The sequence below is a fragment of the Physella acuta genome, unplaced genomic scaffold (assembly GCF_028476545.2).
Source record: "Physella acuta isolate Inbredline_101_S28 unplaced genomic scaffold, ASM2847654v3 ptg000647l, whole genome shotgun sequence".
In the NCBI taxonomy this organism is placed as follows: Eukaryota; Metazoa; Mollusca; class Gastropoda; family Physidae; genus Physella; species Physella acuta.
This window is the reverse complement of record NW_026732166.1, coordinates 315,961-388,049: the sequence shown is the minus strand read 5'-3', so window position 1 is coordinate 388,049 and position 72,089 is coordinate 315,961. Positions and strand designations below refer to the sequence as shown.

General features: G+C 37.5%; 1 protein-coding gene and 2 non-coding genes across 3 annotated transcripts; 1 reads left to right on the top strand and 2 right to left on the bottom strand.

The window, feature by feature from the left end:
* Positions 1-28,829: 28,829 nt before the first annotated feature.
* LOC131948466 (homeobox protein engrailed-like) lies at positions 28,830-40,080 on the bottom strand. The gene is made up of 4 exons (XM_059310077.1): positions 38,000-40,080; positions 31,906-32,017; positions 31,254-31,428; positions 28,830-30,207 (listed from the first exon to the last, which is right to left on the bottom strand). The coding sequence occupies exons 1-4, from the start codon at positions 40,002-40,004 to the stop codon at positions 30,145-30,147; spliced, it is 2,355 nt and encodes a 784-aa protein (XP_059166060.1). The 5' UTR covers positions 40,005-40,080; the 3' UTR covers positions 28,830-30,144.
* Positions 40,081-48,158: 8,078 nt separating this feature from the next.
* On the bottom strand, positions 48,159-48,264 carry LOC131948470 (U6 spliceosomal RNA). The gene has a single exon (XR_009388017.1). It is a non-coding gene; the product is annotated as a U6 spliceosomal RNA (small nuclear RNA).
* A 13,481-nt stretch (positions 48,265-61,745) lies between these two features.
* Trnag-gcc (transfer RNA glycine (anticodon GCC)) lies at positions 61,746-61,816 on the top strand. The gene has a single exon. It is a non-coding gene; the product is annotated as a tRNA-Gly (tRNA).
* The last annotated feature ends 10,273 nt before the right edge of the window (positions 61,817-72,089 follow it).

The window sequence follows — 72,089 nt, the reverse complement described above, 5'->3', positions numbered from 1 at the left end:
ACCCCTTTTAACCGAACACCACAAAACAGAAAAAAAAAGGAAATTTTTTTTTTTTTTTAACAAATCTCAGTCGAACTGACTGGAAATATACTTATATTTTGTTAAATTGTATTGAAATGTGGACGGAGATTTAAAATGTTTATAACAATAATATATAATTAATTTAGAGGTACCTATTTTGCTTGCTGAATGAAAAATACTAGTAATGGTTTATATTGGTTTCCATCAGCTGATAATATTTTAATAATATATTTATTATAAAAAAAAATGTATGAGTTTTTTTTTGAGGCCATTAGTTGTATGGGTGAGCAGTCTTTGTCAAAGTAGTTGAAGGAAATTTTTAATCTGCGAGGCAAAGTATTAATTTGATGTTTACTAATATATGATTAAAATAAAATAAAGACAAGGAATTTAATTGATGTGCGCTACTGAGATATAAAATATGAAGATGAATTTGAGTTAGATTTTTTTGTTGAGCTAGATTATAAATGGCCCTTATGGCTACGGTTTTTCCAATATATGATAGGTACTCAACAATGCTGGACGAGCTCTATAGTTGAATGTGCTAAATTGATGATATCACCCTGTTTCTAGCTGCTAAGGAATAGTTAGCCCGTCTCTATTTACAGTTTAGTTCTGCAGTTATTTTTCTTTAAATTTTTAAACCATCTACATGTATTGCAAGTTCTATTGCGTAGTGTTTTCGTCATTATTCAACAAACTAAGTGCCTCCAACCCCTCCTCGCATCCAGTCTTTAACATTAATACTTGTAACGTTCTTGTATCAGATTGTATATAGCACTATTTGGTTTTGAAATTCATTAAACGCAAACAAGTATAGTAAGGTGACCCCCCCCCCCCCCTCCCATCCCACACACACACACACATCCATTTATTTTTATTTCCCCCAACAAATAGTGTTTCGTAACTGAAGAATTTTAAGTAGCACTTCCCCGGCCCCAAGCTTGTAGTCCGGACATCCCAACAGGCGTTTTTAACTTCTTTTATCGGGGGAGGTAGAAGTGGTATGGGGTTTGTGTGTGTGTGGGGGGGGGGGATAGAGGCAGACTGGCATCTCCGAACAGCCGGCATGTCGTTCCAGTCCTGCCGGCAGCCGGCTAGATTCCTGCACAGAGCCGGGCCTGTCAATATCTTAATATTTCACGGCACGGCCGAGTGGGTGTCACTGTTGACAGAAACCGTGCAATAAATTACCGGCGAGAGATGGACCGCCCTTGTTGCTACAATAGGAACAAAAAAAACACTAAACGTTTACTTTTAGATATTGTTGACTCCGTTTCGGCCTGCTTTTCTTTTTAAATTTGCTTCCATGGCCTTTGTCCAACCAAGGACAAACTACAAGACAGCAGTTGTTTGATTTTGGAGTTGTCTATCCTAGTAGGGTTGCTGTCTCCAGCTATCGAGCCTCATCTGCCCGAGACTTCGAACTCGAGACTTTTTCGGTTTAGCAACCATGAGCTTTATCAGATTCGACCACGCCGACCCCTATCTAGGATAGTTTAAGTCTTTTGCAGTAAGGTGGTTCAATATTGAATCGTTCGAAAGGGAGTGGGGACACTTGGTTATGTGAATCAGTGGAGATAATTCAACCTGTAGTTAACATTTACAAACATACACACACACATACATACATACACGCACACCTAGATTGGATGCCATTTTTTTTTATGCTTACAGAAAGTAAAATGAAATTAAATCCTACAAAAAAATCGTCAGCACATCGACTACCAGATAGACTGACATCTGAATAGAATCTGTCACTTTCTCGTCCAAATCTGTTCATCTGATCTGAACCCTAGTCTACCCGGCCATACATCAGATTTAGGCGGACATGGATTGCTCTTCACCGTGATTTATATACACCAATAAATAACCAACATACATTCAAACCGTCTCTAATTTTGTTACTTCACTATGCACAAAACACGGGGAAAAAAACCCGGCGTATTTCTACAGAAAGTTGAAGTATTTCTACAGAAAGTTGAAGTTTTTCTACGATGTATGAATATTTTTACGACACCAAAAACGGTAATCGTGGAATGAAAAGAGCGGCTGTCACGTAGCGCAGAGAAATAGACATAGATATGAAGAATGGGGTACTCGGTTGTCGCCCATTATAGGATTGTTTTTCTTAGCTGGTGTCTGTGACGCTCTCAGCTCACGACTAATATTTCTTGGTAGAGGTGGGTTTTTATTGGGTCACTACAGGTCAGACCTTGTGGATTTGTATTAGGTCATTTTATGGCAGCCATTGTGGATTTGTATTAGGTCATTTTAGGGCAGACCTTGTGGATTTGTATTAGGTCCACTTAGGGCACACCTTGTGAATTTGTATTAGGTCCACTTAGGTCAGACCTTGTGGATTTGTATTAGGTCACTTTAGGGCAGACCTTGGGAATTTGTATTAGGTCACTTTAGGTCAGACCTTGTGGGTTTGTATTAGGTCCACTTAGGTCAGACCTTGTGGATTTGTATTAGGTCACTTTAGGGCAGACCTTGGGAATTTGTATTAGGTCACTTTAGGTCAGACCTTGTGGGTTTGTATTAGGTCACTTCAGGTCAGACCTAGTGGATTTGTATTAGGTCACTTTAGGGCAGACCTTTTGGATTTGTATTAGGTCATTTTAGGGCAGTTTCAAACTAAATGGCAGATGTTTACGACTAATCCTCAAGATAAAATAGCCGGACTAAATGCCAAATTAAGACATGTGGCAAAATACAAAACAGCTGCCTACAGAAAAAGGCAGTATAGCCCACAAATGGACATTTGTTAAAGGAAGTGGATAACATCGCAAAGAACACGATGGAATGGAATTTTCAGTAGGCCAGCAGTAGAAACGAGCAGTAGAAGATGAGCCAAGGGCTTCTAAGCTTACTTGCGCGAAAAAAAAAAAGAGCTGCCTAAAGCCGAGTCCAGTGGAGAGGTGTGGCTGCAACATTTCGTTCCCCGGGCCAACAAGAATTAAATCAAGTCTACATACATGACGAGGTGGGGTTCTATTCGGTCACGATATGAGCAGCGCTACCTTCAAAGGTCATAATTCGGTTTGAGGCTAAGAAAATTCCTCTCTTCATATATCGGGTTTTATTGATTGTGCTGTACGAAGTATTTTGGAAAGTCAAAGTTCGATTGAAGGCCGATGTTAAATTAAAAAAAAAATATTATGCTGAAAAGTTTAGTTAACAACATAAAAACAAAGTACTCACTGTAAGTAAATTATGATATTCGAGACATTTTTTCAGGACAGTTCCCTACACCCCCCCCCCCCCCCACCCATCTAACATTAGGGACAATCCCACATAAAAAGGGGATATGTCAATCCGGCGACAACGGCAAACACAGATACGCATCACCCCATTCACGCGATCCTGCAAAGCAGCGCTGCCGTGTACGTAGTACAATATGGATAGAATCCCCTCGCCGTATAAATAGACACTTGACAATTATGTTAGTCATACAAAACTCGGATTCGGAAAAGTCTTGCGGAGATAAGCGGAAGCTTACAAATAAGGCTTAGTGGGTATGATATGTCGTAAACTTCATTCCGCAAATTATACTTGGATTTCATCTTTCTATTGTGTGCTTTACTCGTCTTATACCTGCTGTTATATATATATATATATATATATATATATATATATATATATATATATATATATATATATATATATATATATATATATATATTATTGGTATACGTGTATTTAATTATTTATACGCAAACCAATACAAAGTCGAATGAAAATACAATGACGATTTGAAAGATGCAGGCCTCTAGTATGTTATCAAGGTCTAGAGATCTAGCAATTCGTTGGTACAATTTTTAAGTCAGTTTAAGGATACCAGTGTATGCTTTGGTTTATACAGTTTGACATCCCTTGAGTTCCCGAATGCTGGCTTTTTTTTTTTAAAGAACAAGTATGACCTTTATTCAAGGTCAGGTATCTTGACCACCATCTTAGGTCATGCGACCAAAAAGAGTTAGGTCCCCGCGCCCTGTCTATTGTGAGGGCTGTCGTGTATTTTTTAATCACAGGCTATCAGTTTCAGAGGGACGCGGCCAGATCCTTATCTAGTGATACTAGTCAGCGTTTGGGTTAGGTTTTAGGATCCTTATCTGACGATAATGGCCGAACTGGCTGCCTATGTGGTTAAAATCATAATTAAAAGGTTGGGACCGCTAAGGGGAGGAACATCTTGGGTAGTGTAGCTTGAGATGAAATGTTTGGAGAAACTTTTAAAATAAATAGAAGTCAGTGAGTTAAATCGATGTATTTTTCTTAAAGTAGCATGTTTATGAAGGCCACATTGTTATATTGCTAAAAAAATATATTTTAAACATAAATAACATTTTATGCACTTCTTAGATGGTTAATCAGCTAATTGTTTTATACGTTGTTTCACGTTTTATTAATGAGCTGCTTAGCTGTCGATACCTTATTATAAATTAGCTAATTAATTAATTGGTTAGTAATTTAAAAAGTTATTTCTTTATTTAACTCTAAGTCAGTAGTTGGATCTACTTATGCCCTACTTGCAGCCAACACATTCGGAATGAAACGGATGATAACATTTTCTGGCAGTAAAGCCCATCAAACGAAGCATTCGAAGAATAGTAGCTACACATTCTTTTTTAATAATGTTGTTGTCTTTACAATCAGAATGGAATCAATTTTAATTCATCTAATGGATTGAAACCGTCTGCAGACAATGAGATGCCGTCTAGCATTGTGCACGAAACGGGTTTTGAATGAAAATTTAAAATTTTAGAAACTATGTTTAGTGTGAGTGATTGTTGCAAGAAGGAGTCTTAACGTGCGTGTGCGTGTGTGTGTGTGTGTGTGTGTGTGTGTCTGTTTGCGTCTGTGTCGCGAAAATGTGTTTACGTGATTCTGTGTGTTAATATGTAAGCCCTGGTGTTTTTCAGTGTGTAGGTAAGATTTGGCTCTGTTTGTTACTGAGTATGTCTGTGTGTTCGTGTTTATTGTGTCATTCTGGCATTAAATGTGTCTCATTTTTGTATGTGTGTACGTGTGCAAGTCTGTCAATATATGTCCCTTGTGTGTGTCTCTATGGGCATCTCTTGTGTATGCCCATATGCATATCAGTGTGTCCTCAAGCATGTCACATTATGTGTCACCTAATGTATCCCCATACGTCTTTACGTGTCTCTTCTTTGTTTGTCCATGTTCCATTGTGTGTCCATGTCCTTTCCATGTCCTTTGTGTGCGTCACTTGTATGCGTCTGTGTGTCTATCTCGATCTTGTCATCAGCTGTCATCAGATGTCACCAGCCTTCATCAGATGTCATCAGATGTCATCACGACAAGAAATATCTCCCCAAGGTTGATCTAGCCTCCCATCAGATGGAACCTTCAGATTTTTGGAAACGTCTAAATTGATTTTTGCTGGAACCAGACGGAACACCCTGCACACAACGTTATCGGTCTATGCTTTTGTTACTGTAGTTGTGGATCACCAACACAGTAGATGAGTGACTTGCAGTTTTGGGCCACCGTCTTTTCCCGGCTGTTCCCAAGACTTTAGAGTTCATCTGTTTCAATAAGCGCGACATATAAACTAATGGTGTGGTCGGCACTATTCCCAGCCGCCTTTGTTTCTCTTTCGTGAGTCAGGTACCCACCAGAGCTGGGTACTTTCCATTAAAGAGTTCCAGAATTAAATATCATCATAAGTATTGCAAAGTATGTTCTCTCTAAGCTGCGCGGTTGCGCGGTCAGTTTATAAGATCTTTTTCCCCTTAGAGGGAACATTGATTGCAAACTTAATCCCATAGTAAATTAACCCAAAACTACCATAAGCCCTAATCTTAATTTGGATACACATGTAATCCTCACACACGGTTTAATTCCTTAAAGTAACTAAAACATAGCCCAAATCACAAAATTGTATATATGTGTATCTAAACTAACATTAATGGTATGATTACTTTATGATCCTATGTAGCATTATTACATTGGTAGACATTGGTAGGCATGCTAAAAGTGATAATGCAAACATATTTATGTGTAGAAAATTAATAAAACACAATTTTAACACATCTGCTTAATACAAAATCTTGGCGTTAATGTATTAGAAAAAACAGATGTGTGTTTAAAATAAATATATTTAAAATTCATTTTATCCACATTATATTTATAATGGTTTACTTTTTTTTCAAAATGTATCTGAATTGTTAAAAATTTAAGTTATAGTATATTTAATGTGAGTTTAAATGTACATAAAACAATATTTATTGCCTTATTTAAAGATCTCGTAAAAAAAAAAAGAAAAACCCGCGTATGCCAATGAAAAAAATATAATTTTTCATCAATGAATCACTGATAAAAATCAAACAGTTCACAACACATTAGGGCAGGGAGTGCCTCTCACAAGTTCCTAAACACTCCTCCAACATCGAATTTCATTCCTAACAATATTCCGCTCCGAGTCTTGCGGTACCGTTACAGTAGGGTCATAGATTGCTATCGCGGTGGGGCGCTGCTGCCCGGTAGAGTGGTATCAGCGTGGAATCGCCCTACCTGGCTCAATGGTGGCGGAGTTAACACGTAATGAGTCTTAACAGGTGAGATTAAATATTAATTCGTTATTGAGCTAAGATTAATGGCGGGTTAGTGGGGAGATCAGGATCAGGTTCGAATGTCGGAACGATCTAGTTAGGCAAGACTTGACTGGGGTGGTGAAGCTGCAGCTTCTTTAGCTCATAGCTAAGGTGACCGCTGTGTTTCTGTTGGTGACTCCGTTTAGCTCAGAGCTAACTGTATATATGAATCCTAGTATAAGTTTAAACCTAACCTTTAATTAGCTACATTCAGCTGTTGAGATACAACAAAATTTATAAAACCCAACATAGATACACGAAATCCGTGCTAATATATTTTAAAATAAAAATGTAATATTTATTACATTAATTAAACTTAATAACAACAATTATTTTTTGTTTTAGCTTCTTTAGCAACTGTTTTAACGAGACAAGTATCATTTGATATTATCGCTTAATAGAAGTTGTTACATTTATAGCAGAAAGAAAGGAGGTAAATGGATGGGTAATGGATTGGTTAAATACTTCGAGAAGTCCTTTGTATCAAATACCCCTATGATGGCATTATAAGTACAGAATTTAAAAGATTACCAGGATTTATTTTTCTTGTACAAGTTTGACATATCAATATTGTTTTACATGCTCTGCTAACGATGTACGCAACGTTTATGTTATACTAGGCATGCTGCCCAGCTTCGCTTAGGCTTTCGAAAACATTGAGAATTTGAAAGCTTAATTAATTCGCCCGAGGGTCGGTCTACGACCTCAGGAGTTATGAAGAGGCTCCTACGTGGACATTTTTTTCCGATTTATAGCTCATATAAGGCGCCGGTCAGTCGAGGTCAGTTTTGACCCCCTCATCGTAGACTTTTTGGCCAACCGGTCCCCGTGTTCTGTCGCCCCAAGGCAAGATCCTGCCAAATTTGAAGCGCCGGGCACCCGACAACTTTGCTTTATATATTATAGAGATTAGCAAATTGCATTGGTAAACACAGATTTCAATAAAGTAATTAAGGCCTGAAATAATTTAGTATAGAAATGTTTTATTTTAACAGATTCTAGATCTAGGTAGGGTCTACATCTAGTTTTTCCGTAGATCTAGATCATCTAGATCTAGATCTAGAATTTCTAGATCTAGAATCCTAATAGAATTTTTTTAAAGTTTAGCCCGAGCAAAATTGTATTGTATAAGTTTTATAGCGTACGTAGATTTAAAATCAAATTTGAATTAAATATTTCATTTCTTTTTATTCTAAACACGGCAGATGACGTCATTAGAAATTGTATAAACATTAGTGACGTCACTGTTTTATGCATTCTTTTTCACAATTATAAACGCTTTTCCTGTTGCATAAAATAAACTGTTTCTCTACATTCGAATACGCCTTTATTTTTTATTTTTCTTCTTTACATGAAATTGTGGTTATACATTTAAAACATCTAACATATTATTTTCAACAAAAGTCCGTATAAAGGTATCCATATATCGCTGCCGATTCTGACGTGATATCCGGCGAAAATATTTTGCGGACAGACAGAGAGAGAGAGAGAAGTGCGGACATGGGGAATTATATATTAGGATGAACATATAGCTATTTGCTCTTCAGTTTCAATCGGGCATGAATTCTTCTATCAAGAGCATCTTTTTATCTGGTTACATCCCCTTGCCCATGAGTTAGATCCCTTGTTTGACAACTTCCTCTGTCGAATACAATAGACTCTGATTTCCCTTCCCGTCGTTCTCTGTCACCCCCGGATCTCCCGAGCGACATTGGAGTTCCCCTGCCCCGTCCCCTGCCCGTCCCCTGCCCCGTCCCCTGTCCCGTCCACCCGTTCTAAATAAAGTCACTTTTTTTTTTAAACAGCAGGCAGGTCGTATCGCCTTACCCCTGATAAACATCAGTCCGCCATTTTGTAAACCAGGCCCGCACTTTTCAGGAAAGGCTGGTATCTGTGAGAGAGGGCTGGTATCTGTGCGAGCAATCAGATATTCCAATATGGTCGTCTGTCCTCTTCCGGTGAATGATGCGTCCTTCAGATGATCCCGTCGCTCACCAAGCGTGAGAGATACGCAGTAACCCAAGAAACAAGAAGACCCAAGCGAAATTTAATATACAATCTTAAAACAGCACTTAACGATAGAAAACTATTCGACATTGGAGATTTAATTGGTACAAATTATATCATTGAGCTGCCAGATTTTCTATCATTGCTGGCTTTTCAAAACGCCTAATTCTCAATGCTGTCGCTTCAAAACGCCTAATTCTCAATGCTGTCGTTTCAAAACGCCTAATTCTCAATGCTGTCGTTTCAAAACGCCTAATTCTCAATGCTGTCGTTTCAAAACGCCTAATCCGCTCAGTATTTGTATGAAGTAGATAGGCACTTATAAAATCACAATAGACCATACACATTGGAAGTTTGGTAAGGATTTTTGTTTCGGTGTAAGCCTTTAGTGTCTCAGCTATTGGAGTTGAGGGGAATTAGCTTTTTAAAAATAATGTTATATAGTGATTATTTATAAATTATGTGTTTATGATTATGGGAATAGTGAGCAGAGATTTTAAATTCAATTTTTACTACACTTGGCGCGCATCCATCGTCTCTCAATGCAAAGATAGTCAAATATAAGATGAGTGTATACTAGATTTTATATCAAACTAGCCGTCCCGGCCAGGCCCTGCTCTGGCTTCTGTAATAAAACCTTTCTGTTAAAGACCATTACCTGTGTGTTTAGTAATCATTCTATACCCGGCATTGCCCACCCAAATCACAACCAACCAAAACCAAAACAACAAAACGCAAACATAACGCTAACACAATTACAAATACAAACGAAAACAAAAACCTAACAACAAACCCAACCACAACCACAAACACCAATACAAACACAAAGAAAAAACAAACAAAAAAGCAAACGAAAACAAAAACCTAACAACAAACCCAAACACAAACACCAATACCAACACAAAAAAAACAACGAAAAAGCAAACGAAAACAAACCAAATCCAAACGCAAAACCAACCAAAAACACAAATACAAACCCATAGAAAAAACACAAACATAAACGAAAAAAAGAAAGAACAAAAACGAACCAAATCAAAACGCAACCACTAACGCAAACCCACCTAAACACAAAGAAAACACTAACGCGAACATAAACGCCCGGGGCGGAATCACATGTTTTAGCTTAATGAACGACTATAGTACCCCAACTTATTCATAGTCTTTTGCACTCACTTAAACGAACGCGCCTGTTTCAATTTAATGAACAATTATAATACTCAAAGCTTATCCGTAAAATACCTACAACATTTGCACTTGATCACTCCCCGCTAATTATGTAATTATTTTTTTTCCCAACACCAAAACAAAGTAATTAAAAAGTAAATTCTTTTCAACTAATGCAATGGTTTTATAAAGGGAAGTAATTGTGTTTTGCCTAATTTATCAAAGGGAAGTAAGTGCTATAGGACTAAATAAAGACATAATTAGAATTTTTGTAAAAGATGATATTTTTTTAAAACTTGTGTTTAATGAACATGCCGACAATTATTACTATCGGTTTGAAAAATGAAAATTATTTCCCAACACTTTCAATAGTACTTTTTTAACTCATAAATTTAGACAAATGCGCACGGTAATATTCTAACACTTTAATCCATGGAAGTATGTCAACGATATACATATGTATTTTTACATACAGAACTGAGCTTTATATATTAGATACCATTGACGTTTGAATTAAAATTAAAAAGAATGATTTAAACAAGTTTGTTTAAATAGAAGTAAAAAAAAAAAATTACAGGTTATTTTGTGTTGCTTTTCTTTGCTTCTCATTAATCCCCTGTTTAAGCTGTACAAATTACACGTATGACATCAAAAGATAAATGAATGGTTTTTCAAAAATCCTTATATGCATTTTTCGCACACCATCCACACTAATAGGGTCCCGTCTTCTCTAAAAAATATTCGCTTATTTCAGTTCGTGTAAATCTCGAGTAAGAAAGCAAGCTGTAAGTAGACTGTATGTCAGTTTGTGTGAATCTCGAGTAAGAAAACAAGCTGTAGTTAGACTATGTCAGTTTGTGTGAATCTCGAGTAAGAAGGCATGCTGTAGTTAGACTGTATGTCATTTTGGGTAAATCTCGAGTAAGAAGGCAAGCTGTAGTTAGACTGTATGTCAGTTTGGGTAAATCTCGAGTAAGAAGGCAAGCTGTAGTTAGACTGTATGTCAGTTTGGGTAAATCTCGAGTAAGAAGGCAAGCTGTAGTTATGTCTAGATTTTGACGGAAAGGACCGAGTATGTCGGTTCACACACTGCAAGCGGTAGTTGAAATTCGCGTGGTACTCCACGTCACGGGCGGTGCCAATGAGGGGGTGTATCCACCCCTGACCACCCTCCTTCCACCCCCTCTTCACTCACGTACCCCTAATTACGGTCATCAGTCACCGCCATCCCGTACCCGTAGAAATCCCCAGTGTCACTTTTGTCACCTACCCTCGTCGAGATTCAAAAGGGGCGCTACTCTAGCTATTGTGTTGGTGGCTCCCCCTTTTTTTACCCCCACGAACTGACTTCACCAAATATGATGAACAGTCCCATATTGGGCCAACATTGGCACAATGGGCTCGTTATATCTGGGGTGGAGGATTCGATACCAACAATAGAACCGACTCTCAAACAAGGGCATCTAACTCTAGCTTTTAGCAGTCATTTCCCCTTCCCTCGCCTTTAACGCAGGTAAACCAATACGCTAATTAACATCCGCCGACAACACCTGAATATCTTTAGCTGCCAAGGTGTGATGGAGGTAGGAACTATGGGATCGTCTACAAATATAGTTATCTGTGCTCGATTGAGTGGCATAATGGACAGGGGAGGCCACTGGTATTAGAAACCTTTAGCACAAAGGACACTATCGCTTGCTAACTAAAGTTTTATATATATATATATATATATATATATATATATATATATATATATATATATATATATATATATATATAGTAACCAATGTAATAGTGTAAAACGTTAATCACATAATGTCTACTAAGTTAATGCAATGTTTAACAAGTATTGATATACTTTTATTTTACGAAAATATGACATTGTTTTTTGCTTTTTTCGATTTTTAAATTTTAAAATATTTCAGGGGAAATAATCGACAGCTATGTTCACAAAGTATGTTAGCGCACAATTTTTATACAGTAGTAATGACAGTAAATTAACATTTAACAAGCATTATTTAGTATGATTTCAATATTCAATTATTTAATGAAATAATTAAAATTTTATTATTCTTAATGTCTTTATATAATGATAGAGATATTGTTAAAATTTAAACCCTTAACTTTATTGTATAAATATTTCATTGCGCTCAGAACCTTCATCATTGAAACTGCTATTTTACTAGTTACAACTTACATTGCAAAAACCGTACAAGCTGCTTATAATATTATCAAATTTTTTTTTTAAATAGAAAAGAGTCAACATTATTTTTCATTGTTTCCAATTCTTTGTTTTAATTCAACTCTTGTTATAAGCCCTACCACCTCAACCGACCCCAATTGAAAAAAAATATTACCTTTAAATCATAATTTAATTGAATTTTTAGGTTTAAAAATAATATAATTAGGCATTTAGTATTAGATCTATGAAAAATAAACCATCAGAAAGAAATATACTATTGTAAATCTGTATCAGTCCTCATAAACCGATGATGAAAACTGTTATACTAAAGCAAACACTGCAAGGCATACTAACGCTGTAAATTAACGTGTCTGAGAAAAAAAAACAACTTTAATACATAATTTTTCTCTTAAATGAAAAGTGAGAATGGGTTTGTCTACCTCTATTGGCAATTAATATAGATTTGAGTGCCGTCGACCTTTGAAAGAATGTTGTAATGTACATACTGTTATCGTTCATTGATAGTTTTTATATCAACATATTTTTTTTTTACCGTTACCAAACACTCAAGTATTTTTTACAATTTCTCTAAGCTGGTATAACTTGGTATGAGGGTTGGGGCTGGAGGTTGTGTTTGTAAGGAGGGTGCCGAGAGAAATACAAAACGGAATAACAGTTAGTTTACTAGTGTTCCGAACTTTGGGATAGATTCGTTAGCCCGATGCCCATCCAGATTTCAAAAGTTCGAAAGCGTCTGTCAACTTTTTGGTGAAATATGAATTCTGCTCCGGTCGCAATGAAATCTCTCTATAATTGTCAACAAATCTACTTGAATAGAGAGTGTGCAGGTTTATTTACCACTTAATTATTAATTTATATACTTTAAACATTTCAATTTCATAATTAATAATGCACAGATTACTGTATTTTCTTTTCTTTTTATTTTCTTTACATTTTAACATCTATCATTCTATCTCTAGGTTCAGATTTGTATCTTAACTAATAGAAATAAGTATTTTAAATCAATTTTTAAATAGGGGCCTACTTAAACTTTAAAAAATAGAATAGAATCATGTAGAAAAAAAAGAATTGCGCACAAAGTGAACAGCAAACAATGCCTTATGATAGTGCAGAATATTAGTATTTTAAAAATTCATATGCGTTTTTTTTTTTTTTGAGAAATCGGAAATAGCGTAAAGTACAGCTTCCTGTGACTGGAAACTACTCAAAATTTGAAAGAAAAGAGAAAATTAGATATTTTACTCATGTGATTATGTGAAATTTCATCTATCTATAGAGCTTGTAAGTCTCTTTGCTTCTCTTACTTAAAATTTGAAATCTCGTTAGCCAGGGTCAGGTGAATTCTCAAAGTATCATTATCAGTTTTTACGATTTTAAATAACTTAACAATAGCGTAAGTAACTTTTATTTCTTGTTTTACTGATTTAATAAACATATTCACAATTGGTTTGAAAAATACTAGCTGGCTAGTAAAAGAAGTTGGTGACCCACTTACAAGCCCTATAAGAAACAGTACCCAATTTATAGGCTTTTGAAAAACCGAAAGTAGAATAAATTCGACTTCCGGTTACCGAAAATTACTGAAAGTTGACACAGAACTACAATTTTGATGTAATATTTATGTATGAAATTTCATCAACCGGCGATTAATTTATCGTATTCAGAGACACACACATACACACATAGACCCACACACGGACAAAATTGCAAAACTATGTTTTTTTTCCGACTCAAGAAGATGTAAAACGTCGGGATTTGTAGAAATATCGATTTCGATTTTTTTGCACTTCGTATACGAGAAAATAACGTACGATAATTATAATGACCCCCAACCTCTTGTGAGCACTCTAAACAAAATATCAAGGAAGTCAAGTCTAAAGAGCCACACGAATAGATTTCTAAACTCGCGTTTTATTACTGGGTTAATTCTGGCACCAAACATTTAATGAAGTTCACTGTTTGAATTTAAAACATCCGTAGTATACTATTGTTCATTTTATTAGTGTTTAAAATTTCAGCATATTCCTGTTTATTTTACTGTTTAAAATTTTTTTAAATCAAATCCTGTATAAAACCAAATATTTTTAAAAGCATCATAACGTATTTTCACAAATTTATTTTGTAAGTGTTTGAAAACTTCAGTTTTTTTTATTCTTGTTTAAATTATCAGTATACTTCTGCTTATTTTAATTAGTATTTGAATACTCTAGTTCATTATTTTAATTTTCAAAATATTAATATAATTTTATTTATTTTATTTGGACAAAATGTTAAAAATTCTCAAAATGTAGTAAAGAAACGTTTTTTTTTTTTTACTGACAATAATTGTAGGATTGTCTTTCCTTGCAGAATGGCAGACAATTCTCTGGTTGTGTTTTGGGGCTTGCGTATCTTATTTATTCTGGGAGAGCGACTTTCGTTGAACGATAAGAGAACTATATCCACCTCACCCGGGGGACGGGATGACTTTTACAACCACCCTGACGGAAAACAGAAACACGGAGAAATATTTCAGCACCTGAGTTTAGTAGCCGCAGGTGTGGAGAGATGGAATATTACACCTCTGGGGCCATGGGATTAAAAGTCTGGAACCTCGGCATTTAACCGTCGTCTAAAGACTTCCGTGACGGCACGGGGAGCTTATAGACACGTGACACGATACTCACCTGTAATCTGTTGTTCTCACCTGTAATTGCTAAAAATAGCTCCGAGTGTGATAAACATTAATTAGTCTAAAAATAAACAGCAGATATCTAAAGGTAGTTAATGTTGCATATCTTTATTAAGGCTAAGGCAGGTGGGGTATGGGTGGTGGGGTGAAGGTGAGGTTTGGAGGGGGTGGGGGTGGGGGTGTATATGGGCGTAGTTGGGTAGGAGCAGCAAGATGGTTGCTTTAAATATGTCACATAAACTGGGTACACAAAAATACCTGAGGTAAACCTGAACTGGATGCACTTTGAAAAGTGTAAAATCTCCTTAACAAACGTGATAAATTCAACTCGATGATAGCTACATTTTATAAATATAACAGACTGTAAAGATCTTGCAAACAGTATAAAACGGTTACGGCTATATTCCGATGAAATCGAGTTGTTTCAAAGATTACACGGAGACAGCATAGCGTACCGTTACAGACACTCTAGAAATAATGTAATTTCTGATAGAAATCATGTGTACATTTATAAAGTAAAATTAGTTATATTTTACTAACACCTGAATTTTAAGATGAATTCGCCACCCCTTTGTAAGGTGTGCTGTTTTAATAAAACCTCTTTGAAAAGTGTGATGTTTTAGTAAAACCTCTTTGAAAAGTGTGATGTTTTAGTAAAACCTCTTTGAAAAGTGTGATGTTTTACTAAAAACCTCTTTGAAAAGTGTGATGTTTTACTAAAACCTCTTTGAAAAGTGTGATTTTTTTACAAAAAAAAACCGTTGTGGTGTCTAAATCAAAACTGCCGGCACTATGTATATTAAAATGTAAGCCAGTTAAAATTTGTTCAGTAATCTGAACCCTGAATGGTTTCACTTCTAGATGACTGATAAATTAATGACCCATCCCCCCCCCCCAAATTCCCCCCTCCCCTACCCCTAACGTTATCATATAAATCAGGTTCCTGTTGGAGAAATGATAAAGCTGCAAGATAAATCGGACAAGAAGTTGTCAATTGGTCGAAGGGAAATGGCAAGTCAACTTCCCCACCTCAATTATCATTCAAGTCTTTAACCCGGAAAAATTTAAATATTTACAGCCGTGTCTAGATTGTGACTGGGGATCTCAAAGTCTCGTTAATGTCTTTAATATGTTTGAGTGGTTGTTTTTCTACTATTTCAAAACTGTTTTTATTATAAGAAGATGTTCGGTAGAAAAAGCTCTCATGGATTACAATTTACCAACGTCTATCAATAATACCGCAGTTTAATGGTAAATGAGTGGAGGTAAGTGGGGGGGGGTGTGCACCGATAACAATTTGCATTGCAATTACAAATTACACATTACAATATATATATATATATATATATATATATATATATATATATATATATATATATATATATATACATAATTATTCTATTAAAAATATGTAGTGAACGATTTTTTGAACGTACTAGGGATGAACGGAATTGGTTAAGTTTTAAAGAAATCAAAGCGGCCATAATATGTCTAGATTTTTAAATATTACAGCACCGTTCCTAGCGACCCTCGGGGATTCAGTCTGTTCCATCGACCCCCGGGGATTCAGTCTGTTCCAGCGACCCAGTCCACTAAAGTTTGAAAATAACACGTTGAGTGTTGTTTTTTTAAAGCATTCGGGATAATATTATCTACTAGCACAGTGAGATAGTTTAGAATGACTGGGTTATTCTAGCTTTGGAAATTCCACAAATTTTACTTCCGGGTTAGAGGTTTTGGAAAACCCCAAGAATTATAGAATTTATAGAGGTGGGAAGGGACTAAGGTGTTGCAGTAAGTAATTAGATGTAATGTTAATGTAATGTTCCGGTATGGCGATAATTGAAGTCAACTTTTTATGTTAGGTATGTAATCAAAACCTGATCTTACATTTAAATAAGTGTCTAACTGCGTTATGCAGGCTTGTAAAATGCGTGAATTAGATCAGAGCAGAGACGTAGCGAGGGGGGTGGGGGCGATATACACATGCGTATACACATACTTACAAGTTATATGGAATATATCACTGAATTAGATAAATGTAGAAAAACTCGAATTTCGAAGTAAAATTCTTGATTTAGGCTTCTGAATTTACATGATAAGATTAGGGGGGTCTACGACAAATTCCCGAAAGACACTTTCCCAAGCTAAGGACCTTCGGGCATTTGACACATTCGTCAAATGTCCATTCGGGCATTTGTCGCATTCGGGCATTAGTCTCATTCGGCAATTGCCCATCAGGCTTTTTTCGCATCCGGGCAAGTATCCATTCGGGCAAGTATCCATTCGGGCAAGTATCCATTCGGGTAAACGAGTGTCTTTCGGGAAAAAGCCGGCTCCCGAATAAGTAACGTTTAAAAAAAAAGGGTTTCTGAATTATAACTATTCAGCTAGATTTAATTAAAACTTTTACACATTGGAATGTATTTTAGCTAGATAAATAAGCAGTATTTATCTTAAATTAATATCTAAATCCACAAAACTAGGTAGATGAGTATTAGTTATCTAAGTATCTAAATTAACATAACTAGATAGATGAGCATTTCTTATCTTAGTATCTAAATGAACATAACTAGATAGATGAGCATGACTTATCTTAGTATCTAAATCCACATAGCGAGGATTTTAAACAGCGTGACGTATTCGTTGACCCCCAGCCTCGTTTAGGCCAGACATCACTCATTTTATTGGTAAACAAGAGCGGGAGGGCAGCCACGTGTGTGTGTAAACACAGTTATGGCACGTGCCTGACTCAGGGAGTGCTCACGCTGAAATCTTTCTGCGGACAATTCCATCAACCCATGTCCGTATCTTCAAAACGTAAACACGCGGCAAATCTTTCGTACAAGGGCCCTCTATTGTTGGATGTATAATGTTGGCTAAGGTTACGGCATAACAATGTTACTGGTATGTTTAATGTTACATAGCCTTAAGGTATAACAATGTTACTGGTATGTCTAATGTTACATAGCTTTAAAGTGTAACAATGTTAAAGTACAACTAGCTTATATTGTTGGATGTAACATATTGCATAGTGCCACTGTGTAACGATGTTACTGGTATAAGTACAAGGACTCTATACTGTTACATTTTTCTGAAACTAAACAATTGTATTGTGTCACATTTTTTTTTCTTTCTTTAATGTTTAAACTACTAGGTAGGTAGGGCTATTCAGTAACAGCATGGAAATAAAATGTGGAATATATATACTGTCATTAAATTTTAGTAACCTGAATGTCAAACATTTCAAGGTTTCTTACTGTAAAATGTGAAATTGTTCTGGAGTAACTCCGTTCTTTTACTCATCGTTAATTTTAATATGGGAATAAATTGTTGGAATTTAATATGTCTGACAGCATAGAACAATACATTACATTATAGAATGATAGAATATGCCTTTACAATCTAAAAGGAAACGTTTCTAACAAGTGGCGTAGACCTAGCTCAGATGGGAGACTGACACATATAACCTCCCTTTATACCCAGAACCAGACACATATAACCTCCCTTTGTAGCCAGCTCTGATGGAACCTGTCACATATAACCTCCCTTTATCCATCCAGCTTTTATACTTTAGCAAACTTTTTTTATTATTATTCCAGTATAGTAAAGTATAGTTTATAAAGTGAGAACATTGAAACTTTGAACATGCTTTAGGAACATGCTATAGAATAAGAAGAAGAAAAAGAAGAAGAAAAAGAAGAAGAAGAAGAAGAAGAAGAAGAAGAAAAAGAAGAAGAAGAAGAAGAAGAAGAAGAAGAAGAAGAAGAAGAAGAAGAAGAAGAAGAAGAAGAAGAAAATGATAAAGAAGAAAGAAGTACATGCTTTAAAACACCGACCACAATACTAGACTCTGGACCCACCGGCCTAAAACAAAACTAATCTATTTCGGCTAACTGAGATTTTTCTCTACTTGAAAATGTGTCATGTCCGCTACTTCAAACTTAAGATCCTAAGCGAGAAAAAGTTTATCAGCCTTGTCCCCGTTTCGTGAAAATAAAGTTCCCCACTCCTTATCTGACAGAACAGTGCATAATTAAAACCCTAGTCACGTGACTAGCTCACGATTAGAGTTTAAAACCCCCCAGCTGTTCGCTTAAAAAGGGAGAGAAAAAAAAATGTCAAATTATCATTACCGAGTTACCGCCACTTGAGCTGATGAAACTCTTCCGATAACCAGGGGAGATAACTGGAATATTTTGTTTATTTCCTGTACGCTCTGCCAGTGGAAGGGGCAGCCTCGGGGGCAGATAACCCCGCTGTCACTATGTCTCAAGACGTTTTAATTATCTGCCCCTTGTCTTGTGAGTGCACCCTTACGTCATGTCAGGCCTAGATTTTACATGGAGTTCTGCACGTACCTGGCTACTCTCTTGCCCCAATGGCACGCGCGCAGCGGACTCAAAAAAAAAATTATCTTGACGTGGCGGGGATGGAGGGGTAGGGGTGGGTGTCTGCTGTTAAGATAACTCTTGGATGATACTTAATATTTTAATTTTAAAATAATTATGTAGAACAAATTAGGATGGATGATGCATACTTCATCTTAAAGACTCGAACTCCTTGTTTAAATGTGTTGTTTTATTGCGGCTTTTAATTGTTTGATTTCTAAGTGGTAATAATAACATTGTATGCGTTCATTTTTCAAAGTTTATATTAAGTATTCTTGTATTCCAGTGATATCGATAACAGGCTAGTTATCGTATGATCCTTAGCGTCAATACATTCGTGAGGCCAGTGGGGTCACCCAACCTTGAAGACTTCCGGAAGTCACGGAGTCACTCGGCTGTTGAGACGTCACAAAGCCGTTCAGCCATGAAGATGTCACAGGCAATACAGCTATAAAGACGTCACTAGATCACGAAGCTACGGAGCCGTCCAATAAAAACCACGTTCAGGGCAACGTGATCCTAACTCTAGCTGTCCGCAACGTGATCCTAACTCTCGTGATCCTAACTCTAGCTGTCCAATAAAGTTATGTTACTTCAATAGGCTCATGTGAACTGGTCTACAAATATTGTCTGTCTTGTGCCCTTACATACATAGCTCTAAGCCCTCCTGTCTTGTCTCGTGTCTTCACATACATAGCCATAAAGACCTGTCTTTATTGTCTCATGTTCACATACCTAGGTCTTATGACATTCTGAGTTAATTATGTCTCGTCTTGTGGTCTTTACATATCTAGCTCTATATACCTAAACTGTCTCAAGTCTTCATATACCTAGGTCTAAAGACCTTCTGTATCGACTGTCTCATGTTCACATACCTAGGACTAAAGACCTTCTGTCTTAAGTCACGCAATGCGTCTTAACAGACTTTCAAGTAAAATATATCCAAGTGCCTCAACTCTATTTTATTTACCAAAAAATGTGACCATCGTATTATCATAATCGTGTATGCTACCAGGAAAGCACTTCTCACGTAAGGCAATAGATAATGGAGTTAGATACAGGCAAGAACGACAGATTGGTGCCCTAGGACTACTAAGTGGTTTGGTGCAGACGAACAATCCAGAGACACAATCGTCTGCCACATTTTACTTCCGGTAAAACCTTCAGTTTTCGCTTATCATCTTGACAAAAAGATAAGTAATGCATTCAATGAGTTTTTGAGTCATTCTAACAAGTAAATAATTAGGTAGTCAATGAGTTTTTGAGTCATCTAAACAAGTAAATAGTTCGATAGAAAGTAAACCTCTTACTTCCATAGTAAAGTTAGCGCTAAGTTTGATAACACGAAGTCCAGAAATAAAAACACTTTCATTCAAGAAGTGACATAATATAGATAACTCGTCATGGTGGCTATATAATTCAAAGTATATCTCAGGTGTGGTATACCTAATATATATGTATATGTATATATATATATATATATATATATATATATATATATATATATATATATATATATATATATATATATATATATATATAGGCTATATATATATATATATATATATATATATATATATATATATATATATATATATATATATATATATATATATATATATATATGTATATATATAGCCTATATATATATATAAACAATATGTATACAACTTTCCATAAATGTCATGGGCCTACACTATCTACAATGGCATCTGCATTTGTTATCGTGCAGGTATTCGTCTAATTATGTCTCGTCTGCTGGTAATTAGTTTACAGTTTGCTCACTCGTTCGGTAAACATACCCACCCTCCCGGCTCTACCCCCCACGGTAAACACGCCAAGGACGGGCTATGCCTATCTCGTGTTGTGATACAACTGGCCGATTAGCCTAGTCTGCACGTCACCCGTGTCACAACTCCCGGCCATGTCAACAGTCCCTGCAGCAGACGCCAACAGTCCCTACAGCAGACACCAACAGTCCCTGCAGCAGACACCAACAGTCCCTGCAGCAGACACCAACAGTTCCTGCAGCAGACACCAACAGTCCCTGCAGCAGACACCAACAGTCCCTGCAGCAGACACCAACAGTCCCTGCAGCAGACACCAACAGTCCCTGCAGCAGACACCAACAGTCCCTGCAGCAGACACCAACAGTCCCTGCAGCAGACACCAACAGTTCCTGCAGCAGACACCAACAGTCCCTGCAGCAGACGCCAACAGTCCCTGCAGCAGACGCCAACAGTCCCTGCAACAGACACCAACAGTCCCTGCAGCAGACACCAACAGTCCCTGCAGCAGACACCAACAGTCCCTGCAGCAGACACCAACAGTCCCTGCAGCAGACACCAACAGTCCCTGCAGCAGACACCAACAGTCCCAGCAACAGACACCAACAGTCCCTCCAGCAGACGCCAACAGTCCCTGCAGCAGACGCCAACAGTCCCTGCAACAGACACCAACAGTCCCTGCAGCAGACACCAACAGTCCCTGCAGCAGACACCAACAGTCCCTGCAACAGACACCAACAGTCCCTGCAGCAGACGCCAACAGTCCCTGCAACAGACACCAACAGTCCCTGCAGCAGACACCAACAGTCCCTGCAACAGACACCAACAGTCCCTGCAGCAGACACCAACAGTCCCTGCAGCAGACACCAACAGGCTAGCAGACGCCAACAGTCCCTGCAGCAGACACCAACAGTCCCTGCAGCAGACACCAACAGTCCCTGCAGTAGACACCAACAGTCCCTGCAGCAGACACCAACAGTCCCTGCAGCAGACACCAACAGTCCCTGCAGCAGACACCAACAGTCCCTGCAGCAGACGCCAACAGTCCCTGCAGCAGACACCAACAGGCTAGCAGACGCCAACAGTCCCTGCAGCAGACTTTAGAAGATCTTACAAATAAAACCCAAAAGACTTACTAGAAGTAATATGATACCATAACCCTTTAAAGTACGTATGGGTTATTTCATACGGTATAATCGTGGCCAATTAACACTTCCCCAGCGGTTAATTAGTCATAACCTAGGGTCAAACAATTAGCAGAAACACAAGCCACCGGTCAAGTTGCTAGTAGCCAATTGAAACTAACCCAACCGTTCAGTAGCCCTCAGACGTATAACCCTAACCTACGGCTTTAGTAGCCACACGAGTTGAAGTAAGAAGACGCCATGTAACACAGATATAGCCATTTATCAAGCTAAACTTCCCCGAGCCCCCTAGAGAGCTACCGGATACACTAGGAATTGCTATCATCAACGATTCCGCTCGCGAGACTCCTAAAGCCCTCATGTCATTTTATAGTCTCTCCCCCCCCCCCCCCCTCCTCTTATTTTTCTTGCTAGTTTCTAGAAGCTTCGAAACGGCGCTCGGTATCTGTGACACTTTCAAGGGTGTAATATGAAGTGGAAGGTGGGGGGAGGGAGGGAGTGGGGTTGGGGGGAGTGATGAGCTGGCCGTAACTCCAAGAGGAGGAAAAACAGAGATATCATCACTGATGGCGTATATCGTGGGGTGGGGGGGGGGGGGGTCAACTTCAACTGGTTTTGTTGTGGGTGTCATCTTCGTTATCGTGACTAGCCCTCACTTCTCTTTATCCTCCTCCCCCCCCCCTCCCATTAACCTTCTTTACACTCCTTACTTTGTCTACATTAGTCAAACTTTTTACTTTGTCTACATTAGTCAAACTTTTTACTTTGTCTACATTGTTATGGAACGATGGTCATCAGTATGGTTAGTATTGATGGTGGTGATGACTGCAGTGAGAGGTTAAACAGTTGTGTGGCGAATTAGACACTGTATATTACTTGATTGTTGAAGAAGACACCAACACAATTTCAGCTGAACAACTTTAATTAATAGATAATCAAACTACACTCTATATGGTCTAAGGAAAACAGAAATAGTTCATTAACAGCGGCCGGCCTTAGGGGCCACACTTTACAAGAACACAAAAACACGACTACATTCTAACCAGCCTAACGTTCAACTGTCCTATCTTTCTGGCCAAGCTTGACCCTGGGTTCCTTAACCCCTGCATGACCCCGGCATTCCAGCGAGGGGGAGGGACGGGCGCCTGCAAAATCCTAGGTGGGACTAATGCATTGTGTCCCAGTTCAGGGGGGGAGGGGAGCTGCGGAGGGGCAGTACACGCTGTCACAGTTCAGGTGTAGGGCAGGAGGGGGTGGGGTAGATACTCACTAGCGGTGGGACGAGGGGGGGGTTGGACTCATAACATCTCCCCTTTCCTTTGACAAGCTGGCAAAGCCAGCGAGGCTTACACTCTACATACATGATCTATCACATGCAACAAACTACAAACTAATACACTAAGAGCAGTAATAACATATGTAGGAAAGCAACACTTCAAACATCTTAGTACGATAAAAAGTAATTACTGTGTCTAAACTCTAAACAATCAACAGCTAACAAAGTTCAATAATTAATGCTACTGAGTAATGCTAAATCTAAAGTAGTTTGTACAACATTATATAGTTCGTGTCTAGAATTTGTCGCTATAGCATATACAAATGAACTCTTCCATGTCATCTATTTCAGTAGTTTTTTTTTGTTTTTTTTTTTTAAACTGTACGACTATATGTATCTAATGGGGAAAAAATTGTTATAGATCTATAAATTTCAGCATAATAAGGTTAAGAAATCCTCAATATAGGCTACCACAAGCAACACTTCATTATTTCTCCTAGATAAAACTTCTCACGTTGGTAAAACTAAGTAATATGGCCACAATTATAATTAGTTTCTCTACAACATACAAAATATCTTAGAGGAATATTTTCCAACAAAACCCAAAAAAAATCAATAGACAAGATATACTCGGCAACACATCATCGAGATACCATCATAAAAACCCATTAAAAAGCATAGACTGCATCATCAGTCTCTAAACATCATCTCATTCTTGTCCTACTATCTATCTAGCGGAAACTCAACCGTCGCAAGCTTACCGTCAAGTAAGTGGAACGATTGACCGCTTCACACATCATCGTCCTATCTAGCTATCTAGCGGTAACTCAACCGTCACAAGCTTACCGTCATGTAAGTGGATCGATTGACCGCTTCAAAATTTCACAACATAAATAAACAATAACTCTAAGCTACCGGGTTCAATCATCACACGATTAAGAAAATAAATCCTCCAAGGATAGTGTATATTATAGGCATCTCGTTATTTAAACAGTGTGTCAACTGGTTAATAATAGAAAATTTTTAACAAATCAGGTTATAAAAGTTATGATTGTCTTGTAAAGGATCCTAACTTTATGATTGGTATATAAGCTTTTAGCTGGCACATCGAAAAAATAAAGACAGAAATGATTTAAAAGTGCATTGATTAAATGTAAACAATCTCTAGCACAACAAAAAATTAAATCTAACAAAAAAAATTCAACAAACAATTCCTTATTGCTGACTTCTATGACTTCTAACAAATGCAGCTAATTGACCTAAACTAAAGAATTATAGACTTAACTGACTGCTGGACTTTGGCATGCGACTGACAGAAGAGGAACAACGCCTTTTATTATTGTTACAACAAATTGGAGCTTAACATTTCTAAATCTACATTCGTCGGCTTGGACATCTGGAACTGCTGTGGGATGACATCGACACATGAACACTTCATTTTAACTTCAGTGGGGTAGGGTACTTCATATCGTCATTAGGGGTACACGAATACTCCATATCATCACGGGACATCAGGGGTGTAGGGATATTTCACATCATCATGGGTGGAGGGGTACTTCACATCATAACAGTTCAGATGCCATTAGACTACAAACAATGACGATTTAGTCAGTAGTCACTCTCACTAATCACTGTAACATACTTCAATGTTGTAAATATAAATTCTTCAATTCTAACAAGTCACCAAAGGCAATTAAAGTAGGTAGTCCAAGTTAATGAAAGTCCTAATTCGCGTATTCTCAGAAATAGCTGCACAAAACTTGAAAATAAACTAATAGTGACAGTTCTGTCTCACAGATTTTGAAACAACAGTTCCAACTTATGTAGATCTACGTAAAACTTGACAACGACGAGCTTGACGATTAACAGAGACGACGTGTGGCAGTGGCGTGGCAAAAAAAATAATAGATCTGTACCTCTTCGAGAATCACCGAAGTTTAAAAAAGTTTCACAATATATTTTCGCAAAGTTCTTTTACACTGTTCGACGTTCTTTAAAAGTCAGTTTGCTACTCAACCAAAAACGTTATGAATAATTTTAGCTGCTCTATCAAAATATTGTAAGTCGGTTCGCTGTTAGAGAAATCTAGATAGTTTTGCTCCTTGATCCGAATATTATGAATGTCCTTTTTGCTACTCCGCCAAAATGTAATAGGTCGTTTTGCTGCTCCACCAAATGTTATGGAACGATGGTCATCAGTATGGTTAGTATTGATGGTGGTGATGACTGCAGTGAGAGGTTAAACAGTTGTGTGGCGAATTAGACACTGTATATTACTTGATTGTTGAAGAAGACACCAACACAATTTCAGCTGAACAACTTTAATTAATAGATAATCAAACTACACTCTATATGGTCTAAGGAAAACAGAAATAGTTCATTAACAGCGGCCGGCCTTAGGGGCCACACTTTACAAGAACACAAAAACACGACTACATTCTAACCAGCCTAACGTTCAACTGTCCTATCTTTCTGGCCAAGCTTGACCCTGGGTTCCTTAACCCCTGCATGACCCCGGCATTCCAGCGAGGGGGAGGGACGGGCGCCTGCAAAATCCTAGGTGGGACTAATGCATTGTGTCCCAGTTCAGGGGGGGAGGGGAGCTGCGGAGGGGCAGTACACGCTGTCACAGTTCAGGTGTAGGGCAGGAGGGGGTGGGGTAGATACTCACTAGCGGTGGGACGAGGGGGGGGTTGGACTCATAACATCTATTAGTCAAACTTTTTACTTTGTCTACATTAGTCAAACTTTTTACTTTGTCTACATTAGTCAAACTTTTTACTTTGTCTACATTAGTCAAACTTTTTACTTTGTCTACATTAGTCAAACTTTTTACTTTGTCTACATTAGTCAAACTTTTTACTTTGTCTACATTAGTCAAACTTTTTACTTTGTCTACATTAGTCAAACTTTTTACTTTGTCTACATTAGTCAAACTTTTTACTTTGTCTACATTAGTCAAACTTTTTACTTTGTCTACATTAGTCAAACTTTTTACTTTGTCTATATTAGTCAAACTTTTTACTTTGTCTACATTAGTCAAACTTTTTACTTTGTCTACATTAGTCAAACTTTTTACTTTGTCTACATTAGTCAAACTTTTTACTTTGTCTACATTAGTCAAACTTTTTACTTTGTCTACATTAGTCAAACTTTTTACTTTGTCTACATTAGTCAAACTTTTTACTTTGTCTACATTAGTCAAACTTTTTACTTTGTCTACATTAGTCAAACTTTTTACTTTGTCTACATTAGTCAAACTTTTTACTTTGTCTACATTAGTCAAACTTTTTACTTTGTCTACATTAGTCAAACTTTTTACTTTGTCTACATTAGTCAAACTTTTTACTTTGTCTACATTAGTCAAACTTTTTACTTTGTCTACATTAATCAAACTTTTTACTTTGTCTACATTAGTCAAACTTTTTACTTTGTCTACATTAGTCAAACTTTTTACTTTGTCTACATTAGTTAAACGTTTTACTTTGTCTACATTAGTCAAACTTTTTACTTTGTCTACATTAGTCAAACTTTTTACTTTGTCTACATTAGTCAAACGTTTTACTTTGTCTACATTAGTCAAACTTTTTACTTTGTCTACATTAGTCAAACTTTTTACTTTGTCTACATTAGTCAAACTTTTTACTTTGTCTACATTAGTCAAACTTTTTACTTTGTCTACATTAGTCAAACTTTTTACTTTGTCTACATTAGTCAAACTTTTTACTTTGTCTACATTAGTCAAACTTTTTACTTTGTCTACATTAGTCAAACTTTTTTCTTTGTTTACATATTAGTCAAACTTTTTTCTTTGTTTACATTAGTCAAACTTTATTGTAATTCTCATTACCGTTTGACGGTGACTTTTTGAAAGATGTAACATTTTCTTGTACTTAAGAAAACGCCAACACATTTATAGAAAACTTAACTGTGTTTAGTTTGTCATAAATCGACAGTCAGAACCAATAGATAAAACAAAATCCGTTTATTTTAGTCTCCTTGTTTGTCTAGATCAAGCGTCAAGTAAATCATTTTTTTTTCAAAATTGTTATAATATATTATAATATTTTATAATATATTTGGTTTTCCAATAAACACGAGAAAAATTCCCCTCCCATGGCTTTATTAACAACTTCATTAGATTAACTAACTTACATGTCATCCTAACATAATGACATGATTCTGCATTATCTACTCCTCCTCAAGATTTTGATATCTATAGATGGGGATTTTTTAAAACTGTCAATCATTTGTATCTGGTTTTTAACATTTACATTTCGATTTTATCACCCCAACAAAAATTATATTCTTTGAAACGAATTCAGGTATCTGATTCACCCTTCTCTTCTCAAATAGGAACAAAATACATTAACATCATTCTATTCTTTTTTGTCCTACCCTTTTTCTTCTATTTCTTATCGTTCCCAACAATTTTCACGTGTTTTACGGACATATCCACACCATCCACTGAGTTTTTGGGTCTTCATCTTTTTCTTGATATTTTTACTTTCTCGTATATTCGAAGTATAGAGAAAGTCTTGTAATCGTGCAAAAAAAAAATCACAAATTTGTCACAAATCTCGACGTTTTACACCTCACTGATACGGGAAAACATAATTTTGCAATCTTGTCCGTATGTCTGTGTGTCTGTTAGTGTGTGTGTCTGTCTGTGCGTAAACACGATAACTTGAGTACCGTTACAGCTAGGTTGATGAAATTTCATATATGAGTATTTTATCGAAATCGTAGATCCGTATCAACTTTTGAGCGATTTCCGATAACTGGCAGTGGTACTTTTTCTACTTTGAATTTTTCAAAAGCCTATAACTTGAGTACTATTTCAGATAGATAAATGAAATTTCACATGAAAGTAAAAAATATAATTTTCTACCTTCTTTCAAATTTTGAGTAATTTCCGTTGACAGGAAGTACTAATTTACGCTATTTCCGATTTCTCAAAAAACGCATGTAAATTTATAAAGTACTAATAATATTGCGCACTATTATGCACATTTTGTTTTGGCGTTCGCTTGGTGCGCAATTCTTTTTTCTATGAGATTCTATTCTATTTTTAAAAGTTTAAGTAATTAAAAATCATGTCTATATTCCAAGTTATATAAGAATATTCGAGAAAGTTTAGGGGAGATCACTCCCGGTTTATTTTTTAAGTTAATTGTTGTGCCGGTCTGGTAATATATTGTGTAGCACGGTACATCAACGCATGGCTTATCCATCTTAAATTTCATATCCAGTCAACCATATCGTCCAGTGCTGTGGTGTAGGGTTCAAGACAGCGTGAGCAGAAAACACATATGTATGTATGTGTGCGTGTGTGTGTATGTGTGTGTGTCTGTGTGTGTCCGTATTCGTGTGTTTGCTCGAGTTTGTGCACGTGTGTCACCACAATTGCTGTCAATTCGAAACATTAATTAATCAGCAACACATACTATTGAATTCCCGACAGATACACTACACTCTCAGCAATAGAAAAAAAAAGTTTTTTTTTTACTTTGTATACATATTATAAACTTTATTCTCCAAATACAATATCTTACATGAAAAAGCAAAATACATTTAGAAAAATGACATAAAATTATCAAAATGGAAATATAAGATAACCATTATATACATTATATATATTCATCCAGCTTTATACAAGTACGTATCAGCCCAGCCGGATATTTTAATCCGACTGAGACGGTATTTAAAGTCCGGAACACCCGACTTAATCAATAAAGCATAAACACTGCTGTGAATTAATCATCTAGAAAAGGTAAAATTTGCTGTTAGGGTTAACCTTGATCACTTTTGCTAGGTAAAATCATTTTAAAATACAAATGTATTTAACGATATCTTTAAATAAAATATTAGCAACATTTATATATATATATGTGAAATCATTAGTCAAATGTAGGCTACATAAAAGGAAATATGTGTACGTATTTACAGTAAAATATATATATATACGTGTTTCTTAAACTGGTTAAATAGTTATGATGTTGATATTTACCAGTAGGCCTATTATTTTTTGTAGTTTGTTATGTATAATTAAATTTGTTCTACAGGCTACTAAATATAAAAAAGAAAACCCATCAGCCTTAATAGAACTAAGCCTGGTAATACTAAGACGAGTGAGACTATATCTTCTAAGAGTCTTGTTATATTAAGCCTTGTGAGAACAAGCCTTTTAAAATTGAATTAATTAAAACGCTTTCCCCAAATCAATAGACATATATTTCTGACCAAATGTTTATAGTTACTACTAGAACCAGAATCTCTACGTCTTATCTTTTAATGAGCGCACCATTCGATTCAACTTTATAGCAAGCTGCATGGGACTGAGAACATGCAACACTGAAGTCGATACATTGCGATGGTCATTTTTATTACCCAGAGAAAAAAAATTCGTTTAATCTTAGAAGCTGTATAATTTTATACGTGTTTATATATATATTCCAATGTATAGTCTGCTAACTTCATTATAACATTAAAATACAAAACCATAACATTAATAGATATATGCACGCCAAAACCGGTTTAAAGAATATTTATAGTTCAGGAAATAAAAATCTGCTTATAGTGTTACAAATGAGGCAATTATCCTGTTTATTTTATTTACTAAAATAAAATTCGTTTCTAAGCATTAAAATATTCTGTTATTAAATGAAAAACCAAATTAATTTGAGATGTCAGTTATTCTAACAAAATTTAAAAAACAATTTAAATGCTTTTTTTACAACACTTTTAAATGAAGTTAGATCTAGATCCTGAAATACTTCAAGAAAAATGAAAACGTATAAGTGCATATATTTCTGTACAAGTGATAAGTGGTTGGTGTAGGGGTACAGAGCTGGGTTTAGCTGGAGTCATCTCCAGCTTCAGATGGGGTATCGTTGTATAGGCCCTGCTCCATCATTTCCTGAGAAGTAAAGGGGTTCAATGAGCATTCAGGGTATCACGTGGTGCAAAGGTTAGTCACGAGGTTAGAGGATTAGCCTGGATCCCTTATAGATTAGCTAATCTCACCCAATGGTAACTTTACAAATGTGATCGCTAATAAATCTCACCAAATTTTACAAAATGCTTGTCTTAAATTTAAATCTTACTTTGTGAAAAAAAATAATTGCTCACAAACCAAAGTGTGTAAATAAAATATATAATTCATATAAAATAGTTTTCAGAAAATATTCGTTTTAATTTTGATTTCGTTTCCAAATGTATATGTATATATTTGATTTTACTTTATTAGTTTACAAAAGGCCAAGTAATTATTCTATCTTATGTATAAAAAGGAATCATAATTAGAAACCTTTTTTAAAGTATGTGGTTTTCTTAAAAATTAAAATAATAAAATTACAATTTATATTATTCATAATTTGACCGTAAAATAAATAATTACTTTTTGTTTGATTTGCATTTCAGTTCAATAATAGTCATTTGTATATCTAAGTAAATTTTTACATTAGTAACTAATTACTAATTGTAAAAAATCATCACAATGGTTTCCATTCATGTGTTCCTAAAATCCTTTATCATTGTCCATTTTACACAGCAATGATTTTCTTTTTAAATACGCAGGTACTGTAAAACATCCTTTATTGGTGTTGCTTTAATGCTTCAGGTTAAACTATCAAGTTTAGCTCCGGCCTCAGGTTAAACTGTCGAGTTAAGCTCCGGCGGCGACGATTTTCTATCCTGATCTCCAAGCCAGTTATGTAGTTTTTTTTCCGAAAACGGAAGCAGGAAATGGGTATTTAAATGGCGACTGGTTGCCAAATGCGAAGTCAGCTAAGGGACGGTAATAGTTATCAGAAAACAGAATTATGTCCCTTCGATTGAGGAACCAATAAATATTCTAGAGCCTCGATAAAGGCATGTTGTGAGCCCCTGCTCAAACTGCCACTTAATACCTTGGATAAGCCGTTTTAGTTTAGAAGTTTAATGTTAGCTAGAATCGTCACTAACTTTGATGGTCGAGTGGTTGTAGAGCCCCTGCTCCATGAGCTGCATGGCCAAGGGGTTTCGAACCCCGACGGATTTCTTGATTTTGGCCCTCTTGTTCTGGAACCAGATTTTGATCTGCGACTCCGTCAGGCCGAGCTCGTCTGCCAGATTTTTCCTCCGCGTTTCCGTCAGGTACCTGGTGATAAGAAATTATTCACATTTCACTACCTCACGTTAGTGATGGTTTTAAGTAATATGGCGATACAAATTATTCACGTTACGAGACCACACTTTAGTGATGGTGTTAAGTTATATTTTCTCTGTAGCGCATCGCACCCATATTTATTTACGAATCAATCCAAAGGGCACGAGTTTTACCAAACTAAAGATTGAAATATGTCTGACTACCAGCTACCTATTCTTTAGACATATGAACAGTACGTGATATTTTTATAGCACAGTGCACATTATTTATTAATAATAAAGTACGTTAGCGTGTGACCTACCATCATTAAACTTCGAGTCAAATGTCATCTAATGTAATATACAAGACACACAGTACATTTAAAAAAAAAATACATTTCCTAGTTACCGGAAGTCACCAAAGATTTTTTTTTAAATGCCTAGTTACCGGAAGTCACAAAAAAGAAATGTAAAAAAAATAGCTATTTACCGGCAGTCATCGAACTCTCGCTTCAACCTCTGAAGTTGATCGTTGGTGAAGGCCGTTCTCGGCCTCTTCTCGTCCTGGATCTTGTTCCGTTTGGGCTTTCGTGATCTTGGGCCTGTTGATGTTCAGATTGAGAACCATTGTTAATTTACACGTGTTTGGTTGTGAACTCAGTTTTTTTGACGCTAAGTGATGTCTTATTGCCTGTGGTTTCTCTTGTGTTCGATACGGGAATGTGTGTATTATGATAGCCAGTGTTAAGTGTATAATATACAATATTTGTTTAATACTTTAAGCATTATAAGAACTGTATGATTTTACTGTAAAAACTATAATATTGTTAGATTTACTTATGAACAATGCGATGGTAGCTTTGGGCACACAGGGGATACCCAATTCTAAAAATAGTTTAATACAAATAATTATCGCCTTAAAATGCCACCAACAGAGCCGAAGAGCTCTACATAGAAAATAAAAATTATCAGTTAAATTAGGTATTGCTAATCTTAGAGGAGGAGGGGGATGGGCGGGCTGTGCTAAGTAAATGATAGTCTAAGGGTACTAAGAAATTCTGCTAGCTACAAGGGACCATTGTTACCGCTAAGTCGAAAAGTAGATGGAGGACATACCACGTACCCTAACAACTGCGGAAATTACCCACAATACTTATCCCACACACGGTAAACTTAATTAAAGTATACATCAAACATTCACCAAGCAGGCAATTAAAATTCTGTGTTAATTGCACGCGTTGTTTCTAACATCGTTCAAGTACCGAACACCGTACGCCCTCTCGTGTTGGGCTATCATCTTGTACACGCTTGCGTACACATGCGTACGGTGTTTACGTTTAATAACACACGCCGGAATAAGTCCGTGGAATGTGTATAATCTTTAAATTAGCATTTCACGAACTGAAATCGGGAAAACCCAATTTTATTTGAACCTATATTTAACCGGGGAAATAACTGTAATTATTTTATTTGAAAAACCCCATCTCGTGTGGGTTAAGTCGAGAGAGACCCGCCCTAGCAGCCCCACCCCACACAGTCGACCCAGTGTTTCTTTAAAGTGAGTGACTTCACAAAAGGTGATTTTGTTTTCTGTGAGCGGATATGACGTAACGACAAAGGAAGTGTTACGTCAGTGATCTCCTTTATGGACAGAGGTTGCGGAATTACCCAGTGATGTAAAGGGGGAGTGGGGTATTTCATCAGTAAGTGTGAGGCCTTAATTGTTTGAAAGAGGAAGGACATGGCAACATTTACACTACAAAACAATATTAATGCAATATTAATGGCGAAATGGACAAGAGGATATTTAATTAATTACACAATATTTTGTTTTACATTGTTCCAAAATACAACTTAATAGGAACGTTATGAATAATAATCATGTTTTAAAGATAATATTAATATAAATGTAAGTGTTGGAATCATGGGCCATTTAGCAAAACGATAACATTTTGGTTAATATATGTTAGCCCAATCAAATATAGCAGTAAAAACACAATGCAGTTAGAATCATCGGCTGAAGTTAATGTCACTAACAATTACCTTGTAGTACGCCATTAGTTTCACAGTGTTCGGTTGATTGTTATTGAAAAGCAAGGTAACTTTTGATCATCTAATTACATTAACAATTTACTACTCACTTTACAAAGTAAGTCCAGTACATCAAACGATTTTTTAACCGGAAATAGATTCAAATAGTTTGAAACCCGCTTTTAAATTTCAATAACGGTATTGTCAGTAATGCAGAATAAGGTGACAGTATAATTAAGTTGGAGCTAATACAATTCAAAGTGTGAATCGTTTTCTTGTGAGAATAAGAAAGTTGTAATTTTCTTTGCACTTTACTGTAAGTTGTTGTCTGTGTCGTGTAGTTAAAAATAAGATAGCAGCTCTCAACACCGCGCAGTGGCGCTGCGAACAATAGGCTTCTGTTGCTAGGATGGGGGAAATAAAGAGAAAGTGTGAGCTAAGGTGTAGCTCTGAATGGAGCTAATGAGCCCCTAAATGGCGTCTTCATTGAAACGAGGTCGGCGACACAAAAACTTGTCCCGGGCGCAGAAGGGTTAACACTGAACACACGAAATTATGTTGCCAGGCCCCTAAAGGGTTAATAAATCAAGATCGGAGTTCGTGCAGCTCGTCCATCATGTGGAACCTCCCCTCAGTCCCAGGCTCGCCGAGAGGAGGCGCCGGGGTGAGGAGGCGCCGGCGTGAGGGTCGGCCCGACATCGGAAGCCGCCGTCCGCTTCAGTACCCGGCTTCCTCTCTATGGCTAGCATCCGCGTGAACTGTGACCTCTGGAGGAAGCCATAATGGCTAATCGACATACTCCTTTTGACAAGTTCAAAGCAGGCATTTGTTCCTCTTTAGAACGGAGCATTACTGACTTAAACAATAACAGATTAGAAAGATGTACTAGCGAATATGAAGGGGAAAAAAAACGGAAGTATCGTCATCATTGTCACGGCCTTGTTCATGTTTTCCGCCATTATCGTCAATTAACGTGATCACAAACGTGATCCCAAACGTGATCGCAGGCAGGAAATGGGTGTAATAAAGAAACAGTCGGAAATATGATACGGTGTTTGATGCGCAGCGAGCCTTGACATATTGCGGATGTTGTTGGTTGTAGTGTTCCGTAATGAAGTGCTGCTAGACAGTGTGCTCAGTGGTCCATTTACGCAGTGTAGGTGCAAGGCCGTGCAGCATCTTAAGAATTACAAAGAATCTTGTATAGGTCATTACAAGAATGGCACACAAATATATACCGCACACAGTCTTAAGGTGCTGGGATAGGGACGTTGCTGGTGATACACTGTAGCCTGGTAATGACGGCAGCACTAAAATATGTGAACTGCCATAAAACATATAACTTAGGGCTTTTAACCTCAAGTTTTTTTTTTAAATGACATATAATGTCATGAAATTGTTTGAGTATTTTTTCGTATTTTCAGCTCCGATAAGATTTAAATAATTCTATTCAAACATCGATCGACTTAAACAGGAATTTTAAAGATATAATCAATTCAACTTTTATCGTACTTAAAATTTAAACATGCTAAATTCTTTAATATAAAATAGAGTATATATATATATATATATATATATATATATATATATATATATATATATATATATATATATATATATATATGTGTGTGTGTGTGTGTGTGTGTGTGTGTGTGTGTGTGTGTGCGTGCGTGTGTGTGTGCGTGTGTGTGTGTGTGTATGTATATAATATAGAGAAGTAATTATTTTTAAAATATTTATATATTTATTTATTTTGAATTTTTAAAAGCTTTTTAAAAATTCTTGTATAATTTATTCAAAACAGGCGCCAATTAATAAACGGGACAATCGAAGAAAACTAGAAAGCTGCAATTAGAGATAATGAAAGGAAGAAGTGAGATATGACACGGGGTGTGGGGGAGGGGGGAGGCGATAGCACGAGACAAAAATAGCATCACTGAGAGTGTGATTTCTGGGTGCCAGTTCCCGGGGGTGGGCTCCAGTTACAGGGTCGGTTGTTTTCCAAGATGTGATTCCAGATAGGGGGAGTGGGATGAGGGGGCGGGGGTGGGATGCATGTCGGCTTGTCTTTTAGGCGAGGGAGATGGGCTGCAATTATCTAATTAAGTCGGAGGGGTTGAAATTTATTCAGTTTTGATTGCATAAAACGCTGAGGTTTGTTTTGATGGTGTATTGATAAGAAGTTGTGAGTGGTGATTGGATGAATATGTGTGGGGGGGGGGCTGCGTGGGGTAGGGTAACAGTGTGTGTTGTGTTGAGTGAAGTAGCGGAGTGTGTAGAGATGAGAACTGGGAGTTTGTTAAGGTGGTGGTAGGAGTGGCGGGGAGGGGAGGGTAAGGTTGGGGTAGGGATGTCTTGAATGACGTCGTAGTGGCGGGGTGGGGAGGGTAAGGTTGGGGTAGGGATGTCTTGAATGACGTCGTAGTGGCGGGGTGGGGAGGGTAAGGTTGGGGTAGTGATGTCTTGAATACCGTCAAGGGGCGAGGGGTATGACATGATATGGGGGTAGAGTGGGGTAAGGTGTGTGGGGGTACGGCATAGTTTGGGGTGGTATGAGGGGAGGTGTGGGAGGCACGGCTTGGTTGGTGGTGTGACGGCATAGTGTGGAGGTTGATTGGGGTGTGGGGCATACGATAAAATAGTGTGGGGGTTGATAATGGATATGTGCGGGGTACGGCAGTGTGGGGTGGTGTGACGTATAAATGGGAGGTACGGCTTGATGTGTTTGTGGGGGGGGGGGGGTAGTGGGACGGGATGTGTGCGGGGTACGAGTTGAAGTGGGGGGGGGGGGGGTAGTGTGACGGTGTGGGCGAGACAGGGGTGGGGAGGAGCAGAACGTTCAACTAATTTCGTTCAATCAACCATTACAACCGTGTTTCTCAGACCCAAGACGGGACAGACGGGGGTCAAACAAATGACCCCGGGTCACCGCCATTTGACACCCCTGCCCTGGCGTTGTCTGGTGCTGGAGAATTGATTGCCTTCAATTTAAATTGGGGTGTGGGTGTGGGTGGGGGGGAGGGGTGCGGAGTTGTGTGATTATTGTAACTGTGCAGTCCCAAATTTGTAATCTAGAGAGAAACATGGGGGTCAGAATGTCTTGGTGCTTATTGGACAATGCTAGGCTTACGAAACCAGTTTTTCATTGAGTTTTTAAATAATCAAGCAGAAATTGCGTTACTTTGGTCTATTTTATTTCTTTTAAAATACCATTGTCTATTGTCTTAAAATGTAACCAAAAGATATTTTTTAAGGGAGACAATAATCAAGGTATTAAAAAAATGTTTTTAAGTACTCCTGAGTTCCATCCCCTGTTCACGGTTTAACTCCCCTTTAAAAATTATCCCGGAATTTATCTGCTAACCTGTACAATGAAACGTATCCCCATAATAAAACTGTTGCCAACGTTATCCGTCGCATTGGACGCACAGGTCTAAAAATAATATCAGATTTCGCACGGCCGTATCTTACAGGCAATTGTCCTGGGTTTTATGTTCAAATTTTATGATGAGCTATTCTAGACCTTATAATCTGGCGCGGCGAACACGCCCCTAAGCCTAGCATGTTCTATCATTAGAGAGAATTGTTCCACTCGCTTCTGGTAATCCCATATAGCTTATCAGACTTACACATCGCTTGCTACGCTTCGCGGAGAGGAATGTTGGGCTTCGCGGAGTGGAGGGGAAAAACAGAAAACGTATGATAGACGATGTTGATAAAATCTTACACAAACTTATATCGGAGGTTTATATATTTTTAATTGTAGCAAATTTTGTTACGTATAGTGACAGTGTAGTCTATTTATAATAATATAATGTAAGCTTTCCTCTAAATTCGCAAGCATTTCTATAACAGCTCGTGTTTATTTGGTGCATAACAAATGGGACGAGAAGTTGGTTTGTTATAGTGTTATATTGTGTTAAATGGCATGTCGGGGGTGGGGGTTATTGTAGTGTTATATTGTATTTTATGGAATGAGGTGGATGTTAAAAGTCGCTTTAAATAACATGTTGTTGTTTTTTGTTGTTTTTTTTTTGCAATTATATCTATTTTTTATTTTTTTTCAGGATTTTTTTATGATCAAATATCGTTTGATTAAATGTAACATTCTGAATCAAAATAAAAACGATTAATTTTTGCCTCAATCCTGAAATGATTTTATCATGTGGTTTATTTAATTATAAATTTAATTACATGGTACACGTATTTAGCAAATTACGAGTTATATAATAATCATAAAAAAATAGTCATTGAATATATTGAATCATCAGCTTCAATTTAGGTAAGTTCGCTACTCATCGTAAAAGTGTATCAACGCTTACCTCATGGGCATACATCAGTGTAAATAATATTTATTAGTCTGCTATATTAAATCGTACTGAGAAGTCATAAGCATAGACTTAAAAAAAAAAAAAAAAAAAAAAAAAAACACGATTTCATAAATTATCAGTTACGATTGGTCATCAGCTGTCTATGTCCCATGAGGGGCGACAGACACACCTAACCTAACTATGATTGGTCAGCTGAAACAGTGGCACTGGTTTGGTACCTACCTGAAGATGGACGGTCAGAATACCGGGTACAGAACACCCAAGCAGGCCATAGAGGATTGTCTGATTTCTCGTTAGGTTTGGTGGGTTTTTCCTTGGCGACTGCTGGGCTTTGTGTCTCTTGCTTCAGATCTGGCTTGGATTTGTCGGAGGAGGCTTTGCTGGAGATCTGAGGAGTAGGTGTTGGATTTACCGCTTCCGGTTTTTGGATGTTTGATGGTTGAGTTTTTGGAGTAATTTTCGGTGAAGTTTTGAGGTCTGTGTGTTGTCTTGGGGTTGGACTGTGCCAGTTAGATTTTGGAGCAGGTTCGGGGTTCTGGAATTGTTTGGTGGCCGGGTTGGTAGTTCCCTTCAGAGTGTCTTGAATGGTTTTATGAGTGTTGTTTAAAATTGGATGTAGAGAGCGAGTAAACATCTTGGCGATGTCTTGCTGTAGAAGGTGCTCCCGTTTCGACATGACGCCTTCGGGAGAGAAATAATTCTTGCGTGGGTCTGTTGTGGGGGGTGCTTGCACCTGCATCTGTGGGGGGTAGATGTGTGGGAACTGGACGAGAGGGTTGACGTGTGTGGGATGGATAAACGGAAAATGCCGTCCGATAAAATTTTCCAAGTCTTTGCTGGGGTTCGGGAAAAGTCTCTGAGGAAACATGAAATTTTCCTGACCCCGCATTTGTCTTTCGAGGTAGAGGCGTTGTCCCAGCTCCCACTTGTGGGCGTTGAGCTCTGACGATGAAAGCGGCGGTGATGGGGACGATGATGAAGAAGATGACGACGATGAGACCGACTCTGATCGTGATCTTGTGCTGAGGTCGACAGCCGTGAAAGCTGAGTGTGTAGACTTGAAGTCCTGTTTGGACATGTTCTCTACGGAGATTTCTGGAATTTTCTGGAATGATTTTGTGGGTTGGGTCGGCGTAACGACACTGCCAAAGTCTGGCCGCAAGATGGCGTCGATGGAGAAGTTGGTCTTTTTTTCTCGGGACTCGGTGCTTGTTTTGTTGTTGTTGTCTGTCGAGATACGACGCTCAGGTTTCGTAGGTGAGTCGTTTACATTTGTATCAAACGATGTGTTTTCTGATGATGGTGGGGTATTGTTTTTCTGTTTCGGCGTCGCATCGTTGACGTGGGTGGTCAGGTTCAAAGGTGAACAAGGTGGGGTTTCTGTTTCGATGTCAATAAAACACGAGGAGGGGGTCGGGGGACAGGAGTCCATGTTGTCCCCACCCTCCTCTTCATGTGTTTCATCATCTCCATCGAGATCGTCGTTATTCTCATCTAACTGAGTTTTCAGCTTACTCCCCATCTTTTGTAAAGAGGAAAAGAAATGAGTTCTGAGTAATTCTGTTTTGGCGATGTAGTTCAGACAATCGGAAGGCTCTTGGCGTTCAGTTTCCGGTGTCATGCGGCTGGGCAGTGACCGGCAGCGGACCATCTCGTGTTTATCTTTGGATGAGTGGCGTGGGCCGGGATTAGCGTCGCGGACAAACACGCTTAAGGTGTCGTCACGAGAGGCGGTGAGCCGGCGTTGTGACACCTGGAGCATCTGACGGAGACAGGCCTCTTTAAAGCTCGGGCTCGTTGCCGGTGACGTCACTTCCGGGAGACGATGATGACCCGGATTAATGTGGTACGGGGTTGTGTCTCCCCTCGCGGACACATCCCCCGCGACACAGAGATTGTCTTGACCGGTGTGTCGGAGTTTACCTGTGTCCACGTGACAGCCAGGGGTGGAGCTGTACGACAGGGCTGTACCGCAATCAGGCTGTTGTACTCGGCTTTCATTCACCAACAGCCGGGCTTGTTTGGGCGGTGACGTCACTCTGGCAGCGCTCGCGATGACGTCGGAGGCGGGGCGTTTCAATGACGTCACGCATTTTCGATCACAGCTATCCAGGCGTGTGACGCCGATCCCGGCAAACTGTGGCGTCGAGTTGTGAAGTTTTGCTGACTCCATGGCGTCACGGTAGAGGAAGGTGTCCATGCTCTTCATGAAGCAGACACTTTCCATTTTATGCCAGCGGCCGTCAGGGGGTGGTGGGGTGGCACCTACAAGACGATGGCGATCAGGATTCTTTCATGGGAACAACCAGATCACCTTGAAAATAGAACAAAGAAAATAAGTGTAATAAATAAAAAGTCAATTACAGGTAAAGCAGATTTGATCTGTTTATCTTTTGAATAGGTTGTGGTAAAAAATGTGTCATAAACTAGTTGGCTAGATGACAAAACGTGTTGTGGTAAACACATTTGATTGGCTGATTCAAGTCAGATGTTAAAAGATTTTTGGGCTATAAATACTTGATGAAATTCATTGCTTTGATTTGAGGCAGATTTATCAAACTGGTTGGAAGATTTGGTTTGCGATCTTTACAAAATATTTTTTAAATAGTCGACCTTTGACTTTGAATGTAATAGTCTCACGTGCTGTGTTAGAAAGAAACAGTATATAGGTTGTAATGGCGTGTGATAGAATTTTTGTTGTGATATGTGTTTTGATCGGTGGTATATGTGTTATTGTTTGTGATATAATGTGTGTTATTGTATATGCTATAGTGTGTGTTATGGCGTGTGTTATGATGTGTGTTATGGTGTTTATTGTATGTGGAATATGATATGTGCTATTGTCTGTACTATTGTAGTGTGTGTTATGACGAGTGTTATGATGTGTGTTATAGTGTGTGTTATGGTGTGGATTGTATGTGGAATATGGTGTGTGCTATCGTGAAATCTATGGCGTGTGTTATGATTCGTGTTATAGAGCGTGTTATGGTGTGTATTGTGTAAGGAATATAATGTATGCTATTGTGTGTACTACTGTAGTGTGCCCTTTCCCTTGTGTTGTGATGTGTGGTATGGTGTGAAATATGGTGTGTGCTGGAATGCGTGCTATCGTGTATGTTATGGTCTACACTTGTCCCACACATCTCCTATTATGACAGAGATCCGCGATATCTGCTACCAGATATTACCCTGAAACATTAGATACCACATAAGTCAACTTTGGCTGGTACACGCGAATGTTTTCATGACATAACCCTAAGCCTAAACCCTATCACTGACAATTCACAGTATGGCGATAACCCTAAACTCTACGGATTAATCTTTACCTCAACTAAACTCTAATCCTGACTCATTTCTAACCTTTACCCGATAGAACATCTAAAATGGATTAGAATAATTGATATTTATTTATTTTTAAATCCAACTGTTAATTTGAAGTCTTAGTGTACCAGTATTAGCAGTTCACCAATGGACAAAATCCAGTTTTAGTTGTTTTTTTTAAATATGTTTTTGTTTTAGTGTTTTTGTTAATTAAAATATCGGTTATTCATCTGTAAAATATTTATCAATCTCAAAAAAAGAATTTTATTGTGACAAAATGATAATGAAGTTGATAAAATTTAAAACACATTTCTTTCTTTATTATCTTAGCATAGCATGAGCTAATTAGCAAGGCCTAATTAGAGAAACAATTTTTGCTTTCATGTAGCCTACCTGTTTCTATTGTATATAAACGTTTCTTCTGTATTAACTAAATATTCGAATTAAATTTGTTTATTAACAAATAGCGTGCTACTCTTTAATTAGCATTTAATAATTACATGTGAAGTAAATCAATATTTTAGTGCGATTAAAGGTTAACTTAATCAAAACAAGGTATTCAAATTACAAATTCGTAACGGATAGCATCAAAAGCTGGAATTAGAAATCTTAATGTGTTAAGACTTGTATGTTTTAGTTAAACTTTTTTTTATCACAACAATCAATTATTTTTCATCTGTTTTTTAAATTATAGTTTTACTGGATTTAAAATCGATTCCAATTGCTTTACTTCATTTAATATAATTATTATGATTCGTAATAATGTATAAGACATAAGAAAATTAACATATTATCTTTCAAAATATCAATTTTTAAGCTAAAATGTTCATAATTTCGTCGTTTTCTATTTCGGCACTCACTACATGATGCATCTCCTGATATTTTATATTTTATCTTCTCAATAGATAAGGACAGAATGTTCAATACAACATTCCCACTTTGTTGTTTGTCGTAATTTGCACTTTTAGACTTAAAATTCAACCTTTAATTACGGTAAACATTTAGCTTTCTTCCTTATTTATGTAATACAGTAAAATGGGAAATAATCCCAGACTGACAACTAACACTACAAATATGTAATGATACTACACCTAATATATAGGAATAACGAAGCTGAGGTCTATAATAGAAATATAGACGATGCTGAAATAATACTTTCAAATTTGCTTCAGAAAAATAAAGTAACCGACAACTTAAGAAACAGATACTGCAGGCACTGCAGGAAATACATAAGTTAATGCATTTAACTGACCATATAAGATCTCTGCAGACGACGAAAGTAACATTTACTGCCGAGTTATAAAGTAACAATTACTGCAGAGAAATACAGTAACAATTACTGCAGACAGCTAAAGTAACTTTCAGACAGTTAAGGTAACATATAGGCTCTACTGCAGACAAATAGACACTGATATCTGACGATATCTACGCCACTAGCGGGTAATGTAACATATAATATCCTTGTGACAAAGCCACAGATAATATCTGTGTGACAAAGCGTACCATCAAAAGCTTGTGTAAGGCCACGTCTCACTTACAGACAGTTACCAGATTACAGTAGCAGGTAATTATGTCGTATAACGTTGTTAAGCTTTTGTTTCATCTAGCTGTAGTGTCTTGTCTTTACCGCGAGTTTTTTTGTTTCATTCATCTTATCTTATTTCACGTACTTTGTGGGTTAAACGTCTTGAAATCTAGAGATGAATAATGTATTTTAAGTCACGCTTTTATCAAATGTAACTTGTTTGCAATACTGCTTGGTATTATAGGAATGAGCAAGCCTCAACTCTAAAAGCAGTAGATAAAGAAAAAATAACGAGAACGTAAAAACTAACAATTAAACTCTCACCTTTGATAGCGACTTTTATTACGTCAAATCTAACTGTGTGTTTTGTAAACCAAGTTGCTCTGTGATTATCGGATTGGTTTAAAATTTGTTAACACTGAACGTCTACTGTTTCATTATGACTCAAAATGTAATTCAAGCAGGCCCCACACACATATCCCCCCCCCCCACACACATCTCACACAGTTCCGCTATGTCCCAAGATTTAATTAAAACACCCCCTACACATATCCCCACACCGCACCCACAAACATTCCACATTGGGATTTTAATACATAATTACTATTGATATGATCATACTTCAAAAATGCACGAGTTTGTATTCAAAATATCTTATTTGTTTGGCTTGATTTAGGAACAGAAATTAAATAACCCAAATATTGTAATGAGCTTGTTATTCTTTATACATTTCAGTTACATTTTAAATGTTTTCTGTGAAATATAGTGGGGTGAGTCACATTTTATTTAGACCATTGCTATACACACACAAACTAATAATTTAAAAAAACATAAACCATACAAACATTGATGTTGAAAACAAAATTAGCTAAATGTGTCAAATCCCCATGAGTTATTCCTACAATTTTTATAATAATTATTTGTGAGGTTTTATTTTAACCCACGCTGGTTTACTATTTTGTTATATCGTAATTAATTCCAACTTTTAAAACCTCTGAATCGTATGTTTCATTATCCATGTCACGCTCAAATTGTAATCGTAACTTCACTGATCACGTGACTCACTAAAGAGTAGATCACGCGGGGACACTGACTGCAATTGTTCACAATGTCACATTTTAAGTATCATAACATCAACACATAACCATCCTCGCTGGCCAAAATCTTAACCAAGTGATTGTATTATAGCCTTTCATTTAGTCAATCGTTTTGTCATGATCAATATCGATTAGTTTCGACACAAACAAATAACAATATCGATTAGCTTAGACACAAACAAATAACAATATCGATTAGCTTAGACACAAACAAATAACAATATCGATTAGTTTCGACACAAACAAATAACAATATCGATTAGCTTAGACACAAACAAATAACAATATCGATTAGTTTAGACACAAACAAATAACAATATCGATTAGTTTAGACACAAACAAATAACAATATCGATTAGCCTTTACAGAGACAAAGAACGGACGGACGGTATTAGTTGCAGCTTTAGGCTGTACAAACTAAATATACAAATCCTTTTATCTTCCTAGGTTAGAGCTAGGGTTCGTGTCTTCATTGATTAAAACCGGACAGTGCCATCAATAAATATACGCCAACGCTAGTGTATAGGGTAAAGGTTAAGATTTAGGGGAGGTTTATAGTTAGGTAGATCTAGCGCTTAGACTTTTGGTTAAAGTAATGGTTGAGTCGGGTTTTGGATTTTAAAATTACCACCTATACTAGCTAATCAAGGAAGGTGATAAAGATCCTGCCAATAACGTCTAACCCGCGTTTATACTCGAAACATGTATACATGAATATATTTATACATTTTTACGATAGTAAAAAACCGCAACATGTATACATGAATACATTTATACATTTTTACGATACTAGTAAAAAACCGCAACATGTATACATGAATACATTTATACATTTTTACGATACTAGTAAAAAACCGCAACATGTATACATGAATATATTTATACACGTTTACTTAACTAAGACAAAATAACTATGTATACATATTACATGGGGGAAAACCTTTCCATGTATAATTCACTTGTTCCATTTTTCCTCCTAGATATGTCTAGAATACATGTTGTAAGTGTAAACACGTTTTAGGCTATGTTTAGGTTGTGTTAAGGTTTATGTTTAGGCTATGATTAGCGTTTTAGTCAGGATGTAGTAATGATTTACAAGTAAAATTTACATTATAGTTTAGACTAGCGTTATTGTTAAGGCCAGGTTTAAACTCAGCAAAAATTTTAAAAATTTGAATAACATGAAATCGGCAGTACAGTAAAATTAAACAACACAATGAGTTACGTACCTTGAATAAATGAGGAACTACTCCCTTCAACAGCTCACTACATCCGGGTATTGTAAAGTAGCCTACAGCCGGGTATTGTCAACTTGGTAAACTACAGCTACCGATAAACACAAATCAATTTTTTGGACCACACGATTCTTGTTAGCGAACTTTGTTTTTCCTATCTTCGCGGAGCCCAACAACAATAATGTAATAACAGAATTATTTATACATCACTGTGGTTCGTATGTTAAGAACTGTCAACACTCTGGTATATTTAAAACAACATATGCAGTTTAAAATGCATACATACACTTCGAATGGTTGAGCTTACTACAGTAAAAAGCGATGAATATAAAAAAAAATGTCCGTTGAGTGAAAAAGTTAGGAATGGTGTAATCACAAACTCGCTACTGTGTGCCTTACCCCCACGGTGTGAGGAGTAAGCTCAACTGACGGACAGACACAGGGGGAAAACCAACGACACCCTGGGCTCTGAGACATGCCTCCGCCGCTGAAAACCAGGGAAAACCGCGCACAGGCTCCGCCTACTGGGCGGTGATTGACAGGCGAGGTTCGGTGGCGTCCAATGAAAAGAAGCTGAATGGTGACGTAGGGTGTGTGGTGTTGGTGTAGCGCGCGCTGCAGTGGGGTGTAATTAAGGTAATTTATTTTCACAGGCAAATCATAGCGATGCTGAGGTGTCGGGATAGAGGGCTTGTTTGCGTGCTGGAGTGGTCACAATTTGTAGAGAGTTTAGAACTCGGTGATTGTGTCTAGAAGATATTCAACTACACGCTCACTGTAAAACTTGCACACACAACTACACGCTCACTACAAAATCTACACACACAACTACACGGTCACTACAAAATCTACACACAACACTACACACTCACTACAAAATGTACACACAACTACACGCTCACTACAAAACTTACACACACAACTACACGTTTACTACAAAACTTGCACACAACACTACACACTCACTACAAAATGTACACACAACTACATGCTCACTACAAAACTTACACACACCACTCAGAGGCGTAGCGACCCCTCCCGGCGCCCGGGGCGAACTTTCAGTTTAGCGCCCCCCCCCCATATATATATATATATATATATATATATATATATATATATATATATATATATATATATATATATATATATATATATATATATATAAATATATATATATATATATATATATATATATATATATATATATATATATATATATATATATATATATATATATATATATATATATAAAAATATATATATATATATATACGTGTGTGTTTGTGTGTGCGCCAGTCTGGAAAAAAATTAATAATTCTGCTGATTGTCGTTCACTAAAACATCACTGGACGCCAATATAATTCCCCTTAAGATGCCGAAACGAATAAAAAGTAGAAAATCAAAAGAGCTTAGAACAGTGGGCTCCGTCGAACCCGAGAGGTTCGGTAATTCAGTCTTAGGGCTTCCGCGAAGGTCAAGACACACACACACACACACACCAGACTCATATGATTCACGATTGGATTTTGTCAGTGTGGACGATACAACTATTAAGGAGGGTTTCGGTGATTGCGCATATGAAAATGGTGGGGTTCGGTACTCCAAAAAGTTAAGAACCACTGCTTTAGAATGTATTTTGTAGAAGGTGCAAGCCTTATTTGGTCTACTTTTGGTCGTGTCTTTAGAACAATTTCGATAATAGTACGCCAACATTGCAATTTTGAATTATCAGTTAGGTTGAACAAAGTAATAATCAGTACAATATACTAATTTTCTTCTCTCTTAAAATTTTGGCAAAGAGTGTCGCTTCCCACCCACTCGCTCCGACAGTCTGCTATTTTACTGATCAGATAGCGATACAAGAATCCGGTATATTCATTTCTCTTTAATGCAGTGATCCAGGCAAGATGTAATGCAATTAATTAAAAGTATCTGATCTCTCACGATGAAGTTGAGAGAATCGTAAGAATTGTACAAAGAACTAGTCGCGTTATTACTTAGCAAAACTGGGTAGTGAAATCGTACATTAAGTGTTAATACAATGGATTTCTTTTCTAAGTGTTAAAAGAGTTATCTAGCAACCGATCCAGTACAAATCCTGCGGTTTTTATTAGTGAAAAAGTGCCCCACTATCTTGGACAAAAAGGGTAGAGCGGATTTTAAACGTCACTAACTTTTTTTTATGTTACACAATCGTGAAATACGCTTTAATACAATTTCTTTTCTGAGTGATATCGGTTATTTATTCCTTAATACCGTGTGAATTTTTCCGATTTTAGTCTTCGAAAAAGCGCCCCCCCCCCCCTCCCCATCTAGGAAAGCTGGAAAGCGGTTTTTCCGGTCACTGTTTCTTAAAGATATACGTTTTACAGTTACACAATCAAGGAAGAAAACAGTTAAATCAGTAAGCAAAGGCTCTCAGCCGTTAAATTTCTTTACTTTGACTGTTTATAATTCAAAACTGCAGCTTAAATAGAGCTTTTAATTTTTTTCTACCCCTTTTGGCGCCCCCTAGGGTCGGCGCCCGGGGCGACCGCCCTCCCCGCAGTCCCCTAGCTACGCCTCTGACACCACTACACAAAAAAGCCCAGCTGAGACTGAATGTGTACCCAACCTTTCACCCCCATAACATGGACAAAGTTTACATTGTGTGACCTGCTGAGTTGAGCAGCCTTCTACGTGCCTTCTTCTCAAGGCATCCAGCACATTTTTTTTTCACATATTTTTTTTTTGTCCTAGGGGTGAGGGAGGGGGGGGGGGGAGTGGTCAGAATGTATTTGTTTTGCCGCGGAACTTAAGCTTGCAATATTAAAAAAAAATTGCAACCTATCAACTACCTAAAAGAAAATACACACACACATACACACATACACAAATACACACATATATATACATACATACATATTTATATATATATATATATATATATATATATATATATATATATATATATATATATATATATATATATATATATATATATATATATATATATATATATATATATATATATATACATACACTTAATAAAATATCGAATTTGCTACTTATTGATTTTATTGAGTAATGCAGATGTGCTAGTCAATATGAATTTTATCCACCAGATCCTACAATTTTACCGTCGGATGAAGTAGATCATATAACTGTTGTATCCACATGTTCTAATGGTATCTTAAGAATATAGAGATGTTTTCTATTTTTTTTTTTAGAGGAAACGCTTCACGATTCTGCGTGTCTTCTCTGCGCGAGGGCCATGCGAATCTTCTTTGTATCGTTCCAACTTTATTATATGTACTGCGTGAACAGTATGTTTTCTGTTTAACTTTTTTTTTTTTTCTATTTAAAACTGAGGGTTTCCGTTTGCAACGAAGCAGCATTAATGAATACCACAAAAAAGACCCAGTGATTTAAAATATCAGTTTTGCATTTTATCTAAGGTTAGTGATTAAATATAAGCCTAATTATAATACTCACGATTAAAAGTAATACGAATATTATTGTTTTCAGACTTTTGGACATATTAGTGTAAGTAAAAATTATCAATGTCCCTCATTTAGCCTTGTTCATATTAATGGAGCTCTATTCTAAACGTCTTTTTGAAACATTGTCAAAGGTTTTTTCCCTTAGTTGTAATACATTTTTTACATGGGAGGTAACTATCAATATTTATATTTATTGGTGACAATGTTATAAAACAGGGGTCTCCAAACTACGGCCCGCGGAAATATTTTTGTCCACGGAAAAAAAAACGTTTATTTGGTGATAGCTGAGGAACTTTCCCCAGAAAAATCAAAGACATGCCTGGAAGTTACTGGCCCCCGAACTGAAATTTAATCGTTAATGCGGCCCTCGGACTGAAAAGTTTGGAGACCCCTGTTATAAAGTATCAACTGTTCAAGTCATCTTGACTATTAGATCAGTTTTTAAACATTATATATATATATATATATATATATATATATATATATATATATATATATATATATATATATATATATATATATATATATATATATATATACACGTGTGTGTGTTTTTGTGCGGGTGTTTACACTCAGGTGGCGCTGTGGATGGGGAGTTGGGGGGGGGGGCATGGGAGGGGTAAGCTGTAATAGGCAATGATGTGGACATTCAAAACACAAGAGATTTAGTTCAGGTAAGGCTTAATCTAGTTTATCTAGTTCATCTTTACAAAGTCCACCATACCACCCCCACTCCCACCCCAACCATATACACCAACACAACCCCCACTCATCTACATATACTCTTCCAACCAACTAACCACTTATAGAACTTACTTATAAAGTACTGATCTCCCCCCTCCCCTCCAGACTAAACCACATTATATCATACCCCACCCCAACCTTGAATTACTCCCCCTGCTCAACAATAGCGTACAGCTTCCACTAATCCTTTGTTCATCTACAAGTACTCATCTTCAACATAACTAGCCACGTATACTCCACACCATCTTCTCCTAAACCAGAGGTATAGAATTCGGCTCCAGTAACACCGTTGGTCATGAACAGTTATCATGCTGACTATTGACCACAGAATCCCATAAAAATGACCAAGGCCAATCAGTGTTCATCTCAGACTTTTTCCTCCGGGGTTGCGTTTGAAATTTTCGGGGGGGGGGGGGGGGGGGGAACTAAATTTTCCGGGGGGGGGGGTGGGGTTGGGAAGAGATGACTGGAAGAAACTCTGAAGTCAATGTACTATTCTTCGTCCACTCAATTCACTATAAAGACTGAATATAATACTTTAAAACCAAGCCAAAATGTATAATGCTCTTTGATTAGATTCTCAATTAACGAATTCAATATGTCTAGTATCGGAGTACCGTTCTTTAACCAAATAATTAGCGTTGGTTTTACAAGTTTAGATTCGGTAATGTATCGTGTTGAACCATACTGACTGTAGAAAACCGACTTACATTATTTTCTTGATATGGCTAATCGAGAAATCGGATCGCTAAACTGTGATTTAAAAGCCTCAGGGTTCGCGCATGATGAGACTAATAACTCCCGACAAGCTTTGATTATTTTTGCTAATTAGGCACGTACAGGGGCGTGGCAAGATCATATCGAGGCAATATGTTGCTTCGCGGATATCCACATCATAGGTAGGCTAATTGTGTGAAAATTGCGAGGATAATATCATAGGCTGTGACGTCACGGCACGTGATCGTGTCATAGATACTCACCATAGTTGGATCACGATGGATGAGCAGAAACTGGAGTTAACGAAGCTGGATCAAATAGGATATGTGACAGGTGAAGTAGAGTTGATTTGTTATTCCGCCTCATCATTATAAATGATAAATTATTATTTTCTTTTTAGTTCTCAAAACTTACTACCTAATGAATTGCTGACAATGGCTTTTGCTACCCATATCTCTTTTTGTATTAGGTTTAAGGTCAGTGTCAGGGTATGGGGTGAGGTCGTGTGTTAGGTTAGCGAAACTGGCAAAAATGTCGTTCTTACCGAAAGGGGAAACCATCAGTCGACTTATCTCCCTTAAAATTCTAAAACCAGCGAATGCGATAAAAGTAATTGCTTTATTTGATCCCCTCTCGTGCGTGCCGGCAACATTTTTGTGTAAGTGTACACAAAGACAACTACTGCAACCCTCACGAACCAAGGATGATAACCCTTGTTCATTCTGCAGTGATCAGAGACAAGAAAAATTACCTCCCCTTTTTAATTACCTTCTTGCAAACGACGTCACGAATAAAGTGAGATTATTTTTTGTGTGCGCGTTGTTTAGCAAAGTAAGCCGATAGGAGGGGAGGGGATGGGAGGGGATGCTAATACAGGAGGTTAACGATAGAGATAACGTAGAGGTGAACGGCGAGGGGGGATTTCTTTTGATGCAGGGTCATCTGAGGTCAAGCTCTGGACCTCACCTGAGTTGGGGGGGGGGGGGGGGATATCTGTGGAATCACGGGTGAGCAGTGAGATGGACCTTGCCTAGATCACATCTGTTGAGGTATCTGCTGGACCGTGTGATTGGGTTGGACCTTTGAACAGGAGCCGTCGCTATCTTTATTCCTCTTTTCTAATGCGGTGTTTTCATTTCAGCTGTACTGTAGGCCTATATCCAAACTTGTTTGTTTGTGTTACCCCTTCATCTACACATATTTTTGTCCAACCCAACTAGTCAGTAGGCCTATCTTGCTTGAAAATGTTGTGAATGTATATACTCTAACCGATTGAGGTATAAATGGATGCAGTAGAGTTCATCTATGTCAGATACTAAATTTTACAAGGGATTGTGTATTAAGCAAATTTAATTTAAAAATTAAATGTTATTTATTTTCTCCAATATATGCAAGAACCCAAATGTAACTGAGTCGACTCGATGGCATCACTTTCTATTATATAGATAAATGGATTTTGTTTCAAAACGTACCTTAACCGTTTGAACCCTTAATGTGCATAGGTTAGTTTGTGTGTGTGTTCGTGGGTAGGTGCCGTCTAAATATATATATATATAATCTGTTGAGGGTGAGACACGGAGAGGCGCTTTGTGTTCTCTAAATGAAAAGATTAATCTTTAACCTTAAAATGACAAGAAACTCACAGGAGGCAAATGTTAACGAATTGTTAAAAAGTTGGCACAGATTTGTGCTGAGTCGGCTCAAAGATTGTTATATCCGACCCCCAGACACTACCAGCCTGTGCGAGTGATGAATGCTCCAGATTTCGACCACACAGCTTCCCCTAATCACATGACCTGATCTAAAAATAGGTCAGCGATTTATTTTTAAAACACCCCCCTTTAAAAGAATGTTGATTCTAGATCTAAGCAGAAAATTCGAGAAGTTTCACGGGCGAGAAATCTATTACCTGCGTAACCCGACACGTTCATTTCACGGGAAGTTCTCGCCCCTTGTACCCCAACACCTCGGAAAATCGAACTGTCTTTGAGATTTTTGAGATTCTAATCGTGGCTCGATAGCCATGTTTCTTATGACACGTCAGCTCTGGAGATACCCATCCGTTATAGACCCTCCCCCCCACTCCCACCCCACCCTCTCAACCTGGGGTTTACCCAGACTACTATAAATAGATATATTTTATTAGTTTTCTTGTGGCTAGTGATAAAAGTTAAGTTGCTCAACAAAAGAACGATAAACTGTGAAGACCCTCTACGTATTAAAACTGTTTTCAAAGCAAATATTTATGCTCCGTAGTTTTTGTTGTTTTGTTACTTTATCATCTTTTCCTTTAAGTTGCAGTACAAATTTAAAGCAGTCAAATATCTACCATTGAAAATGCACAGCATCAACTACTGGTGCAGAATAACATTTAAAATTATTTTCTTGTTCATGATTCAAAATTCGATTTTAGAAGGAATTTCCTCCAACACAATAATGTATTGTGTTTCAACATGTTATGCGCTATATGACACGTTGATTCCAATTTCAGCCTTCTTTAACTTTCAACATTAATACAACATTTAGCATACATTACAGAACACGCCATCACCACAATACACGATTAAACATTACTACCGATCAACATTGAACCAGTCATGCTCAACACGTCAAGCGTAACATAGCTTGGTAGAAGTTTAAAATATCTTTTGCTCTGTACGTCAAAGAACAGAGTTAATTTTTTTTATATTCCAATCCTCCCCCCCCCCCCTCCCCTCGACGACATACCTACATTTACGTCTAAAATATATAAATATATTTAAAGTATATTTTTTAATTTCTTTAAGATGATCTAATCAAGCAACGTTTCACTTTCCACTCCGTATAAAAACACTTCTCCCAATAATGTTTTCTATAAGCAGTGAGGCGGTGATTGATACGATTGGCGGCTATTTATAGACTGCCCGCCATAATCACGTGATTCAATACCAAAATTTGGATGCGGGACATGACAGCAGGGGCGTGTGACTGATACAGGGGGAGGGAGGGGGTGGACGCATGGTGTGCCAGGACGCCAGGGGGGGGGAGGGGGTGGACGCATGGTATACCAGGACGCCGGGTGACACTCTGGAACCCAATATCTGCGACCAGAGACCTGCGAGCTATATTTAGTACCGTCACCGCTGGAGTGAAAAATAATTTAATTATCTCAATTTATGGGGCAGGTCAGGAATGTGCAGGGTCGTGTGCAGGGGGGAGATATTGTTGGGTTAGGGGGGGGGGGGGGTGTTTGGGGAGGTTAGGCGTGGTGATGTTAGGGGAGATATAATTGGGTTAGGGGTGGTGGTGTTAAATGGTATATTGTTTTTGGTGGGGGTATTAGGGGACATATTTTTTTTCCTGTGACTTTTTACCGTTCACCCATATTGTTAGGGGTGGTGGTAAGGGGTCATCCATTAATGACGTTCACACGCGGGAGGGTGGGGGGGTTCCGTAAATAAACTGACTTTTGTGGACGCATATGGACTTGTATAAGGAAAAAAAGTGGATTTTTGTGGACGGGGGGGGGGGGGGGGGGGTCCAAAATCTCAAAAAATTGTGGACGTCATAATGGATGACCCCTAATAGGAGATATATAGTTGTGTATTAAGCGATAGAAGCATGTATGGAGTTTCTTGTCAAAGAGATCACAAAGAACGCGTACTTAAGCTGATGAGTTAATGACAGATTGTGTATTATGACGCCTGTGCCTATTACATTTCTTTACAGCTGAAATTTAACGATACAAGATCTGGTGGCAACATTTCATCTACATACCCCTATTGCCCCCCCCCCCCCCCCCCCGTTAAGACGAATGTAAACAAGGCTGGGCATAGTGCTGACCACAATATACCTTTATGGACCGAGGTCACAGAAACATGAAATTCACCTGAATATTGACACACAGGTTCAATAAATTGGCTCTAACTTGTAACTGTTTTGTACAAAATATATTGTCTATAGCAGGTCAGGTCTGGTCTAAGATAAGTTTCTGGAACATTCCAAACATAGCTTTTGCTTGGTGCTAACAGCAGGTATGCGGGGACTGTCCACCCACACAATAATTTTGTGCAATTACTAAGTCGCCCCATGTCGGGACACAAAATACTACATGTCAACAGCATTCGGAGTGAAATATTTCAAGGCATACATTTATCTAGTCTTGTGTTGTATGGTTGGGGGGGGGGGGGTGTCGGGTGAAACTGTAGACATTTGATCACCAACTGTACCCAGTGGCGTCACGAGGTCCAGTTGACACCCACTGCGGTCCTAACCCCGCTCTGTGACGCTACTGACCACTGCTACTACGCTGTCAGCTTCTTGAAGACGTGTTAAGACTGGTCAAGGCGCACTGCGGGGCTGGCCGGACGCTCAGGGTGACCGTCGTAAATTTTCCGGTCGCGCCGGAGAGCTGACCGGACCCGGCACTGGGTGGGTGGACAGCGTATCATCAGCCCACAGAGGTCACTTTATCTAAATTTGGTTTACCGTACCGCCAGGCCGGAGGTGGTCCAATTTTTACCCAGGCTAAAATATCATGTGACTCGTGAGGTCAGCGTGACTCAAATTGAATGAAAAGGTTTTCTGTCTAAGGAAATAAATAAAACAAGCTACATTACGAAAAGATATTTTTTTTTGCCGAGCGCCATACATCGCGTTCATCAATAGGCGCATAAGACTTCTAAAGTACACAAGGTGTCGTGGTGTTTGGTGTGTGGGTGGTTGTGTGTGGGTGGTGTTTTGGTGATTGGGTGGTGGTGTGTGGGTGGTGTTTGGTGTGTGGGTGGTGTTTTGGTATGTGGGTGGTGTGCGGGTGGTGTTTTGGTGTGTGGGTGGTGTTTTGGTATGTGTGTGGTGGTGTGTGGGTGGTGTTTGGTGTGTGGGTGGTGTGTGGGCGGTGTTTGGTGTGTGGGTGGTGTGGGTGGTGTGTGGGCGGTGTTTAGGTGTGTGGGTGGTGTTTTGGTTTGTGGGTGGTGTGTGGGTGGTGTTTAAGTGTGTGTGTGGTGTTTGGTATGTGGGTGGTGTTTTGGTGATTGGGTGGTGGTGTGTGGGTGGTGTTTGGTGTGTGGGTGGTGGTGTGTGGGTGGTGTTTTGGTGATTGGGTGGTGGTGTGTGGGTGGTGTTTGGTGTGTGGGTGGTGTTTTGGTATGTGGGTGGTGTGTGGGTGGTGTTTAAGTGTGTGTGTGGTGTTTGGTATGTGGGTGGTGTTTTGGTGATTGGGTGGTGGTGTGTGGGTGGTGTTTGGTGTGTGGGTGGTGGTGTGTGGGTGGTGTTTTGGTGATTGGGTGGTGGTGTGTGGGTGGTGTTTGGTGTGTGGGTGGTGTTTTAGGGATGAACTGCCTAACCATTAGTTGTTCAGACAATACATATAAAACTAAATTTGGTTTGAAAAATATACTTCTGTAGCCATTGCTTAGTAAAACGGTGATGATGTAGCCTTACAATCCCTGCTATGGTGTTGCTGTGGTGATGCTGTGGATTCGATTGGACGAGTCCCTGAGGCAGCAAATAAAACTGACAGCTGTGACGTAAAGCATGGTCACTGAAGTTTGTCAACCAGTCAGTGTGTGCTGTGATCAAGTGTCAACTACCACATAAGGCTGCCTTGTTTGAGAAAACTTCCCGGGGAACGTTTTATAAATGTCTTGGAGGGTGTTGTTTGAATGTGTTGTCTGAATGTAGTTTCTACTTCCCTGCGTGGATACTCCCAGCGTTTCTCGGTGACGTGGTTGATAGACTGACACCTAACCACTAATACACCTCCTTGTGTGTTCTATGACGTCATCCAGTCCCACTAATACACCTCCGTGTGCCTTCAATGACGTAACAAAAACAGCTCCTCCATCGAATTCGGTTCTAGTCTTGTTGATTTCGCCAGTGACACCCATCTCCCACAACAATATCAACCCTTAACCAACACAGAACCAACAATTAACCCCTTGTGTACCACAAACAAGACACGCTGCTCCTTTAGATTCCCCTCACTCGATGCCCACAAAAGGGTTAACCCTGGTATTAATTCTCTACCAGGACTCTCCACCCACCACCACTTTCCCAACATAAACACTCGGGTCATTTCTTTTTAACTGTTAAGTGTTTCAGTGTTTAATACACCCGTTATTAACATCCCCACCCCCGGGGGGCGAGTCGTGTGCGTACTTCGCCGTTCCGCCTGGGCTGGGTATGAATAGCAAACCCTGAGACAGAATCTAGTGAAAGAATAACACCATTTCTTGGCAGACGCATCGGATGACACTACCTGGATATGGTTCAGGTATTTCCAGGTGAGTCCCGTGCAACAATGCGCCCAGGTTTGATGGGGTGAAAAGATGGTCGCAATCGCCGGTAATTTGTCCAAGACGTCCGGGCCATGACACATTTATTGCCGACGTTTCTAAAGACCGATGTGAAGATAGTGGAAGACGGTGGCAGTGACGCGTGCAGGGGACACAACCGAGCGTATGTTATGTCAGGTACGGAAGGGGGGGAGGGGGATAGAATACATGGATTGGATTTTGGATACCGATAGTTAATTAGGCAACTGTGTACCCTTTGGTTTTTAAATATTCAGGAAATCATCTGGTAAATTATTCAAAATTTTAAAGTTGTACAGCTTTTCTAAATAAAATCTATAATACAACATTAAAATAAAATATATAATTTCATTTAATTAAATTAATATTTAACAGTCATATCAATGCCTAGACTGGAATTAGAAAATTGTGAGCCTCAGGGCGAAAAGACCATCCTTCGCCATCCCCTCCCTCTGCATCTGTATATTTTAACTTGAAATATTGTGGAGAGTGGGTGGGGCTGGGATGACTTTTTATGTAATGTAAATAAATAACAATTTTAAACATACCGTTTTAGCGTCTTTCTCTTGTCCTATACTAAACATCTGTAATCTTTTAAATTCATGATTGTTATAGTTTTCAAAACGTACTTAATTCAATGACTTGCTTCTTGTGCAACATTAGATTATACAATCTATACCTGTAGGAAGTTGTGGTATGGACACTAACAATAAACAAATGGTCAGTAGTGACGCCTGATGTCACTATAACATGTGGTCAGAGGTGATGTCAGTATAACATGTGGTCAGTGGTGATGTCAGTATAACATGTGGTCAGTGGTGATGTCAGTATAACATGTGGTCAGAGGTGATGCCTTATGTCACTGTGAGATATGGTCATTGGTGACATTACGTAGCTGATGACACCTGATGTCACCTGATGTCATTATGACATGTGGTCAGTGGTGACATTACGTAGCTGATGTCACCTGATATCACCTAATGTCACCTGATGTCACCTGATGACACCTGATGTCACGACCAGATGTTGTTATTGCTGACAAATAGTTTACAAAAAAAATAAAACATAAATTCACGTCATCAAAGGTTGTTGAAATGTATCCAATAATTATCTCCAACCATAATTAAAGTTTATTTGTGCGTCTTTTTGTCCGTGTATAAAAAAAAACAAACTAAAAATATTCTCGTCTACTCAACCCTCTGTGTGTCCATAATTTGTCAAAGATCTAACAACAAATTTCATGACACTTTTTTTTATTACCCTCATCATGTCGTTGCACCGTTTTATTTGTGAAAACACTTCTTGTTGCGCATGAGCGGATGTATTGTACCGCGTGAATCGTATTAGGCACCGGATGTTGCGAGTGTACCCTCCGACCTCTCCCCGGGTAGCAGTTTGTTATTGTTTCTAATCGAGAGCCCCCCCCCCTGCCAATCGCCCACCCCTTGATATTCTTTTACTTGTACTATCCCCACTTCACCCCACATTCAGTCTGCCTTAATGCTATTTATTGCAGGTCTTTCTAACGTAATTAACACCAGGGTGTAAAGCTGGGTTAGACGTACCATCTGCATCAGGCAACATTTCCCGGCGCCATGTTCTTCACATTAAGTTGATTTGTTTTGCTGTCGTCAACGACAAATGCCGCAGCCTGCAGAGAATCTTGTCCCGTTTCTGTTAACCAATGCTTTATTTTATACGTTCTCTCTGAAATGATACAGATCTTGAAATTTAGATAACATATAAAAATAGAGATTTTAGCTATAGACTATGCATTCAAGTCGACTCCTTACCCCACACCCCTGCCAAGAATCTTACGTTCACACAGCTGATTATGATAGATAAATAAAAGATATTAGTTTTTTGTTTGTTTTTTTCTGAGAGTGAATGGACGATATTTGATATAAAGTTAAAGAGGTAAACTATTACTCTTTCAAACAAGTATTTCAAAAGGCGTGGTTGTAATTAAATTTGTTGTAAGATTATTCTGATTACTACCACACTCAAAGGATCACTTGTTTTATATTTGTATGATAAATGTAAATCTATCCTAGGTAACCTCAATCCATTGCATCACACATATATTAGACACACGTACTAGGGGCATATAATGGTTTGCATGACAGTAACCCCCTCCTTCCAAATACGACAATTTTATACTTGATGAGCAGGCCTATATGGATGACAAAGAACACGATATGGACTAACCAGACAAGTATATGGATAAAAAAAATCTCCTATAAAAGACCCGAGTTCGTTACAAAATGTTGAACGAATAGCAAAATGGAAATATACGGTACAAACTATTGTATTCTGTCTATTTAAAGTTCGCATTTAGTGGTTTTCTATCTACATAGAGTAAGGGAGAAGTGTAAAGTTGATGTAGTTTTGTGTGTGATTTAAAAATAAAATTGAGTTTTGAATAAAGACATACATATTATTGAAACGTAGGCTATGCTGTAAGTTTTTTTTGAATTGGCAAAGGTTGTGTGATCCAGTATTACGTTGGCATGCTTTGTATACCAAGGGCTCGCGTACATTTGTTCTGGCTTAACTGGGGTTGTAAGACAAAAACTATGTTAATATGTTCACGGTTTATCGGGCTGTCTACCAGGTTTGGTTTAAAATTGTATTGGTATTGAAAACATTTTTACTTGTCGGTGTCAGCTAAACAAACGCCTCGTACAGTTGAAACACATTCTAAAGCTAGAAAGATATTGAAACGAACAAATTCTAAAGCTGGAAATATATTGAAACGAACAAATTCTAAAGCTACAAAGATATTGAAACGAACAAATTCTGAAGCTAGAAAGATATTAACGCAGTAAAAATGAACGCTGCACCCGTATCAAAATCGTCCATCCGTGAAACAGTCGAGACAGTGCATAGGCCGCTATACTTCAGTACACTTCTGCTAGCCTGCATCGCCTGCTGTCTCATTTAGGGCGGGACTTTAGTCAGTGCTTTAACTATAGCTGTCGGGTTCAATTTAGTGCACACACTCACAAAATCAACGAGTGTGCAGCACTGAAGGTACTACAACACAGGATGAATGTATCAGAAACCTAGTACTCGATGTAGAAAGAATAGATACCTTTGTGAAATAATTTTTGTCCAGCGGTACTGATGCTAGAATAATAGATTTGGTTTAGTGTGGTGACAGGTGTTCATTAATTGTTTTCATTAAGTACAGGCTATTAGCGTGCTTGTTAAGCCGTGCGAAATGTACAAAATTCTTTACAAAAATAAAATTAACAATAAGTGTATATTGAACTAGTAACAAATGTATGTTATATGATCATGATTCTTTGTTGAAAAATTAAATAGAAGTTTGGATAATTCCTATATATAATGTAAACTTGTCTTAGCCTGAAATGGGATTAAGAGCAAGGTTTGTATTATTTACTGAAATATATCAAACAAAATGTAGTTAATACTTTTATTCTGAAGCAGTAGCTAGTCTAAGTATGTCAATGTAGTCATTTTGGGGACGTGTAAAACTGAGCTACACCCCACTTAGAGCCTACGACTCTATTCCGCTATAGTATCCGTGTTAAAGTATTATATTTTGTTTACTTAACATTGTTAACTTTATTCTTCGTTGCAAGAATACCGAGTGGGGCAACCACCATGGAGGAAAATGGCGTGGGTGGGTAACTGACGGGGGGGGGGGGGGAGGAGGAGTATAACAGAACAAAGGTATGCAATGGTAGAACAAAAGTTACCGGGGGTGAAAGGGACTAGTGACAATGTCATTGACCCTCCAAATTCAATGGCCACAAAAACTTATATATTTTAAAAACTAAAAGAAAATTGTACTTGTGATTTAGGCCTCTATGTGATACGACCCTCCCAATCCGCCCTTCACTTACAAAAATAAATCATTAAAAAAATGCAAATATTAGACTGTTATGAGTACAGTTTTCAATTTAATAACATCAAAAATAAAAAATTAGTCTTATATTTTCGAATGCTCATTAACGTAGATTAATTGCCCTTTATTTATTGTGACTATAAGCACTGAGCCAATAATAATTGAGTTTTTGTTTTTTTTTCATCGTTTAGCCAACTGTTGTATTTTTAACCGACTGTGCTGAGCTGTATATTTACACGCACAGCTTTAAATTCGATCTGTTACGGACGAAAGATGAGAGTAATTAACAAGGCCTGCGCTTCACACCGAAGCGTGCGCTATTTTTAGAAGGAAAGCAATAGGAGAGATGAACGGATGTGCTTAACGAAGCGCGCAGAACGCGAATCGGTGCGTTTTTTAATGCGACCATAAAAATACGGTGCGCACTGAGTTGAAGAGATTTGTGTCAACAGCCTGTTGCACAGCTTGTTGTCATTAGCCGCGCATTGTGTGCTGGTGACAAAGAGGGGTGACAACACAAGGTAAGGACGGGAATATGTGTATGTGTATGTATGTGAGGGGTGGGGGGGGGGTAGATAGATGATGTTACAGGATCAGAGCTGTGGTTAAAGGTGGATTAATATGGAAGGAGGGGGGGTATATAATCCGGATTAATCCCAAAAGTATTAAGTAAATAAGTACACACGGATTTTAAGACCAAATGACTAGGTCGCCGTCCTTGGTAGAATGAAATGACATGGTCATTGGCCTTTATATGATAAAATTACATGGACACATCAGCCTTGAAAAGATGAAATGACAGGTAACTGTGCTTTGAAGAATAGACATAGACATATACACTGTGGATAATTGGCGAAATGACCAGCTAACTGTCTCTGGGTTGGTTAGCTCATGTAGTATTTAGATCAGTCCTGTACAGATAGAAACCTCAACACTAACCATTGTACCATATCCATAGATAAAAACCTAAAGACTAACCATTGCACTATATCCATCGATAAAAACCTAAAGACTAACCATTGCACTATATCCATAGATAGAAACCTAAAGACTAACCATTGTACCATATCCATAGATAGAAACCTCAACACTAACCATTGCACTATATCCATAGATAAAAACCTAAAGACTAACCATTGTACCATATCCATAGATAGAAACCTCAACACTATCCATAGCACCATATCCATAGATAGATACCTCAACACTAACCATTGTACCACATCCATAGATAAAAACCTAAAGACTAACCATTGTACCATATCCATAGATAGAAACCTCAACACTAACCCGTGTACCATATCCATGTACTATGAACTCTGCTACATTTTATCGAATGATTCCAAGAATGAGTTTGACAGGTGCTGCTAGTGACAAACAATACTGGTCAATGCAGACATTGGTCCCAAGAGAGAAAGGTCTCTACAGTGCAAGATAGATAATTTTGTTGAGTTGATGACTTGGCCTCCTCTATCTACAGACTGTAATATTATGTTAACACGTCTATGTACCTGTAAATTTACTGATATTGTGTGCTAAAATTAGAGATGCTTGTATGGGGGGGGGGGGAGGTCAGTCCCTTAAGGCGTGGAGCTAATCTGGCTTACCTGTTCAGTACATTTTTTCTTCGTTTTATCAGGTAAAATCAATGTTTAGTTAAAATGGATCAATCACTTGTGAGCATCGGTGGTCTAGTGGTAGAATACTCGCCTGCCACGCGGGTGACCCGGGTTCGATTCCCGGTCGATGCAATTTTTTTTAGGAAAACCCTCTTAAACATATTTCAAAAATAATATTGCGTAATTTTTATTTCAATTTTTTTTTATCCAAAAAAAAAAAAGACAAATATAGCGTTACTGAGCAAAGTAAATTACAGACAATTGATTGTTAAGTATTTGAGTATCTAGTTCAGTTGACACGTAATACTGATTCAACGCAATCGAACGTGTTTTTGAGTTAGATGCACCTGTTATGGAACCAAAAAAAAATGCCTAGTTGTTGTTAACTTGTCTAGGAGTCTCAATACAACTCTCATAAATTCTAAGGCTGCTAAATAAAAAAAAAGAATATTGCATCGCCTGCAAGTGAGTATTCTACCTCTACCAATGCCTCTTTCAAAATTACACTTTCAAATCTTAAGAAAACATACTTAAAATATATAGCGTGTGAAATAATTTAACAATGTTTAACATAAAGTGTAAGGAAATGTATGAAGCAGTTATTTCTAAATAACATATTGCGTTTTATGAAGTATGAGTAATCTTCAGAAACTATTAATGTGAGCATCGGTGGTCTAGTGGTAGAATACTCGACCGGGAATCGAACACTGGTCACTTGCGTGGCAGGCGAGTATTCTACCACTAAACCACTCTTTTTATACGGGTCGTCTGTCATATATAGTCTGTCCTGGGGGTTCGGCTACGGTCGTCCCAGGTTGTCAACCCCGGGTCAGCATCCTGGGGCTCCACACCCCTTGTCAATTTTTATATTCTATAGACACCCCTGCCTTGCATATACACTATTTTTTTTTTTATTCTTTAGCCACCCCTGCCTTGCATATACAGTATTTTATTTTTAAAAAATTCTTTAGCCACCCCTGCCTTGCATGTACACTATTTAATTTTTTTATTCTATAGCCACCCCTGCCTTACATGTACACTATTTAATTTTTTAATTCTTTAGCCACCCCTCGTTACGCTTTCTAATTTCTGTTTGAAATAATTGGATCAACAAAAACCGATTGTCGGTGGACATCAGTTTATGTGGCGCATTAACGGCCACACGGCGAGAGCTGGCCACATGTGGCCGCCTTGATTTCGTGGCAACAGGTGTGGCGGTAATGGACGTGCAGGGTTGGTGAGCACCGAGGGGTGACAATGCACGCGCCACCGAAAGATCGCACGCATATCGCGGCGTTAGACAATGGCGTCGTGTAAAAAGAGAAGGACAATGTAATTGTTTTTAATCCGCCCCAAAAAACCAACTCACGATGTGCTGAAAGTAGATTCCCAGCCTTTGTCTTGGGGAAAGGGTAATGTTTCCTAGCGCGCAAATGTTAAATCTAATCCGTTTGATTAGTTTGAAGGGTATTGCGTGTTGTGAGTGATATTGTGCGTGGAGGATTAGCGGGCGTGAGTAGGTTTAATCCCCCAGGTATAATAGCAGTAGAGTTTTACAAATCAACAGTTGAGACCAGTTTGTCTTGTCAATAGATCCGGCCATGGGGGGGGGGGGGGGGGGCTAATGTCAGTTAAACTATATTTCTCACTATATTCTATACGAGAGGTAAAGGCTTATACACACACAAAAACTATGTCTTCTACATCTTCGTTCTTAGTTGTAATTTTTACGTGAAATCCCCCAATACAATTACGTTTTACGTGTCTACCTGTTAAGCACAGTAATGCTTTGTCCATCGAAGATCAATCTGCAAGATGATTTTGGAGTTTTCTCTCCTAGAAGGTGTTGATTAACACAAGTTATCGAGCCTGATCTGACCAGAGTTTCGAACTCAGTACTTTTCGGCTAAGTAACCATGAGATTCACTGACTCGACCTCGCCAACCCCTACACATACCTAATTGAGGCCTGTATGTCTATAAGTTAGTAGACTGTCCCTGGAAAATTTTTTACCGCCCCCCCCCCCTCCCGAACGAAATGAAATTTATATAATTTATATAGAAAATATATACTTTTAACTGTGTCCGCCCCCCCCCCCCCCGAAAAATTTCAAGTGCCCCCCCCCCCCCCCCCGGAGAAAAAAGTCTGGAAGAAACACTGAGTGAACTCCACTTCATTTGCCCCATAGACCGTCATGTTTGAAAGGGAAATGTTTATGTCTATTTGGGTGACACACACACACACACACACACACACACACAAACTTAATATACCTAATTCACAGAGTAAAATAATATATATATATATATATATATATATATATATATATATATATATATATATATATATATATATATATATATATATATATATATATTATTTACTCTGTGAATTATATAACTAATTCACAGAATAAATAATTTATATATAAAGATATATATATATATATATATATATATATATATATATATATATATATATATATATATATATATATATATATATATATATATATAAATTATTTATTCTGTGAATTAGTTATATTATCGCTTACAAACCCATGAACGGATTCAACTTTCGTTTTGATACACCGCTCAAAAAACACCCAACAAAGAACAAATCAGAGTGATAGACCAGAGCTCATAGTACGATCTATCGTAAGCTCAGCGTAAAAGGGATTGAACACTGCACAGCTTTTGTGCGCTACACTAGACTGACACAAGAAAAAAAAAAAAACAATCAGGACAAGGGGCGCTTACTTTCTCGCATTACGCCCAGATCACATGCTATTATGTCCCCTACGCGTACCCATCACCGCAACATGTTGCACACGGGACAAAACAATGGGGTGACGAGAGTAAAAATAGAAACTACTTATCCGTCCCGTTACACTCATTGGATTTGGTGTGTGTATGAGGGACGGTGGTGTGGTGGGGGCATTTATTTGGGTTTTACTTACAAAAGACAAGTAATTGAAAATGGATTGTGGATGTCGGTCAAAAAGTAATTGGTTTTAGTTTTTAAGCTTGTAATTTTCCGAGTAGTACTTTTTTGTCTTTTCCACCCTTTCCTGAATTTATCTAGGCAATAATTCACAATTTCCCCATGTTGTGTATAAGATACATAAATAAATAAATAAATAAATAAATAAATAAATAAGTAAATAAATAAATAAATAAATAAATAAATAAATAAATATATATATATATATATATATATATATATATATATATATATATATATATATATATATATATATATATATATATATATATATATATATATATCATGGGACAAAAAGAGGGTGAAAAAACGCAAACTGCTTTCATATTGTACGTAAATACGTGAAGTTTACAATCACACAACTGGGCTATCATATTAAGCCTATAGACAACGACAATGACGTCCTTATGTTAGCAACTACCGTACTTCACACAATAAGCTCAATCAAACAACAATAAATGTCCTTCCCAAATAAACGCACTTTAAAAAAAAAAGGAATGAGATTCACACAGCCCGTGTTTGTGATTATCGAATGAAAGAACTCCAATCAATAAAATCGATGAGAAATGCGAAAATAATTGAAGCATTAAAGTTATGGCCCCTGCGCCTGCATTATCTGCACATGTTTTGCAATCTGTTGCCAGGAAAAAAATGGCCGTAGACAATGAGCATTGTTAATTGTAGCCGTTAATTTATTTATACAATTGGCAATCGATATTTCTTTCTTTTTACAAACAATATCATTACACGAATGAATACATAGATCATTAATGTATTATCCAAAATATTGATTTAAAAAATGTCATATATATATATATATATATATATATATATATATATATATATATATACTTCTGGTAATTAAGGTCTTCCCCTTTATATATCCGAGCCATTTAGTTCATACTTCTAGTAGTTGAGTTCTGCCCCTTTAGGTCATACTTCTGGCAGTTGAGTTCTGCCCCTTTAGTTCATACTTCTAGTAGTTGAGTTCTGCCCCTTTAGGTCATACTTCTGGTAGTTGAGTTCTGCCCCTTTAGTTCATACTTCTAGTAGTTGAGTTCTGCCCCTTTAGTTCATACTTCTAGTAGTTGAGTTCTGCCCCTTTAGGTCATACTTCTGGTAGTTGAGTTCTGCCCCTTTAGTTCATACTTCTAGTAGTTGAGTTCTGCCCCTTTAGGTCATACTTCTGGTAGTTGAGTTCTGCCCCTTTAGTTCATACTTCTAGTAGTTGAGTTCTGCCCCTTTAGGTCATACTTCTGGTAGTTGAGTTCTGCCCCTTTAGTTCATACTTCTAGTAGTTGAGTTCTGCCCCTTTAGGTCATACTTCTGGTAGTTGAGTTCTGCCCCTTTAGTTCATACTTCTAGTAGTTGAGTTCTGCCCCTTTAGTTCATACTTCTAGTAGTTGAGTTCTGCCCCTTTAGTTCATACTTCTAGTAGTTGAGTTCTGCCCCTTTAGTTCATACTTCTAGTAGTTGAGTTCTGCCCCTTTAGTTCATACTTCTAGTAGTTGAGTTCTGCCCCTTTAGTTCATACTTCTAGTAGTTGAGTTCTGCCCCTTTAGTTCATACTTCTAGTAGTTGAGTTCTGCCCCTTTAGTTCATACTTCTAGTAGTTGAGTTCTGCCCCTTTAGTTCATACTTCTATTAGTTGAGTTCTGCCCCTTTAGGTCATACTTTTAGTAGTTGAGTTCTGCCCCTTTAGTTCATACTTCTAGTAGTTGAGTTCTGCCCCTTTAGGTCATACTTTTAGTAGTTGAGTTCTGCCCCTTTAGGTCATACTTCTAGTAGTTGAGTTCTGCCCCTTTAGGTCATACTTTTAGTAGTTGAGTTCTGCCCCTTTAGGTCATACTTTTAGTAGTTGAGTTCTGCCCCTTTAGGTCATACTTCTGGTAGTTGAGTTCTCCTCCTTTATATTTCCCTTGAGTCAAAATGTGTTCCTGCCCTCTCCCAATCTCGCAGAAAACATCCACGAGAAATTGATGCGTGAACTCAAGCGTGAAGACTCGACCAAGCGGGAACAAAGCTTGGACCCCGGAACAAATTCGGCTATCTCCGTCCCGGCGGCCATATTACATGTCCCACAATTCCTCAGTTTGATTTAGTTATCAGTCCTCGCTTCGAGCCGTATATTACCGTGGCGTTAATCATTCAGGAGCATTAATGTTCTGTGTATAAAACTTATTTCAAAGATGTTATGACATAACATCAAATCAGAACTTCGAAATTTCTTGATTGTTTTCTACGTATTCTGTATTTCTGCGTTAGGTAAGGGTGACCGCACCGCTCCCACACCCACACACCCCCACACCTAACTGTAGCTTTATCAATGTCGAAACAGACACAAACACAACATGTTTATTATTATGGTTCACACATCACATCAAACATCTTGTTTTATAAATCATGTCGTGATCAAACACGTTTATGTCGTCTATAACAGAGACGTAGCGACCCCTCCCCGCGCCCGGGGACAAACTTTCAATTTGGCGCCCCACCCCCCATATATTTTTGTATATTTATAATTCAAAACTGCATCTAAAATTAGCTTTTAATATTTTTCCCAACCTATTTTGCCCCCCCCCCCCCCCCTGTCGTTACGCCTCTGGTCTATAACATTTACAATTGTGAAAATACAAGATATAAATAAATGCACCTCATTTATTATTTGAATTTATTTTCCTTGATTTAAATTAGGTATTTAATTATGTATAAATGATTATTAGATTTAAATGTTTGTATATATATACGACAAATACAACTTCGGGTTTATATGTTTGAGATATCTTGTTTTATGATTCAGCTTTGGGAATCGAGCTATATAGTATACATATAAAGTCCTCATAGAACATTTACAGCAGCGCGTGTCTACAAATAAACGGATGGCAATTTTATTTGACGACATGGCGAGCCATGAGTTGGCTCAGACGAAGAAAAATTGTAATGGAAATCTTCCCATGGCCTTCGTCTTGTCACCCGGCAAGGACCGTAACTCAGGAGCTTTTTTACAAATCAATTTGAATAAAAAGCAAATCTGTGTAGGGTTGGTTAGCTACCCATGCACATGTCCGTGCCACGCCCAGTTAACGTTTCCGGGGTCGATCCACAAGATGTCTCCGTAATGGCTAAATACCATGGTTTATAGGCAATCTATGGCTTCTGGGAGAAACATTATTCATATTTTTTTTTCCGGGCATGGAATTTTTTTCTCTAATATTGTAATCGAAGAGGTTGGGTCGTCTTTTATAAATATGTTAAGGTTATGAATAGTCAATCAAAGAAGACGGTTGACCGTTATTGTGAGATAACTGCTGCACATGAATTGCATCACTGGTGATGACTAAGTGTATCGGACTCCAAAAGTTGAGGGTGTCGTGTAATTAAGGTTGAGGGTGTCGTGAGTAAGATGGTGTCATGTAAATAAAAGCTGGGGGTGTCATATTTAAAATGGTGTCACATAACTAAAAGATGAAGTGTCATATGCAAGATGCTGTCATGTAACTAAAACCTAAGGTGTCATTTAAAATGGTGTCACATAACTAAAAGATGAAGGTGTCATATGTCAGCAGGTGTCATGTAACTAAAACTTAAGGTGTCATTTAAAATGGTGTCATACACTAAAAGCTGAAGGTGTCGTATGTAACTGTGAACGACGACCCAATCGTTTAGCTGCTTACATGTTGTAATTAGACCAGTTCAAATAAAGTTTCTTCTGTTCTTGGACAACTTGAGTAGTCCTACAAACTGGCACTGTGTTTGTTGAGTGGTTGGTTGGAAGAATTAAAATATGTCTTAAATTGATCGATTTGTGTTTCTATTTAGTGTTAGACAAGTTTTAGTACATAGCACCGCTATGTTCTAAAGATGGTGTTAGTATTATTCTCATTTTGTATTTTATGAAAATATTATGAGGGAGTGCAACAAAGTTGAACTTATTTTATACTAGATTTAAACATACTGTGGTTGTTGTATTTTTTAAAAATATTTTTTATTTGTTTTTTGATGTTGTTATTTTGTATTATCTGTTACTTTTAAGAAACTCATTTTCAAAAAAAATAAAAATAAAATAAATGAAACATATTTTTTCCTCAAATTAATTCTTTTGTAAGCAGAGCATAATGTTAACCATACTACTTTATCGAATACTTAGTGTAGAAACCGTTCGGTCTGCTTTTCTTCTTCTTCGTTCTAAATTCTAGTGTTTGAATTAAATTCTTCCTGACTCATCTGCTGGGGTTCGAACTCGGTACTTGTGTATTCAGTTTACAATCGGACTGTTATTATAATATACATTCTGCTAAGAATCGAAATTTAATCCAGTTAGCGACGATCGCTACTGCAAGATTCTGTCGTGTCTTGATTTCCCCTTAAACCTCTCGGCCCGTTCTCTTACAGGTGTGTTATCTGTGATGGACAAGGAGTCACAAGTGTCTCCTTACTGTCAATGAGAGCCAGGTGTTTCAACGTTTCCCAGACAGAAAACCAGACAGCACAACCAGACAGCACCGTTCAGGGATCGTTAATTTCTGTGGTTTTCTGGAAAAATCCTGCTGTCTCTATTCTCTCGTGCGTCGTCGTTGATTGGTTAATTGGCGTTTTCATTTTTCTCCGACGTTCTACAAAGCCAGAGCTTTTATGCTCGCTGGATTGTTTCAAACTTAAATGTTGCAGGTTAATAGTGTCAGAGACATAAAGAAACTTTTCAAGGTCAGACTGTAACAAATACGTGTTCAGCGCTACATTACACAAAAAACATTATGTATATATATATATATATATATATATATATATATATATATATATATATATATATATATATATATATATATATATATGTATTGGGTGTGTTATATGTATATTCGTACGTGTTGTATGTGTATGTATATATTTTTGTGCGTGTGTGTCGTGTCTGGGTGAGTTTGTGTGTGTATGTGTGTATGGGTTTGCGTTTTATTAGCTTTCGTAAAGATGAATTGTTAGATTCGAATATCCTTGTTGCAATTTTCTTTCGATTTTCAAAATCTTTTTTTTCGCGTCATGTCTACCCCCCCCCCCTTTTTACGCGCCCCTCCGACCTCCCCAGCCTCCGGGCCTGTCAACCCTTCTAGAAAACACGATATTTAACCATGGTATTCTCACGAGGGACGGCCAGTTGTTCCTGTATCTTAAGGAATCATCAGATATGGTTCAACATGTTTTGTCATGGGGCGGGGAGTGGGGGTGGGGTGGGTATCTACATTGTTATAGGTTGGTGGGTAGTGGTATATGGGTGTGTTGTGTCGTGTGGTGTTGTGTGGTGGCTATTGGTGTAGCGGGGCATGGGGTGGTAGGTAATGGTGTAACGTGTGGGGTGTGGTTTATGCTGCTGTTGGCAGTGGTGTAAGATATGTGGTGTAGTGAAAAGTTTGTACCGTGGTGTGGTGTTGTGGGTAATGGTGTCAGCATGATGTGTGGTAGGTCGGGTATAGCGCTGTGGGTAAGTATATAAGGGGTGAGTTGACATTCCGTATGTTTTTGGTTTTTTTTAATTTATTTATTTATTTTTAAACTTAAGTTTTTAACAGAGAGCTATGTACGAAGCCTTTAAGACAGTCCGATGTTTCTTGCTCACTCTGGGTAAAAAAAAAAACCAGCAAGATAACGTTCACGTGAGGTGAGACAATGACGAGCTGACGTCGTGAAATTACTCACGTATCAAGTGCGCGTGTGATTTTAAAAACGTCACAACAAGCCGGTGCTGTTCAAAAAATTAACCCCGCGCACTAATCATTTGTGAGCCTCTGACGAGGGGAGAGAACGTTCTTCTGAATGAGTTATCGGTACTGACATTCTAATTACGGAGCTGAGTTTAAGTTGATAAAGGGAGGTTGTGAAAATCAAATACAAAACAATATTTAAAAAAAAATGTAAATTACACGATTAGAATTTACTTTTTTCCAAAATAGTCACTAAAAATAACGTTATAAATTTAAAGTAAAGTTAAATCTCCCTTGATCAACTTTAACGCAGTGTTTCTTCAAGACGTTTTTCTCCTGGGGGGGGGGGGGGGGTGGGGAGGGGGCACTTGAATTTTTTTTTGATTTGCATGTTTATTGGCTTTATAAGAGAGTAAACACACTAAAATACTGTAACCATAAACATTTTAAAAATTATCTTTCAAGAATGAATTAATTAATTTGTATATTAAATACTAGGTCTATATAGAAATCAATTCAGTTTTTAACTTACTTTTACTTAAAAATAAATCTTTAAAAAATTATAAATTATTCTTTTTTTTTCGTAGTATTTCACATTTACAGACCAGAAACAATATATTTGGTGATGAGACAATAATTGATTGAATAAAATTGCAAGTGTCATTTTATGGAGAAAAATATTACAACCTATATTCAAATAAGTTTGTTCTACTAGATATTTTGATAATATTTGGCTAACATTTTTTAAAAATAAATTGTTTAAATACTTTATGGTTAATTTTTTGTTTGTTTAATTTTGTCTGAAAATGAAAGTTTTTGTTTAAACCAAGCTGTCTGACTCACAAGAAGAAAAAATAATCTCAAGAGATAGTTAAAATACATAACATATGTATTTCCCCATGCTCGTGTACGTTCGGCTATAATTGAGGGAGAGAACTCCGGCTTGTTGGCAAATAAATAGATCATCAGCAGGGGAGATAAGCAACACGGGCCGACAAGCGAATGAACGACTGTGTTTCTGTACACTACAGGGCTCGTAAATTACGTCCGAGTGAATTACTGCGACAAAATTTGGACGTAACATGGGGAGTAATTAAACTTGTGCCACGCTCATGTCTACAACATATATATATATATATATATATACAATATACATAGACATACATATATATATATATATATATATATATATATATATATATATATATATATATATATATATATATATATATATATATATATATATATATAACTATATATATATATATATATATATATATATATATATATATATATATATATATATATATTGAGCTAGTTATATATATATATATATATATATATATATATATATATATATATATATATGTATGTCTATGTATATTGTATATATATATATATATATATATATATATATATATATATACTCATACATATATATGTATATATATATATTTGTATATATGTATATATTTTCCTTGCATAAGTCAGGTATCCATTATTGCTGGGTTGACTCTTGAAAGTCTTACAGATTTGATCTTGGGACCCGAACTGAAAACTTTTGTCACACGTTCCACCACCTAATCATTCATATACGTATATAAACATAGGTAAATATGTGCCTTTATAATATGACCTCGACCTTATAAATTGTGACATTATTTAATGTATTATATTAACAGTTTAATGCTAAGATTGCAGAAAAAAAT

What these genes read in the sequence shown, in the direction of transcription:
- LOC131948466 (XM_059310077.1), bottom strand. Translation starts at nt 40,004, where the DNA reads ATGGAAAGTGTCTGCTTCATGAAGAGCATGGACACCTTCCTCTACCGT. An exon ending in TTCTGACCGTCCATCTTCAG is followed by an intron (nt 32,018 to 37,999) that starts GTAGGTACCAAA and finishes GAACATCAACAG; the next exon opens with GCCCAAGATCACGAAAGCCC. An exon ending in ACAACCACTCGACCATCAAA is followed by an intron (nt 30,208 to 31,253) that starts GTTAGTGACGAT and finishes TTTACTTCTCAG; the next exon opens with GAAATGATGGAGCAGGGCCT.